Source organism: Zingiber officinale, chromosome 11A (genome assembly GCF_018446385.1).
Source record: "Zingiber officinale cultivar Zhangliang chromosome 11A, Zo_v1.1, whole genome shotgun sequence".
NCBI lineage: Eukaryota > Viridiplantae > Streptophyta > Magnoliopsida > Zingiberales > Zingiberaceae > Zingiber > Zingiber officinale.
This window is the reverse complement of record NC_056006.1, coordinates 2,125,591-2,197,679: the sequence shown is the minus strand read 5'-3', so window position 1 is coordinate 2,197,679 and position 72,089 is coordinate 2,125,591. Positions and strand designations below refer to the sequence as shown.

The 72,089-nt window shown below is 41.0% G+C and overlaps 1 protein-coding gene, 1 long non-coding RNA gene and 1 other non-coding gene across 20 annotated transcripts; 1 reads left to right on the top strand and 2 right to left on the bottom strand.

Moving 5' to 3' along the window:
- The first annotated feature begins 16,279 nt into the window (after positions 1–16,279).
- TRNAC-GCA lies at positions 16,280–16,351 on the top strand. Its single transcript has one exon. It is a non-coding gene; the product is annotated as a tRNA-Cys (tRNA).
- Positions 16,352–20,934: 4,583 nt separating this feature from the next.
- Positions 20,935–45,577, bottom strand: LOC122031697. Of its 18 annotated transcripts, XR_006125826.1 has the most exons (8): positions 45,268–45,577; positions 45,158–45,192; positions 44,573–44,973; positions 43,523–43,597; positions 43,334–43,375; positions 42,689–43,253; positions 41,806–41,988; positions 20,935–21,940 (listed from the first exon to the last, which is right to left on the bottom strand). It is a non-coding gene; the product is annotated as an uncharacterized LOC122031697 (long non-coding RNA). The 18 variants fall into 18 exon arrangements; XR_006125819.1 differs by having other exon boundaries at positions 20,935–21,251; positions 21,804–21,940; positions 42,689–43,597; XR_006125818.1 differs by having other exon boundaries at positions 20,935–21,226; positions 21,804–21,940; positions 42,689–43,597.
- Positions 45,578–50,756: 5,179 nt separating this feature from the next.
- LOC122032813 lies at positions 50,757–51,475 on the bottom strand. Its single transcript, XM_042592127.1, has 2 exons — positions 50,857–51,475; positions 50,757–50,815 (listed from the first exon to the last, which is right to left on the bottom strand). The coding sequence occupies exons 1-2, from the start codon at positions 51,473–51,475 to the stop codon at positions 50,757–50,759; spliced, it is 678 nt and encodes a 225-aa protein (XP_042448061.1).
- Positions 51,476–72,089: the final 20,614 nt, after the last annotated feature.

The following is a 72,089-nucleotide window of genomic DNA, read 5'->3' as shown; positions in this document are numbered from 1 at the left end:
TGCTCTCCAGTGTTTTGAACCAGGCTTGTGCGTCCCACGGTTCACTAGTGCCTGAGAAGTTCTCTGGCTTAACTCGCTGCCACTGGATCAGATAGGCTTCCTTTCTTGGCTCACCTGCTGGGGCTGCTGGTGCTGGTGCTGGTGCTGTGGACTGAGCTGGTGGAACCTCTAAGACTACCGGAGTCGTCAAATTCGGTTCCGGGGTGACTGTGGGGGTACTCTGCTGGTTAGCCTTTAAGGTGGCTATTGCTGTAACTGAGCCACTAATGCTGTAAGGTCTGGAGGAGGCACTGAACTGCCTGCCTCTTGTTGGGGCTCAGTAGCTAGTGCCCTTCTAGCTGGGCGTCCTCGTGCCATTTCTAAAGACATAGAGAACATAACATAACTAATGTAATCACAGTTATACAACTACTAATGTCATGTTTAAAAACTATCACATATTAACAAGCAATAGGCATATAAACATGAACTGTAATAACAAAACAAGGAGCATAAATAAAGTAGAGGTATTCTTACTTGGAAGCTGCAGGTACAATGCTGATGTGTGTGTAGGAAGTATGGAACCTGGCTCTGATACCACTCTGTAACGACCCGCCTTCTACTACTAGGCTGTAAGGTCGAATCGCTACAGTTATGCTGTGCTATACTGTGCAGAAAACTGATCTAATTTAAAATTTTGCTATTCTAATTACTGGGAACGCTGAAACTGAACGCTCTACATGTACCTAATAATTGTACACATGCTAGGGAAGACAATCTATGCCTCCCGGATGACTTGCTAGCTGTAATCAAGCATTCCAATCGATCCATGGATCGATTGGGCTGTTGGATCGATCCAGGGATCGATCCAGCTTGATACTGGCACGGAAGGAGACTCTGGATCGGTCGGCTGACCGATCCATAGCTTCTGTATGCAGCTGGATCGGTCTACCGACCGATCCAGGAGCACGTTGATCGGTCGGTAGACCGATCAGTGAGCCTCCGTGCTTCTGCCCTCTTCTGTACGCAGCTGGATCGGTCTACCGACCGATCCAGCTGGTCCCTGATCGGTCAGTGAGACCGATCAGTGGCTTACTGATCGGTCTGCTGACCGATCAGTGAGCCGCGATCCAGCTCCTGATCGATCCACGGATCGATCAGGGAACGAACAGAATGTCTGTTCGCACGGATCGATCAGGGAACGAACAGAATGTCTGTTCGCGGAAACCAGATCCCTGATCGGTCTACCGACCGATCAGAGACTCCCTGATCGGTCTGCTGACCGATCAGGGGTTTCTGATTTCGAGCTGAAACTCTGATTTCAGCACTCTGGCGTGCCAAAATACCACATAACAACTATCTAATGCATGATAAACTATTCTAAGAGCATGTAGTAACAATTCTAAACTTAAGCTAAAGCAAGGTTCATCAACTCACAACCTTTAACTACTAGAAATGCATAAAAAGCAAAGTATAAGAAAAATGTCTTAAGGAAGAACTAGTTTCTAATTTGCTAAACTCTCCAAGGTCTTTTATTCCAGTTCCTGCCACACACACCATCCTTTGCATTGTCCTCCAGCTCCCTCTGCTAGTCCATCTTTCCTTTGCCTTTATCTGCAGTATAAGGAAAAGTAGAATCTGTAAGCTTAAAGCTTAGTAAGAAACCATCTACCTCACTAAATCATGCACACGATGCAGATATGATTTTAAATCATGCTGTTGAAAAACATACTGAATATGCAAGCATGGCATGACAGGGTATCATACAAAGCATGGCATGGCATGGTATCATACAAAGCATGGCATAACATAAGCTGAACATAAGTTATCACAAGGTATAAACAAGGAAGAGCTAAACTGAAGCTAAACTGATACTGAAATCAACCTCAACTAATATAACTAATTTTTGAGTTTTGAAAACTATTTCATAATAAGTGAAAATACATAATCATGCTGTTTGGGCCCGACAACTGTACTTGCTGTGCGCGTATCCCTAACTAGACCCGGGTTTGCAAGTCCCGAATTTAGTAGGGCTAACTAGGTTATCTAAACCTAGGGACGACTGTGGGAGTCCAACCCAATGGATATCTGATCCAGTACAGTGCCACTGAAAATAAAATACTGAAATAGCTAATACTTGCTTATTCTATTGTTTCTAGGTTATCTGAACCTAGAGCTAGGTTATCTAAACCTAGAGGCGACTGTGGGAGCCCACCCATTGGATATCTGATCCATATAAGCTGTAATAAACTGAGAATACTGAATAGATACTTCTAATGTATTTAACTATGCTGTTGAAGATGCATATGGTGCATTTTTACTAAACTAGCTATTTTATCGAACACTTAGTGTGCCCTAACTCTCCTCTCTATTAGGGAGACCACCTCTAGGCACCCGACAACGTCTAACCTCCTATCTGAAGAGAGAAAGCGTGCCCGGCCCATCTATAGGTGTTCAACTAAATCCCTAATCTGCGAAGAGAATTAAATACACCCTAGATATCGATAAAAAAAAATCTGCATACATCCGAACTAAATCATAAAAACTCAATCGGAAGCTATTATACTGCAGGTGAGGGGTTTCTTACCTCGTGTGCTAGATATCTTACAAATCTAATCGCTAGAAATTCCGGTGGAGACGACTTCTCGACGATTCGCTCGCGTCCACGTGCTCTACTCGCGGAGGGGAGCGTCCTCGTGCTTGAAATCGCTGCCGGAGAGTGCTCTTAGGGTCCTAGGGAGAGAACCCTAAGGTAGGTTGGTGTTGGCGCCGAGAGAGGGAGAAGAAAAGAGAGGTGTCGGCGTGAGGCTTTGGAGAGGAAGGGTTTTGCCGAACCAAATTCTAAAATAACCCAACCCCACTTAAACCTTCTATTTATATTAAGTGGTAATTCCGGCCCAACTCTAATATAAATTAAATCGTCTCCCTTTCCTTTCAGCACGGCCCTGCTGGGTTCAACTGGTTCCCAACATTATCCCTAAGCCATAGGTCTCGGGTTCGATTCCCGCCTAAGCTATTTTGCGGTTCTAATTATTTTTGCTACTTCCGATACTCGGAAAATTCCGGAAAAATATCTAAAAATTCCAGAAAAATCATAGAATAATTTTAAAATAATTTTGAGAATTTTTGGGCGTTACAAAAACATATGTTAGAGCAATAATATAAAGCAAGAATAATATGCAAGACAGTAGAACTGTCATGATCTCAACTTTTGAAACCTTCCCGATTTCATTAGTTGGATCAGCGACCTAAAGTTGTTCCTTTGGGAACCCGACCTCACTGTTGCTCCTCCAGTTTGTTTACCTCAACCTACCTGCTAAACTTTGATCCTTCAGATCTAGTTTGGACTTTTCACTCAGCCTTAATCGGCTCGCCAGGACTTTTTCCCTTGATCTTACGTCCTCCAGACCTCTCGATCATACTGCCAAGCTTCAGGTCCTCTCGACCGCCTTGGACTTGCACCTGGGTTCCACGATCTGGTGATATTTCACCGCCTAGCCTCCAGCTATGACTTTTTTAGTTGAGTAAACATCCTGCACATTTAGTCAATTTGTTAGATCATAACAACGCTTAACTTGAACCTTTGACAACATCAAAACTTAAGTTTGATTCTGGTGCAACTTGCACCAACAATCTCTCCCTTTTTTATGTTTGGCAACCAAGGTTCAAAGTTAAGTTTAAACATATGCAATAAGTAAACAAACAATTTAACTTTTCTCCTCCTGAGTTAAACAAATCCCCCTGAATTTACTATCTCTCCCCCTTTGACACACATCAAAAATAGGGATAGACCCAAAAGCCAAGTAAAATTTTATCCTTCAAGTTTTGTTAAGTAAAAAAGGATGAAAATCTGAAAAATTTTACTAAGTAAAAAAAATGATGAAAATTTGAGAAATATTACTAAGTAAAATATTTTTTTTATTAAACAAAATTTGCTAAAAAAAATGATGAAAATTTTGAAAAATTTTACTAAGTAAAATATTTTTTATATTTAACAAAATTTGCGAAGTAAAAAATGATGAAACTTGTGAAAAAATTTTACTAAGTAAAATATATATTTTTTATTTAACAAAATTTGCTAAGTAAAAAATAATGAAATTTGAAAAATTTTACTAAGTAATGTAAATTTTGAATAAAATTTGTTGAAAAATTTTACTAAGTAAAATTTAAACATATTTGAGTAAAAGTTTCAATCATATTTGAATAAGATTTTGAAAAACGTTACTAAGTAAAATAATTTTTTTTTTAAAAGTAATACTAAGTAAAATAATTTTGAAGAGGATAAAAATTTTACTAAGTCAATAAAAATTTGAAAATTTGAAAATTTAATAAGTTATGAAAAACTTTTTGAAAATCAAAATTTGAAAATAATAAAGTTTTGAAAAACATTTTGAAAATTATATTTGGTCACTAAGAAGAAGAAAAAATTTTGTTTTGAAGCTCCCTTTAAAATTGACAAATTCCTAAAAGTCCAAGTATGGGTAGGAAAACTAAGGAAAATTAGTCCTTGTGATGAAATGTTCAACCTTTGTTCAAGGCTAACTACCACAAGATAGTAGCTGATGACTCAGGTTGGTCAATTTGAGTATTTAGTACTAACTAGGTTTTTACTAGTTAGTTAGCCCAAATTGATTCATGTATGTTGTTTAAAGCCCAAATTTATAACGATACACAGACATAAGCATCTGAAATCTAGGGCTAAGACCTAAGCATCTCACCCATTCTAAGTTATCAAACAAGGGATCCTACTATGCTTGTGAGATGCTGGCTCCTAAAACTATAGGATCATGCAATTCTACGGTAAGACCTAGGCTACTCCAGAAAAAAAATAATTTGAAAGAAATTTTGAAAACAAAAAATTTGAAAGGGGGATTTTTACAAAAATAATTTTGAAAAAATAAACTAAGCAATAATTTCCAAAACAAAAGAACCTATTCTATAAAATTTAGCAAAAGATATTACTAACTAGAAATTACTTAAGATTAAACTTAGTCATAATCCAAGTCAATAGATACAATAAGTCAAAAGCAACATATCCTAAAATTCACTCATCCTCATCCTCATCATCTCGATAAAAATCAAACATCCTCCGCTGCTCCCTCTCTAATGCATCAGTACGATCCATCATCTCCTGACGAAAATCTGCAATTTGTCCCTGAAGAGAGCTGTACTGATCATCCATTTTTGTTTCCAAGGAGTCAAAGCGACTAAAAATATCATCTCGCAGATGGGTAAAGAAGTCACTAGTTGGAGGAGGAGGTGCATATGAACTGCTTTGAGGAAAATCAAAGTAGGGTGTCATAGCAAATCCTGGATCAATATATATTGGAGGAGGTACAATAACTGGGACCGGATCATCTTCAGCAATAGGATCATCGACAGCCGGTGGAATGTGTTGGAACCCCAAGGTTGTTTTGGTGTGATCAACAAGTTAAGTTAGGTCCTGTGTGTATTTAACCTTGTGTCTAAGTATGCAGGAGCTTAGGAGCACAGGTGCTCGAGCGGAATACGCAGCTAGCGAGAAGGATGGCACGTTGTGCGTCCGAGGGACGAGGCGCTGCGGAAGAGTACATCGGCGGACGAGAAGGAAGCGCGCGGTGGTTCCGATGGACGAAAGCCGGAGCGGAAGATTGCTCGGGGAGCAAGAGACGCAGCTAGCGAGAAGGTCAACGACCGAGGGACGAAGACTGCGGATGAGTACGCTGGCGGACGAGAAGGAAACACGCGGCGATTCCGAGGGACGAGAAGCCGGAGGGAAGCCCGCTCGAGAAGACCAGAAGTTGGGTTCGGGTGAGCCCTTTTCCGGATGGCAGAGATCACCCAAGTGAGCGGATCCGGAGGAGAAGAACCGGACCGAGGCGGGACTGAACCAGAGAAGAGGTCCCGGACGAAAAAGTCAACGGTTGTTGACTTTGGGCTCCGAGGCGCCCGGAACAGTCCGGGCGCCCGGAGCAGCTCGGGGCGCCCGGAACCCTTCCGGGCGCCCGGACCCAGTATTTTCACCTGATCAAGTCAAAACTCAATCTAAACGTTGGGGGATAAAATTTATCCCCCCCAGGGCGCCCGGAACCCTTCCAGGCGCCCCGACCAAGGCTATAAATATAGCCTTGGTCCAGAAGCTTTTCATCCATTCAGAACTCACGCATTTCTTTCAAACACTTGTACGCTTTCTGTAGTTAGCTTCTGTTGTGCGCTTCAACTTTGTAAGAGGCTTCTCCGCCTGAAGGAGAAATTCTAGTGCGATCATCTTTCTTGGATTAACAACCTCCCCGGTTGTAACCAATTCAAAACCTGGTGCCTCGTTTTCTGTTCTGATCTTAGTTTATTGCTTTGATTATTTTACAAGTGTCAGTTTAAGAGTTCGAGAAGGGTTGGTTTGTGTTTTGATTTCTGCAGGGCTATTCAACCCCCCCTTCTAGCCAGCCCAACGGTCCTACAAGTGGTATCAGAGCCGAGACGCTTCAGGAGGACTAACCGCCGAACGAAGCAACGAGATGGCCGGATCTAACATCCACCCGCCAAAATTCGAGGGGGACTTTGCAAGCTGGAGGAAGCACATGGAGGTATTTTTCGGTACCGATTTTGATTTATTACTAATAATGGAACTCGGTTTTGAAGCTCCCGAAGGTAAAACAAAAAGTCAATGGACAAAGAAAGAACAGGCCGAGTACGTGGCAAACAAAAAAGCAGAATTTCATTTGCTAACCGTACTTCCGCCACAAGAAGTCAACCGTGTCGGCACCTACAATTCGGCAAAGGAGCTTTGGGAGAAGTTCCTTGAATTACACGAAGGAACATCCGAAGCCAAGCTTGCGAGACGGGACTTACTTCGCAACTAGCTCACCAACCTCCGTCTTGAAGAAGGTGAAACAATTGCACATCTACACTCGAGGATACAGGAGCTCATCACCGGACTTTCGAATCTCGGAGAAGAGGTAAGTAACCGAGATTCGCTCAGGTACGCTTTAAATTCCTTCCCTAGAAATTCAAAATGGGCATCATTAGTAGATGCCTTTTACATTTCGAAGGACTTAGAAAAAATTTCATTAGAAGAATTTTTTTCAACATTTGAAGTGCATGAGTCAAGATGTGCAGGAATGAGGGAGCCAAAGAACAACATCACCCTCAAATCTTCGAGAGACGAACCTGAATCGGAATCTTCTCTCGACGACGAGGAAATGGTAATGATGGTAAGACGATTTAAGAAGTTATACAATTCTATAAAAACTAACCATCCACAGGGTAGAAAGAAAAGAACGATCTGCTGCTACCATTGCGACGAAGAAGGGCATGTCAAGGACAACTGCCCCAAGCTGAAGAACAAAGACAAGGAAAAGGGTAAGAAGCCTATCCAAAAACGAAAGACCCTGAAGGCGACGTGGGACGATACGTCGTCCGAATCAGAAGTCGAAGCATTCTCCGGGCTCGCACTGATGGCGAGTCATCAAGACAACGACTGCGATTCAAGTTCTTCCGAAATGAGCATCGAGAGCATCGATGAAGGGGGAGACACGTCAGAAGAAAGCAGCAGCTCAGGGGGAGAAACGGACAAGGAGATCGACAAGGTAAGTCAGGTACGATCTCTTCCTCCCGATAAAATGTTTAAGTTCATTAAACTTTTAACAAAAGACTGCTGCAAATTAGAAAGTGAAAATAAAAATTTAAAAGTAATTCTAGCTAAGTCTTGTCCCTTAGAAGAATTAGATAAATTAAAATTGAAAAATAAAAAATTGGAATCAGAAAATCAAAATTTGAAAAATCAAATAGATAACTTAAAGAACTATGCATGTTCATCTAAAACCAATTTTAGAAGATTTAATAATTTAAATTGGTACTTTAAATATCACCCGGGACAAATTAGGAACATCTCAAGAAAACATGTCCCTAAAAAGTTTTTAGTTAATCCAGTAGGTTGGAACCTATATTGGGTTCCTAAATCATGCTTAAATTAATTTTAAAATTAAAATTAGCGCTTTAAGGGAGAAAATTAAATAAATAATTTCTTTATGAAGCTTTGTCTAAGGAAGTGGTTGTTGCTCCAATAACCAAGAAAGCCTAGTGCCTCGCCACGACCTGGAAGCCAAAATATTGAAATAAATGTTTAATTAACTTACTAATGAAGCATTAATACAAGAATTAATTAGTGCTTGAAAAAGGTTATTCAAAACATTTTATTTCAAATTTACTTACTTAGAATTTTTTTAACCCTTAGATTATTTTTCTTGGAACCCCATTTTTTTTGTGATCAAACGGGGAGAAGGGAAAGTATAAGTCTAGGGGGAGGTAGGTATATAGATTTAATTTTTCTATCTTTTTGTACTTAAATTGCAAATTAAGTTAATGTACTTAATTTTATTTAATGTCTATTTTTACCCTAGCTAAACTTGGGTTGATCACACCAAAAAGGGGGAGATTGTTGGAACCCCAAGGTTGTTTTGGTGTGATCAACAAGTTAAGTTAGGTCCTGTGTGTATTTAACCTTGTGTCTAAGTATGCAGGAGCTTAGGAGTACAGATACTCGAGCGGAAGACGCAGCTAGCGAGAAGGACGGCACGTTGTGCGTCCGAGGGACGAGGCGCTGCGGAAGAGTACACCGGCGGACGAGAAGGAAGCGCGCGGTGGTTCCGAGGGACGAAAGCCGGAGCGGAAGATTGCTCGGGGAGCAAGAGACGCAGCTAGCGAGAAGGTCAACGACCGAGGGACGAAGACTGCGGATGAGTACGCTGGCGGACGAGAAGGAAACACGCGGCGATTCCGAGGGACGAGAAGCCGGAGGGAAGCCCGCTCGAGAAGACCGGAAGTAGGGTTCGGGTGAGCCCATTTCCGGATGGCAGAGATCACCCAAGTGAGCGGATCCGGAGGAGAAGAACCAGACCGAGGCGGGACTGAACCAGAGAAGAGGTCCCGGACGAAAAAGTCAACGGCTGTTGACTTTGGGCTCCGAGGCGCCCGGAACAGTCCGGGGCGCCCGGAACCCTTCCGGGGGAGCCCGGAACCCTTCCGGCGCCCGGACCAAGTTTCACCAGATCGAGTCAAAACTCGATCTGAACGTTGGGGGATAAAATTTATCCCCCCCAGGGCGCCCGGAACCCTTCCAGGCGCCCCGACCAAGGCTATAAATATAGCCTTGGTCCAGAAGCTTTTCATCCATTCAGAACTCACGCATTTCTTTCAAACACTTGTACGCATTCTGTAGTTAGCTTCTGTTGTGCGCTTCAACTTTGTAAGAGGCTTCTCCGCCTGAAGGAGAAATTCTAGTGCGATCATCTTTCTTGGATTAAGAACCTCCCCGGTTGTAACCAAGTCAAAACCTGGTGCCTCGTTTTCTGTTCTGATCTTAGTTTATTGCTTTGATTATTTTACAAGTGTCAGTTTAAGAGTTCGAGAAGGGTTGGTTTGTGTTTTGATTTCTGCAGTGCTATTCAACCCCCCCTTCTAGCCGGCCCAACGGTCCTACAGAATATAGTGTGGATAAGTCCGTTTTTACACAAGACCCTCATTGCTAGTCTTAATCCCAGCCAAGGACAATTGCCTAACCCCGACAAGATCAAAATCTGATAACTCAATCAACTCACCCTAATAAACACCCACACCCAGAGAAGCAATATAGACAGTAAGAATATGACACTGGATCATATGAACTTTATTCGAGGTGCTATACCCCGAATAATAGATAATGGACCGAAACACCCAGTAGCTTAAGTCAAACTCTAGTCTATGTCGTAAGGCGTACATCAGAAAAAGATGGACCGGTCGTAAAACACCCTGATCTCTAGATGACAGGGGATGAATGCAGGAGACAACCATCTTATAAAAAGCATTATCTCTTGGACTAAGTGATACAGTAGACATCTTTTTAGGACGTGGTCCCTCAAAGAAGTCAGCATACATAATATCAAGGGTAAGATGTGCAAATGGAGTAGGTAATGGATCTGGAATGGAAGCACTGAAAAAGATACGATTAACTGAGGGTCGTATCCGTAAAAACCTAAGAAACATATCCAGATCAAAGAGCATTTCTCTAGTGGAGACCCTAGTCCTATAATGATGAGGATCAAGCTCGCACAAGTTCTAGTAAAATTCCGAACAGAGAATAGGATTGTATGCATGTCTACAAAAGATGATGCTATCAAGTTGATAGTGTTGATTGATCTCTATAGCTTAAGGAAAAAAGGTTTGGTAGAATTGGAGATCCAAACAACGAGTACTTATCACCTTAAATTTTTTATTAGGAAAAGATTGCCTTAACTCTTCAGTAGAAAACCTAGGGTCCTGACTGGGATTAAGAGAGCTAGCCTCTCGTTGCACAATAGCTCTACTTTTTTCACTATATATATAAAAAACAATAAATAATTGTGCATAAATATTTTAAAAGATTTAGAATAAAGAAATCATTACCGAGGCATTGTCGGGCTGCTAGACGAACTGAAATCGGCGAAGAAAACTTCGTATGCAAGGAAGAAAGAAAAGAGAAGATTTGGGGGATGAGGTTTTCGGTCTGCCGAAACCTGTATTTATAGAGGTCGATCGGTCGACCGATAAGGGGTTTGGTCGACCGATCCCTTAAATTTCTCGTCCTTTCGACCGGTGAGCAGACGTTCGATCGATCGATATATTTACTTTAGCACAGATACAGGATGGGTAGAGAGTTGTTGAACGGATGAAATTTTACGTTTTCGGTCGACCAATAAAACGGTTTGGTCGACCGAATAATTGAATCACAATTAAAAAGTTGTTCCGTTGTCTCGGTCGACCGAACCATTTGTTTGGTTGACGGAAAATTTAAAGTTGCAGTGTTTTTATTAAGGTTTAAAATCATTTTTTAATAAGGTTTTAAATAAATTTTAATAAGTTTTAATGAGTTTTAAAATCAGTTTTAAAATAATTTTTTAATGAGTTTTTAAAATAATTTTTAAAGTAATTTTTAATTAGTTATAAAATAATTTTTTAATAAGTTTAAAATAAGTTTAAAATAATTTTTAATAGATTTAAAATAATTTTTAATAAGTTTTAAATAAGTTTTAATAAGTTTTAAAATAATTTTAATTAAGTTTAAATTATTTTTAATTAAGTTTAAATAATTTTAATTAAGTTTAAAATAATTAAGTTTAAATAATTTTAATTAAGTTTAAATAATAATTAAGTTTAAAATAATTTTAATTAAGTTTAAAATAATTTTGATTAAGTTTAAATAATTTTAATTAAGTTTAAAATAATTTTGATTAAGTTTAAAATAATTTTAATTAAGTTTAAATAATTTTGAATAAGTTTAAATAATTTTAATTAAGTTTAAATAATTTTGATTAAGTTTAAATAATTTTGATTAAGTTTAAAATAATTTTGATTAAGTTTAAATAATTTTGATTAAGTTTAAATAATTTTAATTAAGTTTAAAATAATTTTGATTAAGTTTAAAATAATTTTAATTAAGTTTAAATAATTTTGAATAAGTTAAAATAATTTTAATTAAGTTTAAATAATTTTGATTAAGTTTAAATAATTTTGATTAAGTTTAAATAATTTTGATTAAGTTTAAAATAATTTTAATTAAGTTTAAAATAATTTTGATTAAGTTTAAATAATTTTGATTAAGTTTAAAATAATTTTAATTAAGTTTAAAATAATTTTGATTAAGTTTAGATAATTTTAATTAAGTTTAAAATAATTTTGATTAATTTTAAATAGTTTTAATTAAGTTTAAAATAATTTTGATTAATTTAAAATAATTTTAATTAAGTTTAAATAATTTTTTAATAAGTTTAAAATAATTAAGTTTGAATTTGATTAGGTTTGATAATTAAGTTGATTTGAACTTAATTAGGTTTGATAATTTGAATTTAATTAGGTTTGATAATTAATTTTGATTTGAATTTAATTAAGTTTGAAAAAGATTATTGAACTTATGTTAGATTCAAACTTAGCTTTGGGTTAATCAAGCAGGCGTCCTAAGGATAAACTTTCAGTTCAGTGGCGAGACATACGACCTACTTGGATATCATTAGACCACTTGCTGAAGGCTTTCTAAACTGTTACCGCCCAAAGAACTTAATACTAAATTTTGGTCTAACTAGCCCATGTTTGACTAAGGTAGCTTCGATCAGATCCACTAAGTCCAGTGCACCAGGTAGAATTCCATATTCAGCCACGACATGCCTTCGACAAAGCTTCCTTGACGTACTATCATCCCAATTCATTCCGATGCTATGTTAAAGGGTTTGGTAAACCTTTTTCATCAAACCGTTCTAAGCAAAAATAAACCTAGTCCTAAGTATTGAGTTTGGTTAATCAAGTTGGTTGTATTATTTTTCTACTTGCTCCCCGTGAGTCATAGCTTAGATAAGGTCTATCTAAGTAATGGATTTAACTCTTAGGGACCAAGTATAGATTTGGTTCAATTTGTTTGGTTAAAAATTTTGTTTGAACTCATGCTTGGACTTGCCTTCTAGTATTTTAACTGATTAAGGATAAGTATGATTTGTTTGTTTGTTTGGGTTGTAACCGAGTCCTGATTTGTTGTACACAGCTCGTTGTGATCCAAGTACCATATTTAGACACTTGGATCCCATTTCGAACATTTCAAACATTTTCTTGAGTCGCTCGACTTGACCTTTCAAATCGAAATTTTCTTCCTCAAATTTTTCAACTTGAGTTGAAGTTCCGACTTGAACTCGGTTAGTCGAGTCACTCAAGTTAATTTGTTGCTTAAGGTGGTCTATTTCCTTAAGTAACAAGTTATTTTGTTTTTCAGATTTTGATAATTTTTTAAATAAACATTTAACTACTTTAAGTAAATTAGACTTGGAATAAATTGTTACCATATTTGGATCTTTTGATCCGTTGCTTTCGTCGAACTCGATGTCGATCTCGGATTCGTACTCTTCGTCAGACTTGGACCCGGAATCTTCATTTCTTGCCATAAATGCAAGGTGGCTCGAGTGCTTTGTTTGCTCCGCGTTGGATTCGTCGAAAGAAGTTTCGTCCCATGTCGCTTGAAGAGCCTTCTTTTGTCTTGTTGATTTGGGTCTTTCTTCTTTCCGATTTGTGCATTCATTTTTGAAATGCCCCTTCTTATTGCAGCCATAACAGATCACTTCTGATTTGTTTTGGATCTGATTCGGTGGGGTCTTCTTGGTGCTTCTTCTAAACTTCTTTTTAGTCAAAAACCTTCGGACCATATTGACTAATTCTTCTTCATTTGTTGAGTCTGAGTCTGGTTCGCTTTCTGACTCGATCTTCATTTTTTATTTTGTTTCCTTACTTGAACCTGCATACAACGCTACACCTTTCTCGACATGACTTGTGTTAGACTATTCGTGTAATTCCAATTCACAAAATAACTTGTCTAACTTAAGAATTAAAAGATCTTTGGAAACTTTGTAAGCATCTACAATCGATGCCCATAAAGCATTCCTCGGAAAGGTGTTCAGCGTACCTTATCGTGTCGTGGTTTTTCAGGTTGTGTCCAATTAGGTGGAGGTCGTTAAGTATGTCCTTCAGATGAGCGTGTAGTTGTGAGGCCGTCTCTTCAGGAAACATTTTTATATTAAATAAATTGTTTAAAAGTAAATCCCTTTTGTTTACCTTCGAGTCATCGATTCCTTCATGTAGTTTGACTAGTGAGTCCCACAATTCCTTAGCGTTGTCGTAGGGACCGACTCGGTTCAACTCCTCCATAGTGAGCCCGCACTGAATGGTGTTGATCGCCTTGTAATTCAGTTGAGCCTTCTTGATCATTTGAGGAGTCCATTCTTCAGGTTCTAAAGTAGTTCCGTCTTTCGTCGGTAGGGTGTAACCTTTTAGGATTATGAACCAGAGCTCGATGTCAGACTTCAAGTAACACTCCATTCTATTTTTCCTAATAACTAAAGTTTTCTCCTTTGAACAGTGGAGGCCTTACGGTGTTGTAACCTTCTTGATAAGAGTTCGACATCCTTGCAAGAAAAGAATTAAGAGAAATATATTTCCAAGACTTTCGTCTTGGGATTAGTAGTGCTTGAGAAGAAAATGAAATAAAAAATATTTCTAAAAGAAAAGAGAAAAGTTTTTTAAAAAAAAACTGCTTTGAAAATCGGTTAAGAAACGAGACAAGGTATTTTTTTAACTTTTTAAAACCAAAGTCGTGCAGCGGAAATAAGAAACGAGACAAGGTATTTTACTTGTAGCGTGAGCAGTTTGCAGAAGAGCACCAGAGTCGATCAGAAAATCCTTGTTTGCCTCTGTCTTCGAGCCTGTTTTTATAGATGTACTGGAGGTTTGGTCGATCGATCCCACTGTTAGGTTGACCGAACCGACTGTTCGATCGACCGAACCCGCTCCCTTCCTTCCTGGCTGAAGTTCAAAGTTGGCTCGATTTTTTGCATTTACTGGTCTTTAATGGTTCGGTCGACTGATCATGCCTTTCGGTCTACCGAACAGCTTCCTTTCCTGTTCGTCGTGATTTTGCCGAGATCATCATTTAATGCTGATTGGATCGATCGACCGATCCCCAGGTTCGGTCGACCGATCAGCTTATTTCCTTTGCTGCTGATCGATTCTGATGTTCTGTCCTGTGCTGAGTCACTATGGTTCGGTCGACTGATCTTACGGTTCGGTTGACCGATAAGGCTTTGATCTGACTTGGACTCAGTTCTGATCTGATCTGATTTCTGTTCTGATTCTGCTTGGTTCGGTCGACCGATCCTACTATTCGGCTGACCGATCAATTCGGATCTGCAAAACAGTATTAACCAAAAAGTCTTTTACAAAACAGATGTCAGAGCAATAATATAAAGCAGAAATAATATGCAAGACAGTAGAACTGTCATGATCTCAACTTTTGAAACCTTCCCGGTTTCATCAGTTGGATCAGCGACCTAAGGTTGTTCCCTTCGGGAACCTGACCTCACTGTCGCTCCTCCAGTTTGTTTACCTCAACCTACCTGCCAAACTTTGATCCTCCAGATCTAGTTTGGACTTTTCACTCAGCCTTGATCGGCTCACCAGGACTTTTTCCCTTGATCTTAGGTCCTCCAGACCTCTCGATCATACTACCAAGCTTCAGGTCCTCTCGACCGCCTTGGACTTGCACTTGGATTCCACGATCTGCTAAGATTTCACCGCCTAGCCTCCAGCTAGGACTTTTCTGGTTGAGTAAACATCCTGCACACTCAGTCAACTTGTTAGATCATAACAAGACTTAACTTGAACCTTTGACAACATCAAAACTTAGGTTTGATTCTGATGCAACTTGCACCAACAATAACAATTGATTATAAAAATTTAATTCATGTTTAAAAAATTATTACTCTTAATAAGATGTATCGAATTAATGTTTGAGAGAATGGATATAATCAGAAGAACTAGATGAGCACTTACCACCTTATTCCATGTTATTTTGAATTCTCTAGATTTATCAACCAATTTTAGCCAAAATTGATTAATAGAACTAGAGAGCTTGCAATGACATGAAATCAGGTCTTATGTATTTATCTAGTTCTCCTGATTATATCCACACTCTCAAACATTATTTCTATATTTCATATCTAGAATAATAATTTTTAAACACAAATATGTTTGAAAAATCTTATTCATATTCAAAAAACATCGCTATATATATATATATATATATATATATATATATATATAGTGAGAGAGAGATAGAGAGAGATTATTCCGAACACTTTAGCTCTATTAATCAATTATCTCGATTTTAATTAGGGCCTAATAAATCTAGTGATACCTACATAACTGCAAGTCGAGAGATCGAGTTTCCGCACCCAAATTTATAAAATACGTTAAAAAAAAATCTCAACTCATCCTTTTATTATATTGTTTCAGAAATTACACAAGAACGTGTTAAATATTAATCATCATCTAGAATAGTTGATGATGGGAATAAATAATATTAATCATAATTAATTTGGGATGATAATTGTTAGCGCTCTATAATTAAGCATTTGTGGATGTCCGATCCATTTAAATTTGGTTTGAACCTTAAAAATTCGTAAGTACTTATGAATATTCAAAAATAATTCAAGTAGAAAACATTTAATAAATACATATTTCATAAAGTTACCAGTGCTCGTCTTTATGATTAAATCTTATGTCCTAAGCACACAATCAACTGTCTCATTGGCCTTGCCGTTCACCCAACTTAGCCACAGCACCACTTGACCTCTTCCCATGGGTGAGCAGGCGAGTTTGTTGCACACGTGCAATGGGCGCTTTGTTCGCGCACTTCGCACTTGACATATCATGTGGGAAAACAATGATTGATTTTTATTTACTACATATAATAAATATTAAAAGCTTGTGTCGTAATGGGTCTATAGCTCAGTGGTAGAGCAATTGACTGCAGATCAATAGGTCACCGATTCGAACCCGGTTGGGCCCTGCATTTTCATATTTTTTTCTTCAGTGGATTTATGATAGATTTTTTTTTTTTAAAGCACATTGAAGTACAAATTTAATTGCAACCAAGCTACATACCGCACTGAACATCAGCTCATAACACAACAAATTACCTCGGTTAATTAGGTATTTAAGGATTGAATTACTGTAATAATTTTCCGAGTTTTTCGATTTATCTGATGAACGCACTTGTTCTTACATTCGTGATTTTTTTTTATGTCTTACATCTCTTACGAACACTTGTTCTTACATTCGTGAAATTTTTTACTCTCGACTTCTTTGCCTCTTATTCGCGCTTCTCCTTACCTCGATCGGTTGTTCTCTGTGCCAATTCTCAGTGCTTAAGTGATTTATTTGTTTGTGGTGGTGAAGAACTCTCCTCTTCTGGAGTTCGCGAGCATGATCAAGGCGAGGTAGCTAGCAGGCTGTCGCTGGGACTCTGCACCACTTGACGGTCGAGGTCATTGATGAGAGAGAGAAGATCTACGAGGCCAAGGTGTGGGTCAAGCCATGGCTCAACCTCAAGGAGCTGCAGGAGTTGAGGCACATTTCATACAAGATAGTTGCAAGAATGATGAGAGAGAGCTTCTACAATTACAACAACAATTTCAACAGTTCGGATCCTCTGTCGATCGGACGGACCAGATTACATTTCAAGGATGTCTTGCACATCATGAGCATACTGTACACATCTTAAGGATGTCATAATATCTTTAGTTGTAATATAGTCCATCCGATCGACAGGGGACACGAGAACAGAGAAATTTATTGACAGAAGATTTGATCTCCAATTTCAAGGGGCACTTATTTAATTATTCTGCTAACATATTATGTCTGCGACCATAATCACATTTCATACCGCTTCAACAAACTCCTTTATGGAGGAAAAACGTCATTATACAACTGGACAAAGGACCATCTAGAGTTAACAACTCCCAAGTGCTTCCAAACTACTAAAAGGGTGTGGTAATAATCATTGGAAAATAGTGTTAGATAGAGTATTCCTGTAACACAAAGATTAGTACAGTTATATATAATGCATGAGTAATATTAGATAGTAGAATTATCTTGATCTCAACTTGAAAACCTTTTCAGTTTCTTCAGTTGGACCAACGACCTTAGGTTGTTCCTTTCAGGAACACGACCTCACTGTCGCTCCTCCAGTTGTTTATCTCAACCTACCTGTCAAACATTGATCCTCCAGATTTGTTTGGACTTTTCACTTAGCCTTGATCAGCTCGCCAGGACTTTCTCTCGATCTTTGGTCCTCTAGACCTCTCGATCTCACTGCCAAGTGTCGGGTCTTCTCGATCCACTTGATCTTTCCACTTGGCCGGGTTTCACGATCTACTAAGATTTTTCCTACTTAGCCTCCAACTAGGTCTTTCCCGGTTGAGTAAACAGCCTGCACATTTAGTTAACTTGTTAGATCATAACAAGACTTAACTTGAATCTTTGATAACATCAAAACTCAGGTTTGAATTTGATGTAACTTGCACCAACACTTTCACCCTATCAAGCTTCTCTAAGCTTGACCAGCCATCAATTGGCCAAACATCCTATTTCTTTACTTTCATCATAAAGCCTTAGAGTTCTTATATTCGAGCGGATTAATAACTGGTTGGTCTTATATGAGCATTCTGCTCTGGGATCGCACAGGCATGCTTCAAGGACTTCGATGCTGGACACCACTCTATCTCAACTTTAACCGCCATCTAATCTTGATTTTAGTATTCACATCATCTCCTAAACTCGTTCGTCATAACCCATATCAAATAATATTAATCCTAATTAATTAGGATGATCATAATTAGTGCTCCATAACTAAGCGTGTGGATATCCCATCCATTTAATTCTGGTTTGTTCAAAATACTTTTTGACACAACTGATGTATTCTTTCACTTATAGCAAAATCAGAAAAAGAAAAATAATTACTAGACCAACTATTTCTACATATGGGGACATGGAGTAAAGAATGAATTCTCGTGCCTCGACGGTTTTGGTGCGATGGTAATAATTGAAATGGATTCCATATATATATATATATATATATATATATATATATATATATATATATATATATATATATATATATATTTGTTAATTTGTCTCATGAGATAAATCATGTATAACTATTAATCGTTGAATTAGTGACTATTACCTTTTTACCACATGCTACAGCTGTAGATTGCTAATCGAGTTATGATTGCTTTGATTGGGTCCCAATAAATCGCTCACTGATGTGATGCGTAGATAAGTCCAAGTCAACGTAGCCTCCTACACCGAATATATAAAATACAATTTTAAAAAATCTCAACTCATCCTTTTAATATATTGTTTCAGACATTATACAAGGAACTGTTAAATATTAATCATCATCTAGAATAGTGGATGGGAATAAAGAATATTAATCCTAGCTAATTACTTTGGGATGATAATAGTTATTGCTCAATAATTAAGCATTTGTGGATATCCGATCCATTTAAAATTTGCAAACTAAGTACTTATGAATATTTAAATAAATTCAAGCAGGAAACATTTAATAACTACCTATGTCATAAATATATACTACAAATGCTCATCCTTATGAATAAATCTTATATATATCCTTGCATATTTACTTATTTAAAATTTTAATATCCTTATGAATGTCCTAATGATTAGTCACATTACTGTTGTCATCCTCTTTGAATTGGTCTGATTGCTCATTGTTGTTGTTGTCGTGGTCTTTGAATTGGCCTAGCTAATCTGACCACATTGCTTGTGGTCCATATGACTGCAATCTCTCATCTTACCCTTTGCGTTTGCAACTAATAACTATTGACCTTGTCTCATTGAACCTTAATTATTGTCACATCAATGGTCTACCTTAGTTGTCATCAATCGATCAATTAACGAGATTAGATCTCTTGGTTCATAAAAAAAAATAGATCAAGAAATAGATCACTCATAATTACGATTGGATCATAACTATGATCTAACTACAATTGATTGCATTCTCTTATTAGGTTCATCGTCCTCCTCAAGTTATAGTTTGGGTTCAAATGGACGGCTGGAGGCGGCTAAAGGTGAGCAAGTGGCCAGACTATTGGGTGCCTAATGGGGACATCCTCTGGCAACCCGCATAGACCTAAATTATAATTTGGAGAGACGGTAAACTCAAGAAGGGATCGTAATCAATTGTAGCCGGATCACAACTACGAACCAGTCATGATTATGAATAATCCATCCCCTAATTCACTTTTTTATGGATCAAGACATCTGCACCCTCAATTAACTACCCTTAAAGTAATCAGCCTTGCTGCTCACCCAACTGGGCCACAGCACCACCTGATCACCTCACTGCACCACGGAGAGGCAAACATGAGAAATCACCTGGTTTGAGATGGAAACAGTTTGGCTTTCTTTTGGCTAAGCAAAATGAAATCTATTGCACACTAGTTTTTATTTCTTTAATAAAAATTTTCAACACAAGCAGATGTTTTCTTTCAATTACAGTAAAATAGTAAAAGGAAAAAATAATTACTAGAACAACTATTTCGACATGAGAACATAAAGAGCAAAGAACGAATTCATTGCTTTGTTTGAGCTTTCATCGCATACATTCCAATTTTTGATGTCAAATGCCAGTAGAATTTTCTTGTTTCTATCTCACAAACATCATGCGCATAAAACAATTGTACTTTTGGAGAAACACTTACACCCTGTTTGGAATCCTATGGAATTGAATTCCTATAGTAATTGGAATTCAATTCCATAGTTTGGAATGAATTTTTTTAGATGGATTTGATATGAAATTTAATTCCAATGTCATTCAAAACGTGAATAGTAAATCAGACCTCAAATGGTCAGATTTGGATAGAGAATTTACCATGAACAACTAAAATTACTTAATTGTCCTTTTAACTTAAAACTCTTTTTTCCATCTGTCGACTCTCTTATTTTCTCCTGCCTTTCTCCCATGCGCCATTTCTCTTTGCGCCGAAAACTTCTCCTTGCACCGTTTCTTCCGTGCGCCGAAAACTTCTCCTTATTTAATATCCAAGCTTCGAAGTGTAGTGAGATGTTCCAAAACGGAAGTTGTCTCGTAAACATTTTAATGACAATTTAGTGAGCGAAGTAAGACCTCGTAGATAACTTGTCAAATCTGTGTTTGTTAAGAATTTCAAGTTTTGAGTTTTTTCAGTGCTATCTTAATTGTGTGATCTCTTCTTCCTATTCTCTACTACTTAACTTGATTATTAATTGGTTAGTTATGAGGATAAAATGGTAAATGTATAAGAATGGAATTCAATTCAAATAGATTCCAAATTAAGGAATTCAATTTAATTCTATTATTCACTAATCGATTCCAAACATAGGAATTGAATTCAATTCTTGTCAGAATTCAATTCCTAATGGAATTCAATTCAATTCCTTCACTTAAGTTGTTTCCAAACAGGATGTTAAGGTACGATATCTTTACCTTGCACATTCAATTATCAATGCAACCCCTCGAGCATTTGATGACATCTGACAGAACATCAAACATTAAGATTTATCAAAAAGCATATTCAATGCATTATATTGTTCAGATCAAACATTGCTAGCATATAAGAAGCACAATAAAGAGTCACACATAATCAATATACTACACATCATAACATCGTGATTCTTTGGATAATTTTCTAATAGATCAAAATTACTGCAAAATAAAAATTAAAGACACTTGATACAAGTCACACCTTTCAACACAACAAGCTTTAAACACAACAAAAATAGTTCTAGAATCTAATCTTTGTATTCCTTTTCCCCTGCAACCCTTCACAATTTGTCTCTTTATTTGAGCAAACTTTTAGGTACTTGCAGCATCTTCAGGCTGAGGGAGTTAAGAAAGGAGATAACTGGAATATTATGTCTCTTGTTCAGATAATATTGTTAAGGAAAACAAAAGGAAACTAGAATAGTTTCCCTTTGCTGTACTGATATCAAATACAATATATGCATTCAGCTATACCCTATAGCTTAGTTACAGAATATATTGACAGTTATATGCTATTGTCCAATTAAATCAAACAAAATACCATTTAATCCATCTCAAGTTCAACTCCAATTATCACCCCCAACGCTAGAATTATTCGATGCCCCTTCAAATTATGATTGATATTCATCAAAACTCCGAAAAAAATAGCAACAGAATAGGCAAACGGTTCTTAATATGAGAACGGAAAAGAATGTGAACTTTAAATAGATACAAGTATAGCACAAACGAACGAGTATAGCATCAGCATATAGCGAATCAAATCCATTAGGAGTAGATCTACATATTGTGAAACAATCAGTTAGTGGTGACAGTAGGGGCCGATGCTCTAGGGAAGCAACAGAATCGCACCACGAATCGAAAGATTTGCCTAAATAGGAAGCATGTAAAGGAAGTAGACAAGAAGAGTGCGTACCTACCATGAGGTGATTCGTCGCCACTAGGAGGAGGATGAAGAGGTCGAATGGCACAAATGAACGTCAGATGCCACACATTGCTGAGGACCAACAGAGGATGTTGCCACGCTGCCGTAGAACTACATTAGATGATCCTCTGAGAAAAAAGTCGGGAAATGAAGAATCACATATAAAATTAACTATATATAGTGTGTATTTCACTGAGTGAAGAAACGTACATTCCACCTGTTACTTTCTGCCTGATTTGACAGTGATCAAATTTGGGTTCAAAATCAACCAATGATGGATATATACTGATTTAAAGCATACTGATTTAATAGTATACCAAAAATTTGGTATACTAAATTTTAGGTATGGTTAAATTCCATACACTTGATGAGGCGGATGAGTGTATAAGGGTTGTGTACGAAGGTGGAGTTGAGGAAGCAAGTGACAATCTTTGTGAAGGCCTCCACGGCCGAGATCGCCAGCATCTGCGGGTTCCTGCCTAAGTGCTCTGCCCGCCCTGCCCACTCCATTATCCTTCTTCCTCCACCCATCCCACATCTAAGTGCGATCGATCCATCGTCGGCGTCCCTCGATCTAAAAGGAGGAGATCGGGCGACTCGAAAGTCTCCTCTCTTATAGTTGGGTCTTCAATAAAGCCCAGTCCACAAGAACCCTGCCTATACCATCCCGCTATATATATATATATATATATATATATAATTTTAGTATACCGCACACCATACCAAAATATACCAAACCACAACGATTTAATGGTATACCAAAAATTTCAATATGATATTATGTCATATCAAAATTTTCGGTATTGATATTGATATAACATTTATATCAAAATTTTATATTAAACGGGAAGAAATTTAATCATACTGAAAACTCAGTATATGAAATTTTTGATATATCAAATTTTAGGTATACCGAACTTTTAGTATATTGAAATTTCAGTACGACAATGGTTTTTGTGTATACCAAATATTTCGGTACGATATACAGTATACGAAAAAAATTTGGTATATATATATAAGGTTCTCCAATTTTCTTTTCTTTTCATTATGAACATTTCATCAGCATTTGTTTAGGGTATTAGGTGATTTAATTATGATCATTTCTCCGAACACAAGACTTGGAAAAGGCACTGAGAGTGTCAAAGATGTCTTTGATATTGATTTCCACCTTTGAATCTTAGAGACGACCCTGTTTCTTCCTACTTTCTTGTTGAACTCGAGCTCAACTCCTACTCCTACTCCTACTCCTAGCTTAACCCAGAACAGGATAACATTAGATAGGCATGAATGCTTGAACTTGCCTTTGGCTCAGGACAGGTCTAAATTTCAAGTATGTTGCTAGTTCAAATTCAACAATCAAATTATTTATTTATCAGAATTAATCTGATTTTTTCACAGTTTTATTTACTGTTTTAGGTGAATTAGAGGTCAATATCAAAAATAATAGTAAAAAAGAAGTATAATATCTATAGTTATCCATACTGTAAAAAATAATATATAAATGTCTAATGAGATATCAAAATTTTATATTAAACTGTATGAAATTTAATCATATTGAAAATTCAGTATACTATATTTTCAGTATACTAAAAATTCGGTATGATATCAGTATGATTTTTCTATATACTAAATATTTCGGTACAGTATACGGTATACGAAAAAATTCGATATTTCAGTATACAAACCCTATATATATATATATATATATATATATATATATATATATATATATATATATATCCTGTTTGAAAGCTAGGAGACGGTGCACTAGAGATTGGAGTGAGGTTTGTGTTCATCGGGCGGAAGGGACTTCTCTTCAGATCCTGCACACAATCCGACGATCCAACAGAATGTTAGCGACCAAGACTGGGGTGGGGATCCCTGGCAAGACCCTCCGACACTCAAGTTAGTCCTGATCCCACGATGAAGAAGAAGAACCGTGTAGAAAGGTGGAATTCAGATGCAGATGCTTGTGTTGCATACCTTGCCAGCGGAGAGGATCCCCTTTTTATACCACCTCACATAACCTCCACGATTGTGAAGTGGGCCCAAAAAAATGAGGAAAGTACAACCTAAAGCTCCTATAATATTCATCCGAGGAATTTTTTTTCTACCCTAGATGTACCCTTCTTTTGTCGTTTATGAATCAGACCTCTTACGAGAGGCTTTCAGGAGAATGTGGTTATAACCACTTGATTGAAGAAGTTTCTGGAGCATATTCCCCGACAAGTTTGTCAGGCTGTTATAATATTGTCGACTACTTGTTTGCTAGTGTATTAGATCAATTATTAAACCGACCGGACCTATGAAGACTACCTTTGGCTGAATGTATTTGGTCGGTCATTGAGACGATCATACATGAAGAATATCTTTTGCAGAACATATCTCGGTCAATCACTGAGCTGGCCGTATATGAAGAATACCTTTTGTGGCATATATTTCAGTTGGTCAATAAGCCAATCGTATTTAAAGAATACCTTTTCAGCAACATATTTCGGTCGGTCAATAAGCCGATCGTATTTGGAGAATACCTTTTCTGCAACATATTTCGGTCAATCAATCACTAAGCTGGCCGTATATGAAGAATACCTTTTGTGGCATATATTTCAGTCGCTCAATAAGCCGATTGTATTTGAAGAATACCTTTTCAGCAACATATTTTGGTCGATCAATAAGCCGATCGTATTTGGAGAATACCTTTTCTGCAACATATTTCGGTCGATCGATCACTAAGTTAGCCATATATGAAGAATACCTTTTGTGGAATATATTTCGATTGGTCAATAAAACGATCGTATTTGGAGAATACGTTTTCTTCAACATATTTCGGTCGGTCAATAAGCCGATCAATTTGGAGAATACCTTCTATTCGCTAGGCCTTCATTCGGCCAATCATATGTTGATGACTCTGTATGTAAGGCTAAGTAATTCCTAATTCGCCCAGGCCTAACTCGGTCGAGCGATACAGAGAAACTTATATCCTTTCGATCTTCGTCTGACCGATCATCTATTAAGAGCTTCATGCAAGACTAAGTGTCTTTAGACTCGTCCGAGCTTTTGCCCAATTAATCGTATATACCGAGCCTTCCATTTGTTTAGCCTCCGTCCGGCCGATTATATGTTACTAACTACATAACGCTGAGCGCCATTAGTTTGCTCGAGCTATGCCCGGTCGAGCATGTACACAGAGCTTTCCATTCGCTCGGCCTTCATTCGGCCGACCAGATGTTACTAACTACTCATAAGGCTAAGTGCCCCTAGTTTGCTCGAGGTCGAGCGTGTACACAAAGCCTCCCATTCGCTCGGCCTTCGTTCGGCCGAGCAGATGTTAATAATTACTCATAAGGCTAAGTCCCCTAGTTCGCTCGGGCTTTGCCCGGTCGAGCATATACCCAGAGCCATCCGTTCGCTCGGCCTTCATTCAGCCGACACAATGTTACTAACTAGTCATAAGGCTGAGTGCCCCTAGTTTGCTCGGGCTATGTCCAATCAAGCGTGTACATAGAGCCCCCCGTTCGCTCGGCCTTCCTTCGGACGAGCAAATGTTAATTACTCATAAGGCTGAATGCCCCTAGTTCGCTCGGGCTCTGCCCGATCGAGCATGTACCCAGAGCCTTCTGTTCGCTCGGCGTTCATTCTGCCAACCCGATGTTACTAACTACTCATAAGGCTGAGTGCCCCTAGTTTGCTCGGGCTCTGTCCGGTCGAGCGTGTACACAGAGCCTCCCGTTCCTTCGGCCGAGCAGATGTTAATAATTACTCATAAGGCTGAGTGGCCCTAGTGTTGTTTAAAAGAGAGCACTAAAGAGTAGTAAATCGCACCAAAATAACAAGCATGCAATAAACAGGTAAATAAAAGAGAGGCCGAGAAAATGTATCTCCGGTTGAAGCATCGGCGTGACAGTGCAGAGGCTCTCCGGCAAAATTCTCCCAAGATCCGACAATCACTCGCGTCGTTCGTAGGTGCACTCCAAGACGAACGCCGCACTCGGACTCAACCTCAGATCGCTATAAGGCCAGCCTCAGGACAAACTCTCAGTAAAGGAAGAGCACAGAAAGAGGGAAGGAGAGAAAGCAGATTGCTCTAGTGTGTTATGAACCAGGAGTGTATTTATACACTCTGAAGCAGTGCACGAAGCAAAGCGTGTGTCGCTTCCGCTTCCTGACGTCGGATGCCAGAGACTGGCAAAAACAAACCAGTCCGCCTGCAAGCGTGAGGCCCACGAGCTGGGGATTTGCACCCCCCCACCCTGCGCGCGATGATCGCGTGTGTCGCGCCCGGTTTATGGATTTCCGGCTCGAACCCCCCAAAACCACCTGATTTGGGCTCGGCCTGCGCATGCGTGTAGATCCCCTTAACATTGCTAAGGAAGGATTGAAGGACTCCATATATAAGGCCTTCCAACCTTTCTTTGCTTAGCAATGTGGGACTAAATGCATACATCTATGCATTACAATAAGCAAAGAAATAGTTTGAATTAAACTCAAAACTCAACACCTAGTTAGCTCATGATCTGCCCGGTCGAGCGTGTACACAGAACCTTACATTCGTTTGGCCTTTATTCGATCGAACAGATATCAACAGTCTCATATAAGGCTAAGTATCTAGAAACTCGTCCGGGCCCTCCCCGGTCAAGCAATCTTATCTAATCGTCCTATTCAGGAGACGTCTGGGCACGATCTTAATATTTCTGCTATGAGATGCTCGACAGAGTCAAATAGAGAATATCCTCGTATCCCCTCTTGATTGCCACCTCATCCTGATTTTAATATATACATTATCTTCTAGACTTACTCATCATAACCCGTATCATATATATATAGCGAGATGCATGCCCTCAAGTTGCCGGCTCCATCCTTTTTCAACTCACGCCTCATGCCTACCGGTAAGGTTCTCCATTTTTCTTTTATTTTCATTATGAACATTTCATCAGCATTTATTTAGGGTATTAGGTGATTTAATTATGATCATTTCTCTGGACACAAAATTTGGAAAAAACCATTGAGAGTGCCAAAGATGGCTTTGATATTGATTTCCACTGTTGAAACTTAGAGAAAGCTCTGTCTCTTCCAACTTTCTTGTTGAACTCGAGCTCAACTCCTTTCCTAGCTTAACGTATAATAGGATAATATTAGGCATGCATCAATGCTTGACCCTGCCTTTGGCTTAGGTAGGTTTAAATTTCAAGTATGTTGTTGGTTCCAATTCAACAATCAAATTATTTATTTATCAGATTTAATCTGATTTTTTCACAGTTATATTTACTGTTTTAGGTGAATTAGAGGGCAATATCAAAAATAATAGTAAAAGAAGTATAATATCTATCCATACTGTAAAAAATAAATGATATAATAAGATACCAAAATTTTACACTAAACGATATGAAATTTAATTATATTGAAAATTCGGTATACCAAATTTCAGTATACTAAAAATTCGGTATGGTATCGGTATGATTTTTTGTGTATGCCAAATATTTCAATATGATATACTATAAACGAAAAAAAATTGGTATATTTCAGTATATCATCCCTATATATATATAGCTAGATACATGCCCTAAAGCTGCCGCCTCCATCCTTTTTCAACTCACGCCTCTTGCCTACCGGTAAGGTTCTCCATTTTTCTTTTCTTTTCATTATGAACATTTCTTTTCTTTTCATTATGAACATTTCATCAACATTTGTTTAGCATTAGGTGATTTAATTTTGATCATTTCTCCATACACAGGACTTGGAAAAGGCCCTGAGAATGCCAAAGATGGCTTTGATATTGATTTCCACCTTTGAATCTTGGAAAAAGCTCTGTTTCTTCCGACTTTCTTATTGAACTTGAGCTCAACTCCTACTCCTAGCTTAACCCAGAACAGGATAATATTAGGCAAGCATCAATGTTTGACCCTGTCTTTGGCTCAGGACAGGTCTAAATTAAATTTCAAGTATGTTGTTGGTTCAGATTCAACAATCAAATTATTTATTTATCAGAATTAATCTGATTTTTTCACATTTTGATTTACTTTTTTAGGTGAATTAGAGGACAATATCAAAAAGAATAAGTAAAAGAAGTATAATATCTATAGTTATGCATACTGAAATAAATAAATGTATAAATGTATAGATTAAAATGACTTATGAATTGAAGGTAAAAAAGTTCTCTCATAAACTAGAAAAGGTGAACACACTGTTTGATTTCAAACAGATGTTGGAGATCCTTTTTCAATTTCTCTCTACACTGATAGGACTCTTTTTCCATGTATTGGTAAAATTTGTTCATCTTTTCTAATTCATATAAGAGACTTAGACAAGAATATATTGAGATGATCAAGGATTCCTTGGTCACAAAACCCTCGGCCACCTCAAGAGTTATTGGTAAACTCAGTCTTTGACTTTATTTTATTTTATTTTAGTTTTGTTATTTTTGCATCTAACATCAGTAAATAAAAAATAATAAAAGTATATATAATTATATATTTATGTTGACTTGAAATTCTTTATTAATTTATTTGTAGAAAATTTATAATTCTTTTTATAAATTGTTTTCTCTGATCGGTTGGAGCATTGACTCGCAAAGCCAGTGTTCTCGTCTAGGTGAATATCATGGTAATCTGTAGGGTATTACTCCTATTCTTCTTCTTATTCTATGAGTCATCCTAATCCTTCCATTTTCACAAAGTAGAGCAGCCACTCTAGGAGAGTTTAAACCGCAAACGATTAGTTTTTCATCCCACAGTTTGGTCCACATCTTGGAAAGGCAGCCACTGTTTCATCTCACATCATTGGAATTTAATGGTGATATATCCTTGCAATCAGAATTCTCCAAACTTTTGTTTTATTGGAATTTGCAAGCCGCGAAGCTGTCATTTCAAGTCTTTTTTGGGGGTCAATTGTCAAGGCCTTCTGGGTTCAAATATAATCCTATCCTTATGTGTGAAGGGTGATTTCAATAAGGGTTCCAACCAAGGCCGTTCTTAGAGAATTGAAAGACAAAGAAGAACATCCTACAACTTGAATCAGAGTTGCTAGCGTATTCGAAAAAACTCCAAGCTCTAAGATGGATGGAAACTCCAACGGCTCCTTAGAAATGACTCTCCTAGGTTCCTTATCACGAATGAATGAAATACACACATCAACATCGAGCTGGAGGAGCCTGGAGAGGTCAGGTGACGAGCTAAGGGAGAATGGGGAGGCGAGCTGAAGGAATCTGGAGATGTCAGGTGACACCGAGCTGAGGGAATTTGGAGAGGTTTGGGTGACAACGAGTTTAGAAAGGTCAGGTAGCACTGAACTAAGTGAGTCATGTGGACCGAGTCGGAGGAGCCTCATCTCGGCTAGGGTATGCTCTGACCCAATCCGATCTCTTTGACTTACACTTCCGCTTGATTTTTGACCGAGCGCCTTGACCTGACCTAGCCACGTCACATATGGGGGCTCTCTTATCCACCACATCAATTGGCATGTACATCAACATCTCTAGTGGTTTATGCAGATAGTTACCTGCTTGTCTATCGCCACGAACAAATTAAATCTGAATCGCTCGACGATACTATAGGTAGCAAATCGTTCGAGTTTTATTTGAATAAGGAAGTCGTTGACACTACCTTGATTCCAGAAAGCACAAACAAGGCATTCGAATCAAAGAAGTGTACGATACATGATTATGCTATGTCATGCAATATTGTCACTATTACTCTTATTACCCTTGCTAAATTATGTTGTAAAATTCATATTTAACAACATCCTTAAGGGGAAGACAGTCGACAAAATACTTTTAGGATTCTTAGAACATAAGAACACCTAAGAATAGATTCAATGACTACGTGTTAATACACTCAGTAAAATCATGTTTAGCCTGATTCAACCTCAAAAGCCTCAGGAGGGTAACTACAAAAGACTTTCTCCACATCCAAGAATTGATCAAATTGGTCTGCAAGGAGATATCCTTGTTCTCTAAACTATTTTACTACTCTTTCAAAGCCCAGTTAGAAAGTGAGTCTCGTGTTTGATCGCTATCTTCTTTTTCAATTGTTCTTCTTTGGTCTTCCATCTAATCCCTTTTGATTGCTAAACATTTATCATCGCTACTTGGGTGGCCTCCATTTATTGTGTATTCTATTGGATATTTTGTTTCAAATCCTCAAGATGGGTGAGCTTCTGGAAGCAAGACAGTTATAGCAGAAAATCTTTCGGTGATCCGCATGGATATCTTCGTCGATAATTCCCTAAAAGTAGTTAAGTGTCCTAGACTTTGAGCAACATGAACTTGACAGACACTTGCTCTTTGCTCAACCTTCATAACTCTAGCTTTAGATAATTTCACTTTCATCGCGTCTATTTTGCATTTCATTCCTGAATGATCTAGTCTAATTCGGACACTTGATGCTTGTCGTTGCGCTGCAAATCAACAATTTAAGCGTGGGCCCATATTTGATTTTGAAGTTCTTGATTATGGACTCAATATTACGCTTCTTGAGCCGTCCATTTGCTTCCCAAAATACTTTGCTACTCTCGTTCGTACTCCACTTGTTGTTCTCGATGGCACAACGTATACTTCTTCGGGCAAAAAGAAGCCTAAAGGTTCATGAAGAGGTCTCGATGGAATGATATTCCTAGAAAAAGGTTAAGATATTGAAAGAATAACTTAGGGGAACATGTAAAAAGAATAAAATAACTCACCCTTCTTAAGACATGATGTAAATGATCCATAAGAGCAAATAGTCATTCATCAACAAGTCGTTGAATGATGTCCTATTGTGAATTCCTGAATACGGGGGAGTATCATCCGAATATTCGGCGCTAGGAATACTTTCAGAGTCAATTCAACTGAGGGAGAAACCACCATTATTTTGATTCTTAAGATTCAGAAGCAGCTGAATATGGGGGAACTAGGTGCAGTTTCTGGGGTGAATCAAAGAAAATCTTAGAAGATGAAGGAAGAATAAGAAGTGTGTGAGTTGAAGTATCTATAATCATCAGAAGTTTAGATAGGAATTCAACCTTCTTAGATAAGAAATAGCTAAGAAAATCAAACTTATCGTTGGAAAGGTAGACATACTGTGTTGAGGGTGAAGCTGAAGGAACTGAAGAGAGAGTAGCGATAGCAGAAGAACGATACTATTTCGAGCATAGTTGTGGTAAAGGAGTGGGTTCATCAATAGGTTCAGGGTGATAGGGTTATCTTCCAGGTGAATAGAAGACGTCGTCTCATGTGAGCCATCTCTTTTTTTTTTTCTTCTTACGATGATTTCTCCCATGGATACCATTAATCTTTATATTGTTCTTTTATTTAAACTTTTCTTCCCAATTCAAATTACAAGTTAATTTATAAGAAAAAAATAAATTATTAAGTGTTTTCTCAATTGGCACCAGGTACCAAGTCTCCGGCCCAACTAATACTGGGATGACGGCTCGGCCCCACGGAAGTTACCCACCGGCACCTAGAATAAATCGGGAAAGTGCACGTGGAGGCCCATCCTGCTCGGGTTCGTTTTCTATTAAGGGAAAAATCCCCTATAATACGTCACAACTACATTAGAGTACGAGTGAGCATTAGATGTTGCGTATTGCCTGGCTATCACCCCCAGTATTAGTCGCGCTGAAGACTTAAATACCTGGTGCCAACTAAAAATAAAAGTACTTAATAATTTGATTTTTTTTATAAATTAACTTACAATTTGAATTGGGAAGAAAAGTTTAAACCAAAGAAGAGTATGAAGATTGACAGTATCATTTTCTGCTCCCTCAGGCTCCTCTTCAAAAAAAAATCATCGTACTATGTATGCATCCGTAGCAAAAATAATCACAAGGAGGGGAAAAAAAAGAGATGGTTCACATGAGACGATGCCCTCAACCCTATTGCTCCTGAACCTATTGATGAACCCGCTCCTTACCGCAACTACGCTCGAAATAGTATCGCTCCTCTACTATTGCTGCTCCCTCTTTAGTTCATTCGGCTTCACCCTCAACACACAGTAAGTTTACCTCCCCAACGGTAAGTCTGACCATCCTCTCAACTCTTTCTTATCTAAGAAGGTTAAGTTCTCATCTAAACTTTCAGCGAATATAGATACTTCAACTTCCACACTTGAGTCATGTCCAACAATCCTTATTCTTCCTTCATCTTCCGAGACTTTCGTTGATCCAACCCCAGAACATGTATCTAGTTCCATGATCTCTGACCTTCCCCCATCTTCAGCTGCTTCTAAATCTCATGAATCGGAGATAGTGGTGGATTCTCCCCTAACTGAAGTAACTAACTCCTGAGAGTCTTCCTAGCACTGAGTATTTAGATGACAACACTCCTCTGTATCCCAAAAATTCACAATAGGCAACATCCAACGACTTGTTGATGAAGGGCTACTTGCTCCTATGGATCACTTACATCACGCCTTAAGTAGGGTGAGTTATTTTATTCTTTTTGCATTTTTCCCTATGCTCTTCTTCAATTTCTTAACCTCTTTCAAGGGATATTATTCTATTGAGACCTCTTCTTGAACCTTTAGGCTTCTTGTGTTTAAAGAAGTATATGTTGTGTCATCCTAGAACAACAAGTGGAGTACAAGCGAGAGCTGCAACGTATTTAGGGAAGCGAATGGACAGCTCAATAAAGCTGAATATCGAGCCTGTAACCAAGAACTTCAAAATCAAATATGGGCACAGAAAGAGTCTAGAGACCAAGCCCACACTCAAATTGCTTATTTGCAGCACAACCACAAGCATCAAGTGTCCAAATTAGACTAAACCATTCAAGCTAAGGAGACTACCATCAAATTTCTCCAGAATGAAATTTAGAAAAGACGCGAGCAAATCAAACTTCTATAGATGGAAGTAAAATTATCTGAGGCTAGAACTACGAAGGTCGAGCAAAGAGCGAGTGTTTGTCAAATTCATATTGCTCAAAGTCTAGGACACCTAACTACTCTTAGGGAATTATCAACGGAGACATCCAAATAGATCACTGAAGGATTTTTTGCTTAGGTCAAGCAAAGAGTGAGTAACTGCCTTGCTTCAAGAAGCTCACACCCATCTTGAGGATTTAAAACAAAATATCCAATAGATTACACAAAAAATTGAGGCCACCAAGTGGCGATGATAGATTTCCAGCAACCAGAAGCGATTAGATGGAAGACCTAAGAATAACAACTGATAAAGAAGATAGCGGTCAAACACGAGACTTACTTTTAATTGGGGTTTGAAGGAGCATTAAAACAATTTAGAGAACAAGGATATCCACCTGTAGACCAACTGACCAATTCATGGATAAGGAGAAAACTAATTATACTTACTGTCAGAGACTTTTAAGGCCGAATCCGGCTAAACTTAATTTTACTAATTGTATTAACACCTAGTCATTGGGTTTATCTTTAGGTGTTCTTATGTTCTAAGAGTCTTAAAAGTATTTTGTTGACTGTCTTCCTCTTAAGAATGTTGTTAAATATGATGATCCTGTCTGAAAGTCGCGAGATGAACGGCTGTCCTGGTGAGGATCCTTCGTATCCAACGGCGATCTTTGTTATTGATATTCGTGAAAAAACCATAACCCCATTATATTCTTACCTTCTTCGTCTTCCTCATCGCGCCTTCTATTGGTGCCTCCCTGCTCCCTGCCTTAGATTTTCTATCTTTTGTGCTCCATCTCTTCCTCTGGTCTTCCCCTACCATCTTCCTTTTCTAAAGCTCCAATAAGTAATTTCTTCCTTATTTTTGTATCATGGCTGAAGAATTCTTCGCCTTCTGGTATGCTCAAATTTCTTCTACTTTTCGTAAGGTCGATTGAGCCTCCTTTCGTATGAAATACGAAATCCCTAAGGAATATGGTACTGTGCTTCCTACCCCTGATGAGCGTTGGAAGGCCTCGCAGGGATTCCCACACCGGTCTTAGGTCACTAACGCTTTGTTGGTAGATCTCATAGTGTGCAGGAGGATAGATCATCCATCGGAGCATCGATCCACAGAATTATTCGTCAAGGTGCTTTACCAGAGTTTTTCCAGATCTACTTTGGTTTTCTCAGATCTGTCACTATTCGTCTTCATCGGAGTCATTTACCGTTATTCGTCTTCTCCGGAGTCATCGCCCACCTCACCCAGCGCTTCATCTCGCAGCTTTCAGACAGGATCATCATACTTAACAACATCCTTAAGGGGAAGACAGTCAACAAAATACGTTTAAGACTCTTAGAACATAAGAACACCTAAGGAACCCAATGACTAGGTGTTAATACAATCAGTAAAATCAAGTTTAGTCGGATTCGGCCTTAAAAGCCTCTAACAATAACTATAATTGGTTTTCTTCTCATCCATGAATTGGTCAGTTGGTCTACAGGTGGATATCCTTGTACTTTAAATTGTTTTAATGCTCCTTCAAACTCCAATTGAAAGTAAGTCTTGTGTTTGGCCGCCATCTTCTTTATCAGTTGTTATTCTCGGGTCTTCCATCTAATCACTTCTGGTTGCTGAAAATCTATCATCGCCACTTGGTGGTCTCCATTTTTTGTGTAATCTGTTGGATATTTTGTTTTAAATCCTCAAGATGGGTGTGAGCTTCTTGAAGCAAGGCAGTTACTCACTCTTTACTCGACTTAAGCAGAAAATCCTTCAATGATCTGTTTGGATATCTCCGTTGATAATTCCCTAAGAGTAGTTCGGTGTCCTAGACTTTGAGCAATATGAATTTGACAAACACTCGCTCTTTGCTCGACCTTCGTAGTTCTAGCCTCAGATAATTTTACTTCAGTCTATAGAAGTTTGATTTGCTCGCGTCTTTTCTAAATTTCATTCTGGAGAAATTTGATGGTAGTCTCCTTAGCTTGAATGGTTTAGTCTAATTTGGACACTTGATGCTTGTGGTTGTGCTGCAAATAAGCAATTTGAGTGTGGGCTTGGTCTCTAGACTCTTTCTGTGTGCATATTTGATTTTGAAGTTCTTGGTTACAGGCTCAATATTCAGCTTTATTGAGCTGTCCATTCGCTTCCCTAAATACGTTGCAGCTCTCGCTTATACTCCACTTATTGTTCTAGGATGGCACAACATATACTTCTTTAAACACAAGAAGCCTAAAGGTTTAAGAAGAGGTCTCAATGGAATAATATCCCTTGAAAGAGGTTAAGAAATTGAAGAAGAGCATAGGGAAAAATGCAAAAAGAATAAAATAACTCACCTTACTTAAGGCGTGATGTAAGTGATCCATAGGAGCAAGTAGTCCTTCATCAACAAGTCGTTGGATGTTGGCTATTGTGAATTTTTGGGATACGGGGGAGTGTTGTCATCTGAATACTCGGTGCTAGGAAGACTCTCAGGAGTTACTTCGGTTAGGGGAGAATCCACCACTATCTCCGATTCATGAGATTTATAAGCAACTGAAGATGGGGGGAGGCCAGAGATCATGGAACTAGATACATGTTCTGGGGTTGGATCAACGAAAGTCTCGGAAGATGAAGGAAGAATAAGGATTGTTGGACAGGACACAAGTGTGGAAGTTGAAGTATCTATATTCGCTGAAAGTTTAGATAAGAACTTAACCTTCTTGGATAAGAAAGAGTTGAGAGGATGATCAAATTTACCGTTGGGGAGGTAAACTTACTACGTGTTGAGGGTGAAGTCGAATGAACTAAAGAGGGAGCAGCAATAGCAAAGAAGCGATACTTTTTCGAGCGTAGTTGCGGTAAAGGAACGGGTTCATCAATAGGTTCAGGGGCAATAGGGTTATCTTCTTGGCGGATTGAGGGCGTCGTCTCATGTGAACCATCTCTTTTTTCCCCTTCTTGTGATTATTTTTGCTACGGATGCATACATGAGTGCGATGATTTCTTTTTGAAGAGGAGGAGCCCGAGGGAGCAGAAAATGATACTGTCACTCTTCATACTCTTCTTTAGTTTAAACTTTTCTTCCTAATTCAAATTGTAAGTTAATTTATATAAAAAAAAACAAATTATTAAGTACTTTTATTTTTAGTTGGCACCAGGTATTTAAGTTTTCAGCCCGACTAATACTGGGGGTGATAGCCAGGCAATACGCAACATCCAACGCTCGCTTGTGACGTATTATAGGGGATTTTTCCCTTAATAGAGAACGGACTCGAGCAGGATGGGCCTCCACGTGCACTTTCCCGATTTATCCTAGATGTCGGTGGGTAACTTTCGTGGGGTCGAACCGTCATCCCAGTATTAGTTGGGTCGGAGACTTGTGGTACCTGGTGCTAATTGAAAAAACACTTAATATGGGTCGGAGAGCTCATATGTGGTGGGTTTTGGTCAAAGGTCAAGACGCTCAGCCAAAAATCAAGCGGAGGTGTAAACCAAAGAGATCGGATCATGTCAGAGCAGGCCCTAACTGAGACATGACTCCTCCGACTCGGTCCACCCAACTCCCTCAGTTAGATGTCACCTGACCTCTCTAGACTCCCTCAACTCGGTGTCACTCGACCTCTCTAGACTCCTCCAACTCGGTTTCCCCCAACCTCCCCAAACCTCTGCAAACTCCCTTAGTTTGGTGTCACCCGATATCTCTAGACCCTTCCAACTCAATTTTGTCAGACCTCTCCAGACTCCTTCAGCTCGCCCAACCTCTCCAGATTCCTTCAACTCGGTCACCTCGAGTTCTCTCAGCTCAGTGTTACCCGACCTTTTTAGAATCCTCCAACTCGGTGTTAATGTGTGTATTTTATACATGATTTTTAGTATTGTTTTTGCATGCATTTTGTTTCATCACATGAGCATATCTTGCATACCTTTATATTTTTTTTAGTTGTTTTCACTCTTTTCGCTCGGAGATCATCTGTTTGTGCTTTTTAATTGATAGGACGCGAAATTAGAACTAAATCAGAGTTTAAAGCCTCGGAACATGAATTAAAGGAACACGCCCTAGCCGTGTCCCATGACACGGGCGTATTCCTCTAGACGAAGTTAGACAAAAAAAAAAAAAAGCGACAACGAAGACAACAGAACCTGACATAGGCTAGTCCCGCCCATAGTTTGTAAAATCGCGATCTGGATCGTAGGATCGTACGATCCTACGATCCGAAAATCCAAAATCGATCTAGAATCATGCAGAATTGATTTTTGCAGTAGGATCGTAGCAGGATTGATAGGATCGGAATAGAATCGGTAGGATCGAAGCAGAATCGATGGAAGCTTTGAGAGGTCATAATTTTTTACTTGGATTGAACCACGGGGCCTATAATATATCAAATTAAAGATCGTTCAGAGATATTTAATAAATTTCAAAGTTTATCCTTAATCACCCTATTTCAAACCCAAAAAATAACATTTAAATCCTTTTCAGATGTCCAGAAGGTTTTATTTTTTTTTCATCTTATTAGGGTTTTAAATTATTTAAATATATGTTTAATTATTTTTGAGTTAGTTTTTTATCAAAAATATTCTATCATTTCTTTTCCCCAAAATGATGAGTTTTTGGATGTCTATTGTTTTGTATTATGTGGCATCAACCAATGTTTAGAAGATTATTTTCGTCGTTCGTATTTGAATCAAAGGATTAAATAGTTTCTGTTATATACGTTAGGTGCTTTGTTGGTCTTAAATTGAATTATCTTATAAACTAAGGAAATATTTTTAATATTGAATATGTTATTATTATTATTATGTTAATAGAAATTTTATATTTTTTCATTTTATGATATGAAAATATAAATATTATTACTATGCGAGAATGATAGTTCAATTACAAGTTAATTTAAATTTATACATGTAGTAATCTGATGTGTTGAGTGTAAATGATTGCATATATATACAAAATTAATTATATATTTATATCAACTAAGGGTTTTTGGTAGGATCGTACGATTCTATGATCCGATCCTAATCGATCCGATCTTGACCCTAAATCGATTCCGCAAACTATGGTCCTGCCCCATTCTATCTCAAAGTAATTTTGGCCAAAGCCCAACACGCCAAGGTCATGCCTCACGATCGTGTTCACCTACAGAACTAGACATGGTCTGGCCGTGCCCATAGCACAACCTGTCATGCCTCCTAGCACAGTTGTGGAGCAATGGCGCCGCTGAGATATTTTTGGAATCCTACATCTGTTTTGGTAAGTTCTAAAGGCTATAAAAAGGCCTAGGAGACTCTTCTTTGCGGAAGGGGGGTTTCCCGATGTCAGGAAGAGCCATTTCCAAGGAGCCGTTGAAATTTCTGTCCACCTTAGAGCTTGGAGTTTTTCCGAAGATGCCAGCAACATCACGACTAAGCTTCCTCTTCTCTTTTCTCATTGATTTGAGTTATCAGATTTCTTCTTACTCCATCTCCATGAAGTAATAGTCATACTTTTTAGATGAGGAAATAGCTCGATTGACTTGTTGACACTTATTTATATATTTATTCATCTTTTCTTGTTGCATGATTTGTCTATCCATGATCTAACTTTATTTCGCATAATTTTGACACTAACCATGCACCAAGCCCATGTGCTCAATTTCAAGTATTCCAAACATCCGCTATTAATGCTCAGATTAGTATCCTCTAGGCATAGGACTTCGAATCATCCGTTAAGAGGTTTGTAGCAGATATCGGATCTGGTCTCCTGATAACTTTTCTGTGAATACGTGACGCTGAATAAAATTAAATATATTTAAAATTTGTTAAAATGATACTTTATTAGTGTTTTTTCATAGAATTTTAACTCGGTGTTTATGGAGATGTTTTTTTTCAAAGAATTTTTTTTAGTATTTTTTAATTTGAAGTTGAAAATTGAAAGAGTATATTAAAGACCCCAATAACAAATAATCATAATAATAATCAAAATATTAATATTAATATATTAACTTATATATATATCGAGAGAATTTTGATATCCTACTCACCTTACCCTGCACACCCAAAAAAAATGATTAAATTTTTTTTTTACTTAATACTATATAATTCAACCCCTAAATCTTAAAAAGTAAAAGTTCATTGACAAGATTAAAAAAAATTAAAAAAATAAAAATTGCCATTTCGGCATCTCGCTCAATACTGCCACCACAATATATATTTTATATATATAGGGAGGGGATATAGGTCAGGCTTTTGGTCTTTGTTTGAGACCAACCTTAGTCTGACTATTAGTTTCCTCCACTCACAACGTCCGACGACCATCCCACTGTTAGCAACCACATGTCAACGACTCAACGTCAGTCGTTCTCTCTCATTTCACTTGCTCGCTCCCAATGGAAAAATATTATTTATAGCGGAATGGTATTCTATGCATCTCGATAAGTTAAACTTCTGCTTTTAATCAAAAGAGATTTTGATAATAATCAAACAATAGAACAGAGAAAATGCAGTATTCGACAAATAAACTAACTTCCAGCATTTAACAACAAATTGGACATCCTTTTTAAGTTTTCTTATTGAGCGCCAACATTTAATTTCTGCATTGATTGAACCAAATTAAACAACATGATTTGAATCAGATTAAATGAAAACCAATTAAATCAAGACCACAATCTATTTGTATGATAAAATTCAGGATTCATAATGCCAATCAACAGAGGAAGTCTAACTAGAAGAGTGGAAGATGTAATTGAAAAAAAAAAATTGTCTATCAGTATTGTCTTGTCTTGAAAACAAACACTTTAATTTTGACTTCCAGTTTTACAAATATTAGACTTATTTTTCAAAGGGATACTAGTAATAGAATATATGTCATTTAACCAGTAAAATCATATCATAAAATAATGTTTATTTTGTCATGTTAGAAAAAATATACAGTAGGGTTCACATTCATTTTTTTTTTGGTAATTATCCAACTTTCGAATCGACTAATCCTAGAAGTATCGGGAAGCACTCGCGAAAGACCATCCAAGGGGCCAACATTTTTATGGTTGTCGTCCCGCTAAAGGAAAATTCTTGCAGTGCCTGATTAACCACTTGGAAGATCTAAACACAGCACCATAATTCACACCATTGAAAGAGTTAAATGTTATTTTTGGATGAACCACAATGATTTATCATAGAAGAAAACTTATCCATCAAGGAGAAGATAGATATTTTAGTGAACATGGAAGCATGTAATTATTGAAAGAGATGAGAAAACAAAGTCTCACTTAGGATATGATGCGGAGCAAGTAGGCCAGCTCAGTAATATCCCCAGTGGGGTGGAAATTCTTGCCTGCTTCAGAAATTTCCTCGAGCGGGATTGAAGGTCAAACTTATTAAGAGTTAGTTCATGGAGAAAATGTATTCTGGTCCTCTCTGCGCCATGTTTCTTCTGAAGGTTCTGAAATGCATATTCATATTATGGTGAGTCTAGTTTTCTGGGATCATAGACATATCTGTTGATGGAGTTGAATTTCTTGTTTCGGCAAAGCTCTCAGATCAGCTCTCAAGTTCCTTTGATTGTCTCAACATCTTGCGAAGAGCAAGAGGGAAGTTTTACTAGATATCACTTCTGATCGGCCATAGTTCATTCTTGGATGCCCAACAATCCAGAGCACCCCGACACAAATCTCGGACGCCCGACATCCCTGATCACCCTGACACAAATCTTGGATGCTTGGCGTTCCCAAGCACCCTGGACGTTGACATTCCTGAGCACCTCGGCACAAATCTTGGATGCTTGACACTCCCAAACATCCCGACACAGAATCGGACGCCCGACATCCCCGAACACCGGAAGGGATCAAACGTCCGACCTCAACTTCCCTTTAACAATCCAAAATAAGATAAAAGGAGATTTTCCTTAAAAGGAAATCCCCAAACAACTTCTCAAAGATAACAGCCGTTCCCAACCTCTCTCAAGTCACCTAAGAGACCTACTTGGAGTAGACTCTTCTCCACTAAACCCTAATTTTATAGCACTTTCATTCTTTCTTCTTTCTCTCACGTCTCCATGAGTTCGGAATCTGCGCCGGTAGGGCTAGCGAACCTCACATTCCTTACTTCGCAGGCCACCGAATCTTGTCCTATTGGGAGACCATCGCAGCATCACTAGAGATTAGGGGAGAGGAGCCCGAGCAATCGAAAAGGACTCCATCAGGATCCTTACAAAAGAAGAATTAGAGAGTGCGACAAATAGATTTGAGGATAACAGAATTCTTGATAAGACAGATTTGGAACTGATTACAAAGGAGATATGGGAGACAATCAATTTGATTGCCATATCGAAGCCAGATCGAGTTAAATATGAAAAAAGAAAAGAAATATTTAGAAAAGAAATGCATTTTCTTTCCCAAGTTAACCATAGGCACATGGTCAAGCTCTTGGACTGTTGTTTAAAAGAAGAAGTTTCCATGTTGGTCTATGAGTTTGTCCTTAAGGTAACTTGCTTGATCAAATCCACAACAAGAACATAGATAAGCCCTTTTGGATGTGCACTTAAAGGCTGCTGGTGATTCTGCTGATGCTCTTTGGCTTCACCTCCAATCTTGTATGGAGATATGAAGTTTGCCAACATCCTCTTGCATGCATGAAAATTACAATGCAAAAGTTTTTGATTTCGAGTCTTCAAGCCTAATTTCCTAGGATGAAGACCAGTTGGTTATTTTGGTTCAAGGGATCTGTTACTTAAACCCGAGCAGCTTCAAACATGTAAGAAGAAGAAGCAGAGCTTATCGAAAGGACTGGAGAGCTTGCGGTGCAATTCTTGAGCATGAGGGGAGAAGAAAGGCATACTATGAAGGATAAGGCAGACCAACTTGATAAAGTTCAAGCTGCAGCCATGAATACCACAAAGTGGAGAGGAGATCTTGCATCCTGTTTAGATGCTCATCAAATGCTTGAAAGGTTGCATTGATAATTGAATATGCAAGGTAAATATAACATACCTAAAGTGTTTCTCCAAAAGTACAATTGTTTTATGCCCATGGAGAAAGAATATATATGTTGTGTTGAAAATTGTTATGAAAGAAATAAAAGAATAGATTTCATTTTGCTTAGCCAAAAGAAACTTTGCTTAGCGTGCATGAAGAGACTTTGACTATGACGTGGCTAAGTGATCGATTATATATTCATATTATATATAAATATTGCAGGACTTGAACTTGATGCCTCGACTTACATGGATTTGTGAGTTTGATGTGGCTGGGATCAAGGCCAAGCGAAGGGCCGAATAATTGATTTCTTGTTCAGTTCTTTGTAGATCGGTGTAAATTGAGTATCATCATCTCTTCTAAACATGATAAATTCCAAGCATATAACTGTAAATTGAGCATCATCATCATCATCATCATCATCTCTTCCTCTGCATGCATAACAAGATAGATTGGAGTTATGATCAAAGTAGTGGACATAATTGTTTGTATTTAATAAATAAAATTTCCACATTACTCAAATCTTTTTGAAGAACGAATTTAAACCAATGATAACTTTTCAACACTCAAATAGATTGAAACTAGAATACACTGATAGTTTAATAATTGCAGCAAGTTCCTACAAGAAGAATGTTTCAACTTTAACAACACATGTTAACTTAAAATAAATAATATAGATATTTCAAGTACATATGAAAATCAAATATCACAACAATTAGCCAAAGCCAAGAGAACTTCATATAATTAACTTGACACATGCTTCCCTAGCCATAATTCAGGCATTTGTCAGTTCCACAAAGCAATCGGCTGAATGGCTAGTAATTCAATGGCCCTTCATTCATTTATTTATTCATTCAGCTCAGTTAAACTGTTAATATAGTGTATTCTTGTTAGAAAGAATGGATTTAGTCCCCATTCAAATTTAGAAATAATCTAACTTTCAATTGTGTATGATGCCAATGCTAAATTGAATTATTGCTTGATGTTTCTAACAAACTAAAGATGTAACATGCTTATAAGACAACAGAAACAAGAAGAAATCATTACATACATCGTTAAGTGTGATTGAAATATAAATAATGAATGGTGCAAAATCCCCAAATGGAAAAGAAGATAAGAATCAATTATTACCTCTACAGCATCAGCAACAGTTGTTGCCGTGTCATAAATATTTCTTCAAAGGTTTCATCAGAAAAAAATACTATTGTTGCAAGCTTTTTGCGAGTCAACAGAACTTCAATCTCCTGGCGTGCAGGTATGGTTAATCTAGGTCCTTCCTTTACAAAACATTTCAATGTGTTCAATGTATTCAAAGCAAGAGCTTGTATGGTAGGCTCATTGTTCAATCCATGAGCCGCATAATAAACATATTCCGATAATGCTCCAATATCCTTCTTAGGGGCATGGCAGAGGTACATATATACATAAGCTCCCAAGCTTTTTCTAGAGATTTGCTGAAAACTCAATTATCAAGAACATTTCAACATTTTGAGGATTCCTTTGTCCCTATCAAGATTATCTGAAAACTCAATTATCTATTTCTACATGTATTTATCTTAGGCGAGATTAGATCAGATACCTATCAAGATTATTATGAGTTTGCTTTGAAATCTGGACAAAAAGTTCACCTTGAAGTTCATAACACTTCAGAGTATGCTTATAGATTTTTGCAACAAGGTCTACGCTTTCTTCAACACTAAATGGCATTATTTTATCAAAAGAATCAATTCTCATGTACTTTCAGATCATCTGGAATAACTTCACAGAAAAGCTCACCAGGTCACTGCTTATTTTGACGAGCGAAGTAGATATTGGATCCTGTCATACCATAATTTAGCATATCAAAATAAGTTCCAAGGAGAATGTTTCTTTTTATGTCTAAGCTTATGTTGCTCAGACAAGCTTCACGTTTTGAAAACAACGCATATCTTCCAATGTGAACTTTTTATGAACTTGAGGACCTACGGATTTTTTGAAGAAAAACCCATGTTTTCCAGCAGATTGGATCTGTTTCTGCATGGATTGCACAAATCCCTCAACCTATAAAGGCAAAAAATAAGATATTAAGGAGAGACGAGTAAATCAAGTGCAAAAAACAAGAGAAACACGTATCATCTTGTGAAAGAGAATTTAAAGTGACCAATAACATGCATGCCAAGTAGAAAAAGCTCCTGCATTCATTGTTCCATTAATGTAGACTAAAATTGTCATTTGATTAGAATGACATTAGCTGATAGTTTTTCACTATGATGATTTGGTTTGATTGAGTGATTCCTTATAAATCTAATTTCATATAAATCCAACCAACTAAAAGTATTTATAACTCAATAAGACAATAAATCAAACCCAATATATTCAAAATTGAATCAAAATTCTTATAAAGTTTAAAGTAGAGATGAACCTTATGTTCTATGATTAAAGTAAAAGAGAGAGAGGAATCTCAGAATCAATGGTGACATAGAAGTAGAAGATCTTGTCACATAGAGACACAAAGTCAACAATAGACTAGACTCCACCTAATAACGAATCATCTGACATGGATATACAAAATGACAATGAGGGAGAAACTATTGGTAAATGAGATAGTTATGTCATAGTTATCTTCCATGTCTCTTGTTAGGTAGCGCCTACCTCTCTTTTTCTCTTCGATTGTATTGATGCTTTCAAGACTCAGTTGATAGCAAGAGTCCAACCAATGATGATTGTCAAAAGGAAACAATTATCAAGTTAAATGGTCAAACTAGTTGCAGATAGAATGTGAGATATATCATTATAATATTTGTATCAGTGTGATGAGGGAGAGAGAAAAAAAATAAAAATCTTTGTATCAATGTGGTGAGGAAGCTTGTAGATTGATATAGCCCACTCCCACCCATAATTTGTAAACAAGCATTCAGAACTTCAAACAATAAGCGAGTCATGAAGGTTGTTAAGGTTTCTTTGTTGGTAGTTTTAAGAGCATGAAAACTTAAACGAAGTAATTAAAATAATAATGCGGAAACCATAAACACTCACATTGATCTCCCGAAGAACCGCAACCGAAGACGCCGGTCGATGAAGTCGCCGATGAACTGCCGGAGACGTCACTGCTGCTGTCGCCGAGAAGATCACCACACGGAACCTTCTCGGACTCTTCCACAAACCAAATCCCGTCCCTAGCCATTCTCTCTTTGCTCATTGATCACCTCACGCCTCTACTCGCTGATTACCTTCGCATCAACCTCTGCCCTCTCTGATTGCCTTGGACGCCTTTTATAAGAAGGCTGAGGAAGACGAAGGGGAAAGGACGCCCCTTCGTCTCCTTGGCGTTTCCAGCAAACTGCCGTTTGCGGCAGCGAAAGGGACGAACCCTTTCATCTGCCAAGTATAACGCCCAACATTCTTTGCAGCTGGTACGATGACACAAGGTGTCTGAGCTGAAATTATTAAGAAAAATCAAGAACAACAAACTTCATGCTACATTAATCCTGCCGACCAGGAAAATGAAGTCTCTAGATGAAGTCCCAGAAGGATTCATATATCATCTAAAGCTAATCTCTTGTATTTACTTCAACCCAATGAAAACCAACATAAATGATTGTTGCTGAAAAGAGTACCTACCCACGAGAGAGATTATAGCGGGAGATTTGTTCACTCTGCAAAATCAATCCGTCACTATGATTAGCCACACAAATACAGCCGAAATCTAGAGAAAGCAACCCTGAGCTTACACTGGAGAAAAAACAGATCGAGAAGTGGGAACTTGCGGTCGGCACGAAAATGAGGGATCGGGCAGCAAAGTCACCACCGCCTAGGAAACCGAGAGGCGAGAAGACGAAATCCAGGCCCAAATGTGGTCGGCACTTCTTCCTCCTCGGCTGCCACCGCTGCAGCTGCCGCAGCCGCACATGTTGGGTTCCGGTTCTGGTCTCCTTCGCGGAGGCATTAAGGAGTGAGGATGGATTCAAAGTGAAAGTAGCAACGGGAAGAAAGTCTCGGGCCCGAGAAAAGGCAAAAGAGCAACGGGAAGAACGTCTCGGATCCCGAGGAAAGGCAAAGGTCGCTTTCTGTGTTGTTTTGTTTTGTTTTTTGTTTTTTTTTTTTGATCTCGAAGCCAAAACTGTAATTAATTGGGCAATTTTTATTTTATATGTAATGAATATTTTATATTCACAATTTTTTCAGACTACGTCCACCTATGTTATTCAAAAATAAAGTTTTAAATAATTTTGGCGTAAATCAATTTGACTTTATTGAATTATAAAGATTTTTTTTTTAAGTCTCGGGACTATGGGAGCTCATGTGTTTCTTAAATATTCATGGTTCTCGATTTTTAATTATGATATATTTATAGAAATTTTTTTTCTTAAATAAGACTTATAATTAAAGTCTTGGGACTATGAACGCTCATGTGTCTCTCAAATATTCATAGTTTTTTATTCTCAATTATGATATATTTATAGAGATTTTTTGCTGGGTTTCTGGACCATCTGTCGCAAATGCTTCCGGATTTACTCTGGTGACCGGTGAAAAACTTTCGTAGACCGGACCGATCAAGCATACTCGATATCATCCAGCCTGATTAAAAGACATATTATAAAGTAATTTTTTACCCTTAGGGGAAAAATTTTTATTTTATAAGGTGTCAAACATTATAAATTAAAATTTTTGTCCCCTCAAGCGGTACGGTAGTTAAGGTATAAGGTGTTACCATATTATGTTATGGGTTCAAAACTCGACACGTTCGGATATACCTTCCCCCATGTCTTAGATACTACACTAATGATTAGTAGCCACCCGTGACTTAACTCCTCCGTGTTGACTTAGGAACGGATTAACGGGGGCGCTGGAGTGAGCCAATCGCCTTTTTACCACATTATAAAGTAAATTTTTGGATTTGAATATCAGCAAAGTAGAGGAGAAAAAACTCTTTCCGTGCTAGTCAACTATAACTTTTTGATTTATCTCTTTATAGACGGTCGTGGAGTTGACCATAGAACCGCTGGATGATACGTTACACCTTTTACAATCATTATAAAGTAAATTTTATTTAGTAATTTTTTTTTGCTGAATTATAAAGTAAAGTTTACCAATAGGCACGTTATTTGCATATTTCTTCTAATAGATCTTGGTCAATTCTAAAGGAGTATAAATGTGTCGTTTGATGTTTAATATTTTTTATGCAAATGATTGTTATGTTAGGATAAAATATTCTCATAATTTATCTACATATATATATTATCGTGAAGTCGATGATCCTGAGCTACTTGAGATAATTGATATAATCTCATTATAAAGAACTTAATAATTTAATTTTTATAATTTAACTTGCAATTTAAATTGGGAATGAAAGTTTAAATCAAAGATAATTAAAAACAAAAAAGAATAGATCGCATTAAATCAGCGTGCTCATGATTTAGTTAATAAATGAATGATAAATAATATGCTTTTTAAATGAGTAAGTATTGTAAGGTAGACAAGTGAATTTTTAATAGACAAGTTTTCATTGAGGAAGAAAAATTATAAATGACCCCGGGTTTTAGTGAAGTAGTTAGACATTTCATCGGTTAGTACTTAAGATTCAAATCTTAATATGTTTGAATATTTTTCTATAATAATAGAATGACAAATTTAAGGACGTTGACAGTTCTAAACGGACAATTTTAAATATTTTCTGATTTATTTTGTCGGCAGATAAAGAGAAAGAGGGTGAAAGAGGATGATAGAATTGAAAAAAAAAAATGAATTACAATTACACATAATAATTTTATAGACTAATGACAATGTTCCATCCATATTAGGAAGGTTCAAAGAAGCTCCCGGGACGAAGATGTAATGATAGGATGTCTAAGTTGTCATTATACTCATGATTCAATTTCTAATAATGACATATTTATAAGATTTTTTTTTCAAATGAGATGTACAAATAAGGGATGTGAGCGTTTTTTAATTTATACGGGTAACTAGTAGAAAAATTTTATAAGATTAAATCGATCGCCAGACTAATTGGGTTTATATATATTTTAAAGAAGGTTTAGAGAAGGGAATAAAAAAAATTGCTACAATTTTACTTCAAAAGGGAAGGAAATTAAAAAAAAATAAAAGAGAAGGAAATAAAAAACTATAATGAAAAAGTATATAATAATCAAAATCATAGAAGAGAAATGATAACATGTGGCTCTCAACGTTTTTATTAACTAGTTCTCTGAAGAAATAAAAGAGAAATAATAATATTATGATAAAAGGTGATTCGTTCACTCCCAACGTTTCTATCAATCTATTTCTAGGTTAACGCAGTGGAAGTAAATCATAGGGGCTACTAGCTCGAATAATGACTAGTGCATAGGGGAGGGCAAGAACCCAGCTACTAGTCGGAATTTGATTCTCAGACCTCATTATGACAACACTTCATGCACTAGCCACTAATCTATCCCGAAGGCACAAAAAAAAATAATAACATGCACATATAACAATTGGATTTCACAAAAGAGCAAGAAAAAATATTGGCAAATGGGGCACAATATAGATAATTAACTTTAGGGGTAAAAAAAATAGAACCCTCTTTATCTTTGCAAATAATCACAAATGATAAATAAAATAATTATTCTTAGCAAATAAACATCCATATATAAGTATCTTCGGTAATTCGTCTAGATAAATAGTTTCATAATAAAATTATAATTTGTAAATATTATTTTCTAATTGGTCAATTTCATGCGATTTTTCTCCTGATCACAATCCTTTGTTTTTTTGCTTGTCCAACATTTCGAACTGTGACTTTCTTGATTCCATCAAAGTTCTCATACCAGCATAAATTAAAAAATATTCATGGAATTTCATCCGGTCAACGTTCTAATGGACAATGTTAAACATTTTCAACCCTGTTAATTAGTTTATATTTATTGATAAGAGATGTGTTATTACGGTATTGTTTATATTTTACATTATAAATAATGATTTTAATTATGTTCATTTTAGGTGTCCATGATTATCCGTCTCTAAGTTAAATGGGGCTGTGAAAAAAAATTAAAGAATATATAGATAACATAAGATACAATTTTCATAACTTGTCTCATTTATCCAATTAAAATTCAATACATAATCCAAAAAAATATAAAATATTATATAATTGTATTTAAGCTTTATTATCTCATCACAAATTTGGCATAGAAAAATTAAAATGAAAAAAAAAATAGAGTATCTCATAAACCAGCTCTTTAAAAATCAGCAATAATAATAGTCTACTAAAATTATTTTTTGTCATTTCTTTAGAGGAAATCAAATTGAAAAAAATAGGATGACACGATGATCAACTATGGGATTGTTATGTCTCTAACTGAAAAAGGTTGTAGAAATTCTTAGTCATATTCTCAAACCTTTTGCTTAGAAGAAAACAGAATTAGAATTTGGCTAAGTATCATTTTTTTTCCCGGGACCAAACAAAAAAGTCAAAAACATTAGAAAACATGTTGGCCTAGAATCGGATAGGATAGCACACCCAAAGTACACAACACACAAGAAGAAACAAGAAGAATAGGACAAATAGAAACTTCACTTATGAAAGGAAACCTTACACCGAGATATCTTCTACATGCCTCTACGACTCTTTATATAGCATCACAAATGATAAGAGCACGAACCACAAGATCCATAAAAATAGGATCTAGATGAGATCCATAAAAATAGGATTTAGATGAGATCCATAAAAATATGATCTAGATCCATAAGAATAGGTAGACCGAGTAATAACCAATTATCAAGATAATAAAAAAAATAAAAAAAAAACTAATTACGTGGAAGGATTATTTTCTCACATTACTCCCTCTAATCCTGACATGGTTCTAAGTCACGGAGCCGAGTAGTTGTCGCATGGCACCACGGGCAGTCCATCTTTGTTCTCCGGTATTAACGAAATCAACCACAATTTGTCCACCTTGACATCATGGGCAGTCCATCTGTCTACACCACGAGCAAGTCCATCTGTCTGCGTTATCCATGACTTCGCTTCTTTGGCCCCGCGCCAAAGTCTATTTGCACACCAAGTGCTTGGCCCACAACTTGATCTCTTCGACACCACGAACAAGTCTCGTCTATTAGTTCTCTTGGCAACACGAGCAAGTCCATTTGCTCGCACAACGGACAAGTTCATCTGTCCGCCTTTGCTTCTTGGTATATGTTGCATACCTGCCACGCTTGTTTCGCTGCCAAGTTCTCCTCCTGCAAACTTGGGCTTGGAACGTGCCTAACGCACTGCCAATCCTCTGCTTGGTATGGCTTGCGCCCATGCCAGACTTGTTGGGTTGCCAAGTCTTCCTCTTGTAAGACTTGGGCTTGGGTAGCCTTGCACTGCCGCTCTGCTTGGCATGCCTTGTGCACATGCCCGACTCGGATGTATGCCAAGTCTGCCTCCTGCAGACTTGCACATGGACAGTGTCCCGCACACTGCTGGTTCGCTACTTTGCATGTGCCGTAGCCAGGTTGGGTCTTCTAGTCTTGCTAGGAGACAGGCTTACTTGAATATTTTCAAGGTTATCTTGTACAAGCGATTTTGTGTTCGCTTTATCAGCATCAAGAGCTTCCCGCTCCTATCAATTACCTTCATGGTATCTCCTTTCATATGCACTTCATTCTTAGCTTCTGTCAATTGACCAAGACTTATGATATTACTACAAAGTTTAGGAATGTAGTATACCTCGTGGAGAGCCTTCTGGTCGTCGTTCTTGCATTCGAACACAACCGTCCCCTTGCCCATGATCTCAATGGTTGATCCATCGCCAAACCTCACCCTCCCGGTGATGGTTTCATCTAGTTCTTGAAACTTCTCACGATGGCCAGTCATGTGGTTGCTGGCACCGTTGTCAAGGTACCAGACGTCTTTATCTTCTCCTTTCTCAACGCTGCGATACATCTCTGGTAGGAACCTATCTTCACTGAGTAGAATGATATCCTGCCGCTCACGCCTAGTGTAAGACTCCTCGTGGGACACGGTCATCATCAGTGTTGGCTCTTCATCGGTGGCGTAAGTGAGGTGAGCCTCATCATCACGACGCTTGTTGTAGCACTCGGACGCATAATGCCCCATTTTCTCACAATTGAAACACTTTATATGACTCTTGTCATGAGTGTCTCTGCCGTTGCTGCTAGTGCCTCCTGCACTGTTTTGGCTCGCGTACCACGGCCACGACCGCGCCCTCGCCCACGCCCACGCCATTTGCTACGACTAGGGTTGCTGGACCCACGCCCCTTGCCTCCTGACGAAGTGTCCACGTTTCCCCTCTTCTGCCGCATTTGCCATTCGGCATGAGTAAGTAGGAGCTCACCTTCAGTGCTGTTGGTGTTGCCACGTAGACGTAGTGTTCGTTCTTCGTACGCTTTCAGTCGCCCAATAGTCTCCTCAAATGGTATCGTCTCAATATCATGAAACTGCTCAATGCCGGCAACAATAGAGAAAAACTTATCAGGGACAGAATCAAGTAACTTCTTTACCAAAGATGAATCTTCAAGCGTGGCACCAAGAGCGGAGAACTTGCTGCTCATAGCGCTGAGTTTGCCAGCAAACTCATCAATCGTGTCGGTCTCCTTCATCCGGAGGGCGTCAAACTCACTCTTCAACGTTTGTACGCGTGCCTTCTTCACCCGATCACTACCAAGGTACCTCGTCTTGAGGCTGTCCCAGACTTCCTTCGTCGTCTTCTTGTTTGCAATCTGGAGAAGGATGTCTTCGTGGATACATTGCAAGATGAATGCACGCGCCTTTTTGTCCTTCTTTATATCTACTTGGGCTCCTTCCGCTGGCTCCACCGTCTCCCAGACTCCCTGGGCATTAAGAATCGCCTCTGTCTTGATTGCCCACACAGTGTAATTGTGTGGGCTTAGCATCGGGTAGGGAAATAGCACTCCGCCGTTCTCCTTCGCAGCAACTTGTGGGATGCCAGACATTTTTGTGGAATCGTGGATTCTTGGGTGTTCTCTACTGTCAAGGCTCTGATACCAAATGTTGGCCTAGAATCGGATAGGATAGCACACTCAAAGCACACAACACACAAGAAGAAACAAGAAGAATAGGACAAATAGGAACTTCACTTATGAAAGGAAAGCTTACACTGAGATATCTTCTACATGCCTCTACGACTCTTTATATAGCATCACAAATGATAAGAGCACGAACCATAAGATCCATAAAAATAAGATCTAGATGAGATCCATAAAAATATGATCTAGATCCATAAGAATAGGTAGACCGAGTAATAACCAATTATCAAGATCATAAAAAAATAAAAAAAAACTAATGATGTGGAAGGATTATTTTCTCACAAAACAAACGATGCCGAATTCATAGAGGATAAAGAAAAAGTAGACAATCTTCATGCACCACTAGCTGTAGTCAGTGGCGTAGCTAAAATTTACGATGGGGATCATGGCACGTTGTTGAGGTCACGCCTAATCTCACCACCTCATTGCAAGGCAGTAGCCCAGGCAAAATCTCACTGCGAAGTTGCAGCCAAAGCGAGATCTCTCCCTGTGAGGCCGCTGCCAAGTTATTGCTAAGAGAGGAGAAGTAAGGGGAGAAGATCGAGCATACCTGATCCTGTCCGAACGCTGAATCAACGGACGCTGGGCACGTGGTGCTCTTCGAACTGCTGACGTGGCTCTCTGACCGTCCGCACGAACCTCCTGCGAACCTGCAAGGAAGTCGGGCCAGGAGGGGGTTCCCGGCGACGACCCTCCGACGCTCAAGTCAGGCAAGTGGACAACAAAGAGGTGGCTCCGAATATGCGAGAGTGCGTACCTCTGGCGAAGGGTGAGGACCCTTATATAGGGGTGTGGAGAAGTGAGTGCACACATACCGAGGTGTACACGTGTCCTTTCCCATACCGTAGTATGGGCTTGTCAGAGGAGCTTTCCTGACACCATACTGCTACAGTCCGAGCACGTCTCTGATGGGACAGCGGAACCCTCTGTCGTAAGATTCTGAGTATGGCCTGGTCGTAGAACATGCCCACTGTCAGAAAAAGATGTTCCCCTAGTCCTTGTCTCTTCTTACGCCTTGCCGAGCGTCCGGCCGGTCTGCAGTCTCCTCACGTCCGACCGGTCGTAGGTGCTGATCTGCTCGGGAGATTCTCGGTCGTGTGCTCTGCTGACTGTTCACAGTTTTGCTGCTTTCTGCCTCGGCCGAGCGGGCCACCCGATCGGCTCGGCGACCCTGTTCCCAGCGTCGGAGACCTGACTCCCCCGTCGGGTTCTATGCTTCCGCTTAGACCCCGGTCGGCCGATCGGTCCCCCCTTTTCCGGTCGACCGTTTGACCTTTTGACTTCCACGTGGCATTGACTCCCCTCAAAGGGGGTCCCCTATTCTTACCGGCGGATCACTTGCCTCCCCTTCAAGTCTAGTCGAAGGAGGCGATTAGTCCGACTGACTGGACGATTGTTTCTCCGAGCGGTTCTTCCAAGAAACCATCCTCCGCTCGGCAGATGTGGCGGTAACTACGGCCTCAGTCAACGCCACCATCCCTCGGATCTCCTTGGAAGTTGCGCCAATCTCTGTCATTAAGGCCAAGCACGCGCTCTGCGCCTCGATAAGGCGCTTATTAAATGCTCTCCCGTGGTGGAATGTCACGTGGCATGGCTGCCGTCAGCATACGGTGGCGGCTTCGCAGGGGACGAGACCGAGGCGATTTGAAATGGACGGCCCGATGCGTGATTCGATTCTCGTGACCTGGATCCGACGGTGGAGGCCGCTCGGGCTCAACTCTATAAAGCCTTCACTTTCTCCACCTTCGCTGCATTTCTGCTCTCGCGTGCTCCATAGCTTCTCGCTCTCATCATTCCGGCGCCCCTGTTCTTCTGTTCTCCGACGATCTCCGGTGTTCTTCCTTCGATCCTCATTCTTCTCTGTAAGGCTCTTCCTCTGCTCTATCTTTGGTTCTTGTGGTTCGTGTTTCTTTGCGTTTCTTTTCCCGAGTTTTGGTCCTCGGGGCACTGTTTCGTTTGCCATCTTCTTCCTTCTATCCTCTGCCTTTCGTCTTTTTTGGTTTCGTCCATTCGGACAATGGCCAGTTCCTCTCAACCTCAAGACTAAACCCTCGGCCCATGGTACACTACCATGGAATCGTGCTTCGATCGGCACGACGCCGATATTTTGATGGATAATTTTGGCATCCCATCTGACTTCGAAATTATCTTATCCACTCCCTCCGCTCGGCTACACAAACCACCGCGCGGAGCTTTTTGTGTTTTCCGCGACCAGTTCACCGCCGGTCTGCGATTTCCCATTCATCCCTTCATCGCTGAAGTTTGTAATTTTTTCGGCATTCCGCTCGGAAGCCTAGTCCCCAACACTTTCTGCCTTTTATGTGACGTCGTCGTCCTGTTCAAAATCCACAACATCCCCCTCCGACCGGAGGTTTTCTATTATTTTTATTACCCGAAACAGTCCGAGCTGGGCACATATATGTTCTAGGCTCGTCCCGGTTTAGTTTTCTTCAATAAACTGTCTTTTTCCAATAAGTATTGGAAAGAATTCTACTTCTACCTTCGTATGCCCGAGCGGGCCCCCTTCCTAACGAAGTGGCAGATCAGACCACCCACCTCACCAGAGCTCAAAAGGTTCAAAACCCGACCGGACTATCTTCATGCCGCCAACATGCTAGCCGGTCTGAGGTTTGACATCAATAAGTTCCTGCCTGAAGGGTGATGTATATATTCGGCCTGAGTCCGATCAGGACCCCCCTTCCGAGCGGCTTCGGTAAGAATTTTACTTTGTGCATTCGCTTTGATTGCTAACTGATTTTCTCCTTTTTCCTTTGCAGCAGGCATCGTCATGGAGTCTGTGATGGCTGGCATTTTGAAAAAGAAGGCGGCAGCGCTCGAGGCCGCGGCGGCCAAGGAGATGGAGGCACTCGGCATTTAGTTGGTCGGCTCTCACGAGGGGGAGAGCGATACAAATGCGGGGGAGTCGGCCGCTCAGGCTTCTCTCCCGGAGCCCGCGGTCGGCTTAACTTCCAGCCGAGGCGCCTCCGCTCGGGATGAAGGCTCTGCTCCAGAGGAAGAACGCCCTCTTCGGCAAAAGAGGCGCCGAGCGGAGACACCCCTCCTTTCGGCCACTTCCGTAGTCCAGCCATCCGAGCGGACCACTGCGGGTTCTCGAGGCAAAGCCCTGGCGGTGGAGGCGATTTCTTCCGATCAGATGCCCTCCTAACTAGACGCGTCTGCGGACCCCCTTGAGGTTGTTCCGATCAGCTCCCTTCCACCCGCTCCCCGCAAAGTCCAACGTTCAGTGATTTTGTCCCAATTTTCGGCGCCAACCTCCGATCCTTCCCCGGCTTCAGCCCAGATGACGCCTGGTCGGCGCCGCACCATCCGGGTCTCCTTGCATCTCCCCACCGAGGAATTAATGCCCGAAGCCGATCGACCCACTACGCCCGAGCACATGATCACAATGAAAGGGCCTTTAGCCGAAATGTGGGCTGACGCTCGGGCACGCGTCGCTATGATTCCCCTTAGTAAATTGGCCAATAGCCACATGCAGCAGACCACTGGGGTAAGTGCATTTTCTTCCGAAGTTTTTTATGCATTCTTTCCGATCGACCATTAACAATTCTTGCTTGTACCAGAGATGGGTGGAGGAGATCGCCGTCTGCAATCGTCTAGCGATGGTGGATGAATAATTAAAGAGGCTGAAGGCTCCGGGCGGCCCTTCCGGCTCACAAGGTCCATCATATGCCGAGCTACAGAAAGAGCTCAAAATGACGCAAGATTTGCTGGAGGTCGAACTGAAGAAGACGGCCGACCAGGCTCACACTCTGGCCGAACTTGATTGCCTGAACAAATCATTGGATCGCAAGATAACCCTGGCGACCGAGCGGAAGAAGACGGCCATCTCCGATCTGGAGAAAAAGAATGTCGAGGCTCGGGGCCTGGAGCAAAAAGTTAAAGAGCTGATGGACCAATTGGCCAACGAAAAGATTGCCCGCTCGGATGAGGTGACGAAACTCGAGGCTATTTTACAAGAACACCAGGCAGCCGCCGATGCTTCCCGAGCGGCCTTTAAAGAATATCAAGAGGCCGAGCCAAGCCGAGTCACTGCCCTTAGACAGAATTACATCCGTTCGGTCGAATTTTCAGAGAAAGTTTGTGAGCGGATGTACACAGCCTTTGAACTTGCCAAGACTGCCACGACAGACTACTTGAAGTCCAAAGGGTAACTTTCTGATTTCGCCACCATCCCAGCTCAAGACCAGGCGACGCTCCTTAGCACCATCCCGAAGGATCTTTACGATTATTTAGAATAGAAGTTTGCATGTTATTCGACTGCTCGGCCAAAAAATTATCCCTTTTTGTAATTAGGCCGCTCGGCCTTAATTTCTTTAATGCTATCCTTTTACTTGCTTTTTCTTTTGCTAGTCAATATGAGTGTTGTCTGCTCGGCTCGCCAACCACCGTTCATGTTCCTTTGCTTCTCCTTATTATTCACCTCTCATCCCACCTTTCTTGTATTCGAAAGGGGTATTTTGCATAGTTACTCCGCTCGGCTGAATGTATACTATTTCGCAAATGAAATTTACGCTAGGTGTTCGCGTAGTACTTTTGGGTACTTGGCCGCTCGGCAAAATGGCTTAATAGTCGACCTCTGTATTGTCTTCTTCCGGCCGGAGGGTTTATAGTCGTCGGCACAACTTGATTTTTAACGTCGGAGCTCGACGGTCTTTCGCTCGGAGGGTTTATAGTCGCTGGCTCGACTCTCGATATTTAACGTCAGAGCTCGACGGCCTTCCGCTCGAAGTGTTTATAGTCGCCGGCTCGACTCTCGATATTTAACGTCGGAGCTCGACGGTCTTCCGCTCGGAGGGTTTATAGTCGCCGGCTCGACTCTCAATATTTAACGTCGGAACTCGACGGTCTTCCGCTCGGAGGGTTTATAGTCGCCGGCTCGACTCTCGATATTTAATGTCGGAGCTCGACGGCCTTCCGCTCGGAGTGTTTATAGTCGCCGGCTCGACTCTCGATATTTAACGTCGGAGCTCGACGGCCTTCTGCTCGGAGTATTTATAGTCGCCGACTCGACTCTCGATATTTAACGTCGGAGCTCGACGGCCTTCCGCTCGGAGTGTTTATAGTCGCCGACACGACTCTAGAGTTTAACGTCGCCGCTCGATGGTCTTCCGCTCGGAGTGTTTATAGTCGTCAGCTCGACTCTCGATATTTAACGTCAGAGCTCGACGGTCTTCCGCTCGGAGGGTTTATAGTCGCCGGCTCGACTCTCGATATTTAACGTCGGCGCTTGACGGTCTTCCGCTCGGAGGGTTTATAGTTGTTGGTGCAACATCCCTCAGGTCAAGGTTGACCTGGTTGACCAAGCTTGAGTCTTGGTTTGGGTTTCGATGTTTGACAATGCAAGGTTGATTGAAGAAGAGTCAAGTAGGTCAAGGATGACCGGATACTTGACTGGAAAGTCCTGGTGAGTGAAGACAGGCAGAAGGAAAATCCTGGTGAGTGAAGCCAGGTGAAAGTCCTAGTGAGTGAAGCTAGGCAGTATGAAAGTCCTGGTGAGTGAAGCCAGGCAGATGGAAAACCCTAGTGAGTGAAGCTAGGTGGAAGCTCTGGTGAGTGAAGCCAGGCAAGGGAAAATCCAGATGGATCAAGGATTGATCGGACATCTGGTGTTGAGAAGTCCAAGTAGGTCAAAGGATTGACTGGATACTTGGCACGAGGAAATCCAGATGGGTCAAAGGGATTGACCAGACATCTGGTGGAAGTCCTAGTAGGTCAAGGAAGTGACCGGATACTTGGCACGACGAGAAAAGTCCAAGTGGGTCAAAGGGATTGACCGGACACTTGGTGGGAAGTCCTGGCAGGTCAAGGGAGTGACCAGATGCTAGGCATGATGTACCAACAGGTCAAGGTTGACCGGATGTTGGTTTGGGAGTCTTGGAACTTGGTTTTGGGCAAAAACCAAGTGCTGGATCGATCAGGGGATCGATCCAGGAGCTGGATCGATCAGTGGATCGATCCAGGCTTCTCCCAGCGAACAGAAAGCCTCTGGATCGATCCGTGGATCGATCCAGATGTCCCAATCGATCAGTGGATCGATTGGGACGCGGCTGCTTCGCGCGATAAGCGCTGGATCGATCCGTGGATCGATCCAGGCGTGTTTCCCAGAGCACAGAGGCGCTCTGGATCGATCCATGGATCGATCCAAAGCCTCCCCGATCGATTGGGAACATTCGAATCGATCGGGATCCGACCGTTGGCGTCGTTTATAGCTGCAGGCGTGCGATGGCTGCGGCATCTCTTCACCGATTCAACTCAGATCTTCACCAGCTCCTCCACAACTCTTCTCAAGCTCGAGATCGCCAGTTCTTGAAGGTTCTTGGAGGATTTTCCAAGTCAAGAGGCGGATCAAAGCAAGAAGAAGAAACTAGGGTTAGGGTTTGTGCACTCATTGTAAGCTTGTAAGCTTGTATTTCTTTACTACCCTTTCTTCTTCTTGTATTGAGTCTTGTAGGGCTTCTCCGCCCTTGGTAGTTACCATAAAAGAGTATTATTTATAGTGGAGGGTGTGTGTGTTGGTGTGGATCCTTGGATTAGTCACCTCTTGTGAGGTGGATACCAAGTAAACCAACCGTGTTAGCGTTGTGTGATTGTTTCTTTGTATTTCCACTGCACATCTTTGAAGGAACAAGCACCGCCGAGCACCGAGCGAACGCGACGAGCTATTCACCCCCCCTCTAGCTACTTTTGGTCCTAACAAGTGGTATCAGAGCAAGGCCACTCTTCACCGGAATCATCGCCGGAAGGGTCAAGCATAACAAGAAAAGCTAGAGGGTGAAGAAGTTGGAGCAAATTGTTCAAGTTCAAGACTTTATCAAGCTTAACTTCAAGATGCAATTCCAAGATGGACTTGGATTTGACACAAGGGTGGATCCATCATACACTTCTACGAGTTTCGATTCTTGGAAATCAAGAATCGAAAATTTTCTTATGATGGAGATAGAGCAATGGTTTGCTCTAATGGAAGGCTTCAAGGCTCCAAGAAATTCAAAGGGCAAAGTTCTAAAGAAAAGCAAATGGAGCCCGGAGCAAGTCCAAAGGTGCGAGGCAAATGACAAAGTGACCAAGCTCTTGGTCAATTTATTGCCAAGCACTATCCTTTGCAAAATTGGAGAATTTGAAGATGCAAAGGAATTATGGAGCAAATTGGCCAAGCTTCATGAAGAGATCCCCTCCACTGTACAAGAGCAAGAAGAATCCAGAGAGGGTGACTCTTTGGAGCAAGACCAAGAGGACTCCGAGGTTGAAAGATACTCAACCTCCGAAGAAGAGGAAATCCAAGAAGTTTCATCCTCAAGGGAATGCAACGAATGGAACAAGGAGGGAGCATACTCCTTGTTTCATATTCAAGATGATGAAGCCTCCACCTCTAGGATTGAGGGGGAGCAATCCTTGGTGACGCCGGATCAAGAAGAAGGAGAAGCTTCTACATCCGGGTCGAAAGAAGAAGAGGAGGAAGAAGCCTCTACCTCCACAACTCAAGAAAAATCAAATGGAGGAGAATCAAGGTCCGATCTAGAGGAAGCTTCTACCTCCGGATTCAAAGGAAAAGATGTCATCCCTACAAGCAAAGGTATAAATATTTCAATTAATAATAAAAATCATATTATATGCTTTGAATGTAGGGAACATGGGCACTACAAGAGCAAGTGTCCCAACTTGGCCAAGAAGAAGGGCCAAGTGGCACAAAAGGGCAAGGAGAAGCTCAAGGAGACCACCCCTGGGACAAAGAAGAGCAAGGAGCACATTGTGTGTTTCTTGTGTCAACAAAAAGGACATTACCGAAGTCAATGCCCCAAGGGGAAGAAGATGGTCAAGGCTCAAGGAGGCATTAGTCAAGGGGGAGCCTCCAAGGTAAAGAAGAAGGTAACATTTATTGAGCCTACCCCTTTACATTATGGTAAAAAGCATGATAGTTCTAATTTTTATCATTTTAATGCAATTTACCATAAGAATAGAAAGCATGAGGGCATTAAGGAAAAGCATGTGGCCCTACATACAAGACTACTCAACCTAAGGTTAGGAAGGTAGATAGACATTTGGGCAAGAACACTAAGGAAAATAGATACAAGCCCAAGAATAAAAATGCTCATAAATTTAATGGAAAACCAAAAACTAAGGACTTAGTGATAGAAAATCAAGTCTTGAGGTCAAGGCTTGATAAAATGGAAAAGACCCTAAAAAGGATGGAAAATATCCTAAAAGGGCAAAATGAGCATAGCCTAGGTCTAGGAGCACAAAGGTCATCTAATGGCCATAGGGGTTTGGGATACAAACCAAAGGCTAAGAAGGATGTAATCTCTTACCATAGGGTTCCATATAGTTATGGAACCAACCCTAGGTCTAGTGGTCAAGCCAAAAATACAAGGGAAGTTATCCCTAAGAGTATTTTTGCAACAAATGTGACTAAAACTTCTAAGAAGTCAAAGAAGGTCACAAAGAAGGTCACAAGGGAAGAAATCCCTAGAGTTGACCTAGAAAAAGTGACCAAGGCTTCTAAGAAGCAAAACAAGGTCACTAGGAAGGTATCTAGGGAGGTTATCCCTAGTGAATACCTAGAGCATCCAAGGAGCTCCAATAGGTTTTGGGTTCCTAGGAGCATCTTCTCTACCCCATAGATGGGTTAGAGAGTGTCAACTCCGATTAGAAGGGTAGTTAACCCAACTTTGAGGAAATTGACACTCAAGGAGCATTTTCAAGGTTGTGTTAACCTTTGAAAATGAAATGGAATTATTATTTACTCCTTGAAAGAGTAAAATGTGCCTAATGGTGGAAGAATTGATTTTAATCTTAAATGGCACATATTGGGAAATTCATAAGAATTATCAAGTTGGGATTTTGGTATGTTCTTAGGCAATTTAAGGCAATCCGGGCCTTAATTTAAAAGTGCTACTCTTGTGGAAAAATGAAATATGCCAACATTTGAGGAATATGCTTAATTTCAATTGGCATAAATTAATCAAGGGAATTAGAAATGCAAACTTAGGCTTTGGCATTTCTTTGAAGCATTTAGGGCAATCTAGGTTTAATGTTTTAAGTTAAAACAAGTGGTATATTTTGAGTTTAGCTAAGTGATTAAGGATATTTAGATAGGTAATCTAGGTATATTTTATTTATGCTAAACCTTGCCATGATTGTTTGCCCATCATATGCCATGACATCATGTCTATTTTTGAATTCATTGTTTTATTATGAAAAATCCAAAAATACCATGTCATGACATTCATACATCATGTAGTAATAGGATATTTTCTTTTGAAAAGTATTTCATTTTGATGTATGCCATAACATTATCATGCATTAAGTTTAATTCCTTAAAAATTAAGGACAAATGGCATTTAGCAACACTTATTAACAAGGGACATCCTAGGTGGATGTCTAATATCTCTAAAAATGCCTAGATAGATATGCATGATCCCTAGAATAGGGCAAAACTAAAATCTCACATCTCACAAGGACTATAAGGTGACTTGTATGTGTTTTAGTGCACATTAGATACAAGTGAGATGTTAGAAAGATGAACAAAACTCAAGATGTTGATTTAGTGCATTCTTTTGAGTTTTAGGTTCATCAAAACACATAGTTATGTGTTTTCCCATCATTGGGAAAGCTAATGTACAAGTCATGTGCATTAAGCCCAAGGAATGTGATGGGATATTGGTTTTGAAAATTATTTCAAAATGCTTTTGGAAAACCTTGGTGAAGGCTATCTTTTGATAGTAATCACCATTGAATAGTTAGACACAAACTTGAAGAAAACGCTAAAGTTTTAGCAAGCTTTCAAGTTTGTGTCAATCTTTGAAAATATGAGGTATTTTCTTAGAAAACTATTTTTCCTTGATAAATTATGCCCTAAGAAATGTCTACACGAAATTTCATGATTTTTGGATTTTTGTAGAATTTTCTAGGGATTTCTGAAGTTGGCTGATTTTGAATTTCAGCAACTATCAGAGCTCCAATCGATCCATGGATCGATTGGAGTGCCTGAATCGATCAGTGGATCGATTCAGAAGGCAATTCTCACGAGCAGAAGCTCGCTGGATCGATCATCTGATCGATCCACACATCCTGAATCGATCAGTGGATCGATTCAAATAGGTTAAATCGATTGGAACCCAACTCTAATCGATCCAGGACGCTGATTTTGGCTGGGAAGGTCTGATTTCAGCACTCTAAACCTATTTTAGTCAATGTAACCATTCCTAACCCCTTAAGACACGTTTGTATACCTTTAGAGGGTGTTTTCATGTTGAAAACAAGGATGGATTGGTTAAGGAAGGCTAAGTTGAAGTTTAGGTTGAGGTTTGTTTCAAATTTTGAATATTTGAACCTCAAAACTTCTAAAATTTGGGTTTCCTAAAGTCTTAGGGATTCCAAGTCATTGTTGGTGCAATGACAGAAGTTACCACCATGTCTTTAGGGGGAGGGACTCTTTAAAGACATAAAAATTATTTTTCATGAACCTTGGAAGGTGGTTAACCTTCCGTTAAGAAGATGCTCAAGGTTGAGCGTTTGAACTTTAATGGGGAGTGGATATCCTCATTGTTCAAGTGGCTTCAAGTGGATAATGCTCAAGGATGGGCATTTGCCTACATTGGGGGAGAATGTAGGGTTAAGGTTAATGAAGGGTATGAGACCTTCATTATCATGTTGATCACAACGAGTGAAGTTGTGAACAACGATGAGCAACTCTTCTGGGGGAGAGTTTTCAACAATAGGGCATTTGTTGAAGAGTGCCCAAAATTGAGACACGGGTTGATGTGTGCTCAAAGATGGTTTGATGTGTACCAATAGGGGGAGAATGAAAGGGAGTAAGTTAGGCTTTCATTACCTAGAGGGAGTTTGCCCTCTTAGGGGGAGAATGAAGGGCTTAACTTATGTATTCATTACCTAGTGGCATGAAGAAGGTTTAGGCTATGGGATTAGCCTAACTTACATGTGGTATTGTAAGTGATAGTGTTGGTATTGTCAAACATCAAAAAGGGGGAGATTGTTGGTGCAACATCCCTCAGGTCAAGGTTGACCTGGTTGACCAAGCTTGAGTCTTGGTTTGGGTTTCGATGTTTGACAATGCAAGGTTGATTGAAGAAGAGTCAAGCAGGTCAAGGATGACCGGATACTTGACTGGAAAGTCCTGGTGAGTGAAGCCAGGCAGAAGGAAAATCTGGTGAGTGAAGCGGTGAAAGTCCTAGTGAGTGAAGCTAGGCAGTATGAAAGTCCTGGTGAGTGAAGCCAGGCAGATGGAAAACCCTAGTGAGTGAAGCTAGGTGGAAGCCCTGGTGAGTGAAGCCAGGCAAGGGAAAATCCAGATGGATCAAGGATTGATCGGACATCTGGTGTTGAGAAGTCCAAGTAGGTCAAAGGATTGACTGGATACTTGGCACGAGAAAATCCAGATGGGTCAAAGGGATTGACCAGACATCTGGTGGAAGTCCTAGTAGGTCAAGGAAGTGACCGGATACTTGGCACGACGAGAAAAGTCCAAGTGGGTCAAAGGGATTGACCGGACACTTGGTGGGAAGTCCTGGCAGGTCAAGGGAGTGACCAGATGCTAGGCATGATGTACCAACAGGTCTAGGTTGACCGGATGCTGGTTTGGGAGTCTTGGAACTTGGTTTTGGGCAAAAACCAAGTGCTGGATCGATCAGGGGATCGATCCAGGAGCTGGATCGATCAGTGGATCGATCCAGGCTTCTCCCAGCGAGAGACTCTGGATCGATCCGTGGATCGATCCAGATGTCCCAATCGATCAGTGGATCGATTGGGACGCGGCTGCTTCGCGCGATAAGCGCTGGATCGATCCGTGGATCGATCCAGGCGTGTTTCCCAGAGCACAGAGGCGCTCTGGATCGATCCATGGATCGATCCAAAGCCTCCCCGATCGATTGGGAACATTCTAATCGATCGGGATCCGACCGTTGGCGTCGTTTATAGCTGCAGGCGTGCGATGGCTGCGGCATCTCTTCACCGATTCAACTCAGATCTTCACCAGCTCCTCCACAACTCTTCTCAAGCTCGAGATCGCCAATTCTTGAAGGTTCTTGGAGGCTCTTCCAAGTCAAGAGGCGGATCAAAGCAAGAAGAAGAAACTAGGGTTAGGGTTTGTGCACTCATTGTAAGCTTGTAAGCTTGTATTTCTTTACTACCCTTTCTTCTTCTTGTATTGAGTCTTGTAGGGCTTCTCCGCCCTTGGTAGTTACCATAAAGGAGTGTTATTTATAGTGGAGGGTGTGTGTGTTGGTGTGGATCCTTGGATTAGTCACCTCTTGTGAGGTGGATACCAAGTAAACCAACCGTGTTAGCGTTGTGTGATTGTTTCTTTGTATTTCCGCTGCACATCTTTGAAGGAACAAGCACCGCCGAGCACCGAGCGAACGCGACGAGCTATTCACCCCCCCCTCTAGCTACTTTTGGTCCTAACAATAGTCGCCGGCACGACTCTAGCGTTTAACGTCGCCACTCGATGGTCTTCCACTCGGAGTGTTTATAGTCGCCGGCACGACTCTAGCGTTTAACGTCGCCACTCGACGGTCTTCCGCTCGGAGTGTTTATAGTCGCCGGCTCGACTCTCGATATTTAACGTTGGCGCTCGACGGCCTTCTGCTCGGAGTGTTTATAGTCGCTAGCTCGACTCTCGATATTTAACGTCGGCGCTCGACGGTCTTCCGCTCAGAGGGTTTATAGTCGCCTGTAAGACTCTCGATATTTAACGTCGGAGCTCGACGGCCTTCCGCTCGGAGTGTTTATAGTCGCCGGCACGACTCTAGCGTTTAACGTCGCCGCTCGACGGTCTTCCGCTCGGAGTGTTTATAGTCGCCGACTCGACTCTCGATATTTAACGCCGGAGCTCGACGGTCTTCCGCTCGAAGGGTTTATAGACGCCGACTCGACTCTCGATATTTAACGTCGGCGCTCGACGGTCTTCCGCTCGGAGGGTTTATAGTCGCCGGCACGACTATAGTGTTTAACGTCGCCGCTCGACGGTCTTCCACTCGGAGTGTTTATAGTCGCCGGCTCGACTCTCGATATTTAACGTCGGCGCTCGACGGCATTCCGCTTGGAGTGTTTATAGTCGCCGGCTCGACTCTCGATATTTAATGTCGGCGCTCGACGGTCTTCCGCTCGGAGGGTTTATAGTCGCTGGCACGACTCTAGCGTTTAACGTCGCCGCTCGACGGTCTTCCGCTCGGAGTGTTTATAGTCGCCGGCTCGACTCTCAATATTTAACGTCGGTGCTCGACGGTCTTCCGCTCGGAGTGTTTATAGTCGCCGGCTCGACTCTCAATATTTAACGTCGGTGCTCGACGGTCTTCCGCTCGGAGGGTTTATAGTCGCCGGCACGACTCTAGCGTTTAATGTCGCCGCTCGACGGTCTTCCGCTCGGAGTGTTTATAGTCGCCGGCTCGACTCTCGATACTTAACGTCGGAGCTCAACGGCCTTTAAGGCTAATTTTAACACTGCCGTTCGGCGAAGATATTTACCATCTTTTATCATTTTACTTCCTGCATTACAAGGACATAGGCGACCAAAATATATATAAAATTACATCAGCGCACCTCTCACCCAGCTCGGTACGGCTGGAGATGATTCGCGCTCCATGGTCGATCCAGTCGTCGTCCGTCTTCATCCTCCAAATAATAAGCACCCGAGCGGAGCTTTTCGATGACTTTGAAGGGACCCGCCCAAGGAGCCTCCAGCTTGCTAACGTCGCCGACCGACTTTACTTTCTTCCAGACAAGATCTCCAACTTGGAATGCTCTAGGGATCACGCGCCGATTGTAGTTCTGCTTCATTCTTTGCCGGTACGCCATCAGCCGGACGGACGCCTTGGCACGCTCTTCATCGATCAAGTCTAACTCCATGTTCCTCCGTTCGGCGTTATCATCATCATAATTCTGGATTCGGACGGACTCGACGCCGACTTCAACCGGAATAACTTCTTCGCAGCCGTACACCAAATGGAATGGCGTGACGCCCGTTCCATAAAACGCCTAGCAGCTCGTCCACCCAGCTTCCTCCCATGTGGTCAAGTCGAGCCCGAAGAATTCTAAGGATTTCTCTGTTGGTTACTTCCGCTTGATCGTTGCTTTGGGGATACACCACGGAAGTAAAGTGTTGTTCAATGCCATAACTTTTGCACCAGTCTTCGAGCTGCTTCCCGGCGAACTGTCATCCGTTATCAGATACGAGCCGGCGAGGGATGTCGAAACGACAGATTATATGCTGCTAGATAAACTTCTTGACCATCTGCTCGGTGATCTTGGCTAGTGGCTCGGCCTCCACCCATTTGGAAAAATAGTCGACCGTCACCAGTAGAAACTTCCGCTGACCGGTCGTCATAGGGAACGGACCCACTATATCCATTCCCCATTGATCGAACGGACATGATATTGTAGATACCTTTATTTCCTCAGCCGGTCGGTGGGAGACGTTGTGATACTTCTGGCAGGAAAGGCACGTCGCGACGGTTCGAGCGGCGTCTACTTGCAGGGTTGGCTAGAAGTATCCGGCCAGCAGGATCTTCTTAGCCAGCGATCGTCCGCCCGGATGCCCTCCGCACGATCCTTGATGCACTTCTTGGAGGATGTATGCCGCGTCTTCCGAGCTTACACATTTCAAAAGTGGGCGGCAGAAAGCCTTTTTGTAGAGTTGGTCTCCAATAAGTATGAACCGACCGGCTCTCATTCTTAATAGCTGTGCAGCCTCCCAATCGGACGGTGTTGCACCCGAGCGCAGAAACTCTATGATGGTTGTTCTCCAATCGCTCGGAAATGCGAGACCCTCCATCCGATCGACGTGCGCCACCAGGGATACTTGTTCAATTGGTTGCTGTATGACGACCGGCGTTATTGGACTTGCGAGTTTGGCTAACTCATCTGCCGCTTGGTTTTTCGCTCGAGGTATCTTTTGGATAATGACTTCTCTGAAATTGCCCTTGAGCTTTTCGAAGGCTTCTGCGTAGAGTTTGAGCCGAGCGTTGTTAATCTCAAAAGTGCCTGAGAGTTGCTGGGCGGCAAGCTGAGAGTCTGAATGGAGTGTTACCCGACCACCCCTACATGCCGGGCGGCCTGCAAGCCGGCTATGAGCGCCTCATACTCCGCTTCATTATTCGTGGCTCTGTAATCCAGCCGGACGGATAAGTGCATCCTTTCTTCTTGGGGAGAGAGTAACATCACGCCAATCCCACTCCCGAGCCAAGTGGACGATCCGTCTACAAATATTTTCCACATAGCTTCGGGCTCTGGCCTTTGTACTTCGGTGATAAAATCTTCCAAGGACTGCGCCTTTATCGCCGAGCGGGGTTGATACTGAATGTCAAATTCGCTCAACTCCGTTGTCCATTTGATGAGCCGTCCGGACGCTTCTGGGTTTAACATCACTCTTCCCAATGGGCTATTTGTCCGGACGATGATTGTATGTGCCAGGAAATAAGGGCGAAGTCTCCGAGCGACGAGGATCAAGGCAAAAGCAAGTTTCTCGAGCCCAGTGTAGCGAGATTCAGCGTCTTTTAATATATGGCTCAAGAAGTACACAGGTTGTTCTTCTCCGCTCGTCCTCACTAATGCCGAGCCTACTGCCTGCTCGGTCGAGGATAAGTAAATACAGAGCGGCTCACCCATAGCTGGCTTGGCTAGCACGGGCAGAGAGTTCAGATATGTCTTCAGTTCTTCAAACGCCCGATCGCAATCTTCATCCCAATGAAACTTAGTAGCTTTGTGCAAGATTTTGAAAAACGGGAGACTCCGATCGGCCGTCTTCGAGATGAATCTTGATAATGCTGTTATCCGACCAGTCAAGCGTTGTACTTCCCTCAGATTTCTTGGGGGCGACATATCTTGTAATGCTTTCACCTTGCTGGGATTTGCCTCGATGCCCCGCTCGATCACTATATAGCCCAAGAAACGCCCGCCTTTTGCTCCGAACAGACACTTCTGAGGGTTCAGCTTGACACCATACTTTCTCAGCGTTCGGAAGGTCTCCTCCATGTCTTTAAAAAGATCGGCCGATCGGACGGACTTGATAAGAATATCGTCCACGTACACTTCCAAATTGCGTCCGATCTACTCCTTGAACACTTTGTTCATCAAGCGCTAATAGGTTGCCCCCGCGTTCTTCAGTCCGAACGGCATCACATTGTAACAATATGTGTCGTCGGCTGTAACGAAGCTAACCTTCTCTTGATCTTCTCGGGCGAGCGACACTTGATGGTAGCCCTGATAGGCATCGAGTATGCATATCAACTCGCAGCCGGCTGTGGAGTCCACCAGTTGATCGATCCGGGGTAGAGGATAAAAATCCTTTGGGCATGCTTTGTTGAGATCCCGAAAATCGATGCAAACTCTCCACTTGTTGCCCGGCTTGGAGACTAGTACTACGTTCGCCAGCCAGCTCGGGAACTGAACCTCGCGTATGTGGCCGGCTTCCAGGAGCTTCTCCACCTCTGCTCGGATGATGACATTTTGTTCGGTGCTGAAGTCCCTCTTCCTTTGCTTCACCAGCCGAGCGTCCGGTCGGACGTGGAGCTCGTGCTGCGCTATACTTAGCGAAATTTTGGGCAGCTCATGCGTCGACCAAACGAAGACATCACAGTTTCTCTGGAGGCATTTGATCACTTCCTCTTTCTGGCTTGCCTCCAGGTCGGCCGCGATGAATGTGGTGGCTTCCGATCGGGTCGGGTGAATCTGCACCTCCTCTTTTTCTTCATAAACCAAGGAGGGCGATTTTTCGGTTATGGCGTTCACCTCGATCCGTGGCGTCTTCCGAGCGGAATTTAGTTCAGCTCGGACCATCTCGACGTAGCATCGCCAAGCCGCCAGCTGGTATCCTCGTACTTCTCCTACTTTATCTTCCACCGGGAACTTTATTTTCTGGTGGAAGGTGGAGACGGCCGCTCGAAACTCGCTGAGCACCGGTCGCCCCAAAATGACGTTGTATGCTGAAGGAGAGTCGACCACGACGAAGTTGGCAGTCCACGTCCTTCTGAGCGGCTCTTCTCCCAGCGAAATAGCCAGTCGGACTTGTCCGACCGGCAGTACTTCATTGCCCGTGAACCCATAGAGGGGGGTTGTCATGGGCAGCAACTCAGCTCGATCAATTTGTAGTTGGTCGAAGGCCTTTTTGAATATAATATTGACCGAGCTTCCTGTATCAATGAAAACGCTGTGAATAGTGTAGTTAGCTATTACCGCTTTGATGAGGAGAGCGTCGTCATGTGGCACTTCGACTCCCTCCAAGCCCCTGGGCCCGAAGCTGATTTCGGGTCCGTTCGCCCTTTCTTGGCTGCAGCCGACTGCATGGATCTGGAGCTGCCTGACGCTCGCCTTCCTTGCTCTATTGGAGTCACCTCCAGTCGGCCCGCCAGCGATGATGTTGATTTCGCCTCGGGAAGTGTTGCTTCTGTTTTCTTCCTCCCGTGCGGACGACCTATGCTGCTCCCTGGACCTCCGGGGATTGTCCTCACGCCTCAGAGTATGATGCCGCTCGGGAGTCTGTCTCTGTCGCCTGTTGGATATCATCCGATCGACATCAGGGTGTCGCTATCGCCTGTCGGATGATGGCGATCGTCGGCGGCCACCCCGGGGAACGGGGTGGGCGATCAGAGGAAAGCTTCGACAATCTCTTGTATTATGCGTGTCGGTCCGGTGGAACGAGCAGAACATAGAGGTCCATACCTTCTTCCTTGGTTTAGGCCTCTCGGCAGATACCTCTTGGACGGCTTGGGGCCTCGAGTGATGAGGGCGGATTGCTTCGGCCCGCGGTCCTCTGGGCAGATCCTGGCGAGTGACAGGCCATCGCTCGGCGGTGGATAATCGCTCAGTTGGAACTTCTTTTCTTCGGGCCGCCTGAGCTTCCTCCACATTGATGTATTCATTGGCCCAGTGTAACATATGGTCGTAGTCTCGGGGCGGCTTCCGGATGAGCGAACGGAAGAAGTCACCGTCCGCGAGGCCTTGCGTAAATGCGTTCATCATTGTCTCTGAGGTGGCCGTTGGAATATCCATGGCCACCTGGTTGAATCGCTGGATGTAAGCTCTGAGCGGCTCTCTGGGCTCTTGTTTAATAGCGAACAGACTGACACTTGTCTTCTGATAACGCCGACTGCTTGCGAAATGGTGGAGGAAAGCCGTTCGGAACTCCTTGAAACTTGTAATGGATCCGTCCGGCAGCCTCCGAAACCACCGTTGAGCCGATCCAGAGAGGGTGGTAAGAAACACCCAACACTTTACTCCATCTGTGTATTGATGAAGGGTAGCTGTGTTGTCGAACTTACCCAGATGATCGTCCGGGTCGGTGGCTCCGTTGTATTCACCGATCGTCGGGGGCACATAGTGCTTTGGCAGAGGGTCCCGCAGGATGGCCTCTGAGAATTGACGATTGATCCGCTCAGGAGAAGCGTCCGTTCGGGGGGCCTTGCCTTTTCTGTTATCTCGTATTGGCACTTCGTCTGATGAAGATCCTCGATCACGATTAACTACTGCGGCTTCAGGAGGCGTGCGGAATAGGGCCCGATGAAATGGAACCGTGGCATGTGGTGCTTCCGCTCGGCCTCCTGATGCTGATGTCACTTGTTGCTTAATCCGCTCGGCTTGCGACTTCTGCTTTTATTGCTCCACAAGCTTAGCTGCTCTTGCCTCGATCAGAGAGTCGAGCTCCTCCGTGGAAAGCATCACCGTGTGCGGTCGTCCAGCTTCGTCCATTGCTTCCGCTCGGAAGCAGGTGCGTTCCCACAGACGGCGCCAAATTGATCTTGTCCGAACGCTGAATCAACGGACGCTGGGCACGTGGCGCTCTCCGAACTGCTGACGTGGCTCTCTGACCGTCCGCACGGACCTCTTGCGAACCTACAAGGAAGTCGGGCCGGGAGGGGGTTCCCGGTGACGACCCTCCGACGCTCAAGTCAGGCAAGTGGACAACAAAGAGGTGGCTCCGAATATGCGAGAGTGCGTACCTCCGGCGAAGGGTGAGGACCCTTATATAGGGCTGTGGAGAAGTGAGTGCATACATACCGAGGTGTACACGTGTCCTTTCCCATACCGTAGTATGGGCTTGTAAGAGGAGCTTGTCTGACACCATACTGCTACAGTCCGAGCACGTCTCTGATTGGACAGCGGAACCCTCTGTCGTAAGATTCTGAGTATGGCCTGGTCGTAGAACATGCCTGCTGTCAGAAAAAGATGTTCCCCTAGTCTTTGTCACTTCTTACGCCTTGCCAAGCGTCCGGCCGGTCGGCAGTCTCCTCACGTCCGACCTGTCGTAGGTGCTGGTCTGCTCGGGAGATTCCCGATCGTGTGCTCTGTTGACTGTTCACAGTTTTGCTGCTTTCTGCCTCGGCCGAGCGGGCCACCCGATCGGCCCGGCGACCCTATTCCCAGCGTCGGAGACCTGACTCCCCCGTCGGGTTCTATGCTTCCGCTTAGACCCCGGTCGGCCGGTCGGTCTCCCCTTTTCCGGTCGGCCGTTTGACCTTTTGACTTCCACGTGGCGTTGACTCCCCTCAAAGGGGGTCCCCTATTCTTACCGCCGGATCAATACCGATGGGATGCATACTAGTGCTAGAGATCGAAGAGGAGAGGAGAGGAATATGCTAGAGATTGGAGAGGAGGTCGATCAGAGAGGAAGATTTTAGGGCGCTAGGAAGAAAAATCGAGAATAAAAATCTTAATTAGAAAATTAATTAATGACGAAAACTTAATTCAATCACTAAAATAGCAACGGAAACTTATTTTGTTGCAAATTAGTGATCTTAATTTATTTTGATTTTTAATTAGCAATGGAAATTAAATTCCGTCGCTAATTGTGAGTTTTCTTATAATTGTGGCAAAAAGGTGAATGCGCTCGCCCCCAGCGCCCCCGCCAACCCGTCCCAGGGCTAACACGGAGGAGATAAATCAATGGTGACTACTAGTCTTTAGAATAGTGACTAACACATAAGGGAGACATTTACCTCGACTTTGCCGAGATCCTACTTCCCAATATCAGATTCCAATAGCTACAAATTCTCACTGTATCATCCCTGTTACTGATTTTCCCTGCCTTGTTTCAATCATTCTTAGTCAGAACAGCTAACTCTTCTTCTCCCCACAGCAGATCTAAATCAGGGTTATGAAACTTCTTTTCAAGCTTGAGTTTTGGAACTTAGATTCTAAGATAATTTGGCTTTCTCTCATGAATCTGAATTATTTAATGCCAAACTTCATAAAGAAAAGGAAAGAGCCCAATTGGCAAAAAAAAACTAGTAAAAACTTCAAGTGAAATTGTCATTGAACCGGAATCCCAATATGAATTCAATCTCTTCACAATTTCTGATAGAGGTTAGCATGGAACATTTCTTATATACATTTTTTAAAAGGGCTATAGCATAGCTCATGAGTAGCAATACCAACCGAATGCTCAGATTCAAGCATTTCAAAACCTTCTTCACCCTATGTCTTCTAATAGCTTGAGTGTATCACCAAAGTATCAAGTCTCAAAATTCAAAGACATTAGAGTTAACTTTTGACA

What these genes read in the sequence shown, in the direction of transcription:
- LOC122032813 (XM_042592127.1), bottom strand. Translation starts at nt 51,475, where the DNA reads ATGTCTGGCATCCCACAAGTTGCTGCGAAGGAGAACGGCGGAGTGCTA. An exon ending in CAACACCAACAGCACTGAAG is followed by an intron (nt 50,816 to 50,856) that starts GTGAGCTCCTAC and finishes CAAATGCGGCAG; the next exon opens with AAGAGGGGAAACGTGGACAC.